This window comes from Pinus tabuliformis, chromosome 7 (assembly GCF_031772625.1).
Source record: "Pinus tabuliformis cultivar Carrire ecotype Pingquan chromosome 7, CPIR1, whole genome shotgun sequence".
NCBI classification, from domain to species: Eukaryota; Viridiplantae; Streptophyta; class Pinopsida; order Pinales; family Pinaceae; genus Pinus; species Pinus tabuliformis.
The window spans coordinates 1,960,056,492-1,960,128,580 of NC_142293.1; the positions used below are offsets into that span (position 1 = coordinate 1,960,056,492).

At 36.7% G+C, this 72,089-nt stretch overlaps 1 protein-coding gene and 2 pseudogenes across 1 annotated transcript; 2 read left to right on the forward strand and 1 right to left on the reverse strand.

Moving 5' to 3' along the window:
• Positions 1 to 17,712: 17,712 nt before the first annotated feature.
• On the forward strand, positions 17,713 to 32,172 carry LOC149256299 (cold-responsive protein kinase 1-like). Its single transcript, XM_089455302.1, has 6 exons — positions 17,713 to 18,289; positions 24,062 to 24,201; positions 24,303 to 24,467; positions 24,583 to 24,850; positions 31,486 to 31,628; positions 31,729 to 32,172. The coding sequence occupies exons 1-6, from the start codon at positions 17,713 to 17,715 to the stop codon at positions 32,170 to 32,172; spliced, it is 1,737 nt and encodes a 578-aa protein (XP_089311428.1).
• A 7,217-nt stretch (positions 32,173 to 39,389) lies between these two features.
• On the reverse strand, positions 39,390 to 40,273 carry LOC149256300 (peroxisomal membrane protein PEX14-like; annotated as a pseudogene).
• Positions 40,274 to 50,748: 10,475 nt separating this feature from the next.
• LOC149256301 (rho GDP-dissociation inhibitor 1-like) lies at positions 50,749 to 53,848 on the forward strand (annotated as a pseudogene).
• Positions 53,849 to 72,089: the final 18,241 nt, after the last annotated feature.

A 72,089-nucleotide genomic window follows, 5' to 3' on the forward strand; every position in this document is an offset into this window, starting at 1 on the left:
TCCTTTGAAGTCTCATCATTTATCTAGCCTGGGTTAAAAATGCATAAAATGTACAATATTGCATTTTGTAAATAAATTAGTTCAATAACCTATTCATTTTAAATATTAACCCGTAGCGATTTTTTACTAACATTTTTTCCATATAGCCAGATCATGAAGCAACCGGATTTTAGTAATTTACTCCAATAAATTACTAATCTCGAAAAATCATAATTTCAAAGTGGCTATAATTTATTTTTCATTTTATTAAAAATAGTTGTAAAATAAACCAAAATAAAAAAATTAATCTTTAATATTAAATATTAAATTAATTAAATTAATTATTATTTAAAATATAATTAATTTAGTTTAATTAAAATTTAATATATGAAAAATATAAAAAAAAATAGATTTTAATCGTATCCGAAGCATTGATCGCATCGGGAGCTTTCAAATGACATGTTTCTAAAAACCCCGATGGACCATACCCTCCCGACGCCGATTGCCGATATCGCATCGGGGACTTTGGCATTTTAACACGTTTGAGAAACCATACCCTCATTCCCCGATCCGATAATTCAAGCTTGCATTAAACAAAGTGGCATTAAACAAGTCTTATCGCATCGGGGCTTTTATGCGAAACATGTTTAGCAACCCCTCCATCCCCCCGATGCGATGTGCCGATAAGGTATGTGCCGATAGCGAAAAGGAATAAAATCAAAGTTTTATATGGTTGGTTCAACGACTTATTCCTTTAAACTCTTACGTATGGTGATAATGGTTAGTTTTAAATATTTTATATACATTAGATATGGTGACAATGGTTAGTATATATTTTTAATATTAGTTTGTATATTAATATGTTATATGTAATATATTATATTAATTAATACTATTTAATATTTAATTAATTTAATTAAAATTTAAATATCATTTAGATTAATATTAATTAGTTTTTTTAATTAGATTAAATTCGTTTATAAATAGTTAATTAAATATTAATTAGTTAGATTAAGATTAATTAATAATAGTTTATTAAATAATTAGTTTAATTTATAATTAGCAATTAAATTAGAATTAATTAGAGACTAAGTTAGGATTAGTTTTTAACTACAATTTTTTAGCTCAGCAACAGAATTTCCAGATTCATGCCAGATTTGACTCATCAACTTTGGAAGCTCATAGAATGAGTTATACTTAGCCAAATGAGGCCCAGGACGGCTCATTGGAAAGAGAAAATCAAGGAGAATATTTCTAGGGAGATTTCATTGACAGATTTGGTTATTTATTGGGTAAAAAATCAGGCAGAAGATCAAGCTCTGAATTTTGAAAACAAAATCATTTTTCTGAGTTTTATTTTCATTGGTCCAGGCCTCTTCTAATTGCATATTCACTCGTCAATGATATTCTTGGCCAATTAAATCATCCCAGGCACCAATAGAGAATTTATATTTTATAGAATTTGATTGGATTTGATTTAAATGCCAGCAATGCCATGTTGATTTTATGGTTGCATTTTAATTTATTTTGATTTCTTTTTGCAGGAAAACAATGGAAGAAATATGAAGAAAAGGATTTCAATCAATGAGAATGCTCCAGCAATTGGATTTGGCAGATTTCTCTTCACCAAACTTTCCTCTCAAGAATTCCTTCACAGACAGTATAAGCAATAGATTGCAAAATGGAATAGGGGCTGCTCTCCTCTGCAATTTTAGACTTCTAAAAGCACTACTGTAATAGGAATTTAGAGTTGTAGGAGAGAGGAGAGAAAATCTCAGATCTGGGGATTATTGAGGATTTTTCCTTTGTATCTTGAATTATTTATGAGGGGCAGAGTTTTCACTATTGTGGCTTTAGCTTTGAAAGCAGAAGTTCAAGCAATGTAAAGGACTGTTGGAGACCAAGATCGGAGAAATGGATGCAATAAATTGGTATTTTTAATACTACTATTTCAAATATCAGTTTTATTTTTATGGTAACATGAATGTGTCATTTTATTCATGTTTGTGCATTATTGTCAATATGGGTAGTTTGTCTCAATGTTGTTATCATGTATCTCTGTTCTTATGGATTAATTTATGATTCCTGAGTAACTATTTACTCAGAAATCTGCCTTATTAAAACTGATTTATTGAATGGTAATATGTTGTGAACTATTTCTACATATTATTGTTTAGTTATTGGATTTGCTGATTTGATAATCAATATCATTTATGTGAACTACTTCCTGAGTGTTGCTGGTTTATTATTTCAGTTAAAAGGTCTCAATAGGATGTGTTTTGATATCCATAATATCAGTTAATTGAACTACTTCATTAGCTTGGTATTCATTATAAACAAGACATATCTAAATCCCAATACTTTAATTATCTTGCTCTTAGTTGGATTAGATCTATATCTGCCTAATTAAGATAGGATTTAGATTAGTTTCTTTTGCTTGCATCATAGAATAAGCTTGCATTTAGAGTAAATTCTACATTCTTTTAAGTCCTCTCCTCAAAGAGGCAAAATTTTAGTTGTGGCTTGGCTGAACCCAAATCAGCTTAAAACTCATTCTCTTGCCTGATCAGCAAGAAGAAGTGATCTGATGTCCTTGTCTATTGGTAGTTAAAGATACATTATAAACCAATAGCAGTAGGGAGGAGGTAACTGGACCTAGTTGAACAGTCGGAGCCACCACACCAAACGGAAAAGGAGCTGCTTTAAGGTCCGGACCGGGTGGTTATCCCCCAATGTTGTTGCAGCGATTTTCGAGGCATCAACATTTTTGGCGCTAGAAGGAGGGCCTGAGAAAATTTTTCTATTGGAGTCTTTTCAATTTTAATTCTTTATTTATTGTGATGGATCCTCTCAAACTTCCAATTTGGAGTTGTATCCATGGACGAGCATCCTCCAATACTCCACCCGAAGTGGTAAGACTCTTGTCTCAGGCAAAGTTTAATGGTAAGAGAAATTCTTCTGCTTTTAATCATGTCTTTCAATTTATTCAAAATATTTCAAAATATGATTTTCAAGGAATTGATGAAGGAATTTTATGCAGAATTTTTACTCTCACATTTACTGCAAAAGCCAGAAGCTGGTGCAGAACTCTTCCAGTTGCTTCAATCCACAGCTGGGATCAATTTGTTACAATTTTCATTTGTAAATTTGACAGCTATGATTATGAACAGGTATGTGAAGAAATTGAATATCTACGAAGGTTTGAAAATGAGTCTGTTAATGATTTTAATATTCGATTTCACTTGAATTGTTGGAGATTTAAAGATGAAGATAAACCTACGGAAGAAGAATCATTAGGATGGTTTGAATATATTTTTTCTCTTCCAACCATTCCCAATCCATATGAAATTAATTCGAGCTTTGTTCCATCTCCTTCTAATATAAATGAGAATTCCAATATGGATATGCAAATAAATGGTGATGAAGTGGTTTCACAAAGCTTGGAAAATATTTTCATTCAAATGCGAGAAGACAACAATAGCAATTTTAGGGAAAAAGCTGCCTTGAAATCTGAAAGCTACTTTGAAGTAAATTCGAAAAATCAAATCGCAAATCAGCAAGTACAAGCATCAATCAAACTAAATAAAATGCAAACTGCTGTACAAATTTCTGAATTTCTCCATGATGAGCAAATCCCAAAATCAGAGCAGCAAAGCAGCCTTCTTCAAGAAAGCATGAGTATGCAAAGGAATGATCTGCAATATGAAATTTACAATGAGCATAATGCACAAGAGCTCTCAAACAGAGACAGTTTTAAATGCATTGTTTCAGGTTCACATTTTTCCCTTTATCCTGATATTTTTAATGATAGTAATTTTTCTCCTCTTTATATCAATGATATTTCAGAAATTAAAGAGGATGTTTTAAATGAATTACCATTAAATTTTTATCAAGATAAAGAAACAATAATTGATCATTCTTTTGCCACTAATGAACATGAGATTTTTGTTCCTCCTTGTTTTGGTATATTGGATGAAATCGAAGGAAATTCCAGACAATCTTGTGAGGTCATTTATGATGATTACTCTGACATTGAGGATGTTGATTTCTATTATTCTCAAGAGAATCCTCATGATAAAATCCAAATAACATCTGAGGATGAGGAACGCTTCAATTTAGGAATTATCCCAACTAATCCTCATTTTAGAGCAGCAAATTATCTTCATGATTTCACCATTCAAGAAATCATTCCAATTTATGATTCATATGAGGATCAAACTCCCATTCCTATTCATAATCATAATTCATTTTCTAATTCACAAGTTGGAATTCAAAATTATTCAAATTCCATAATTCTGGCCATTCCTTGTGAAAATGAAATCATTTCAAAACGATCCCAAATGTGCTGTAACATTAGTTGTAAAAATAGTGATTTCATTTTATTTCTATTTCCTCACTTATTTTGTATAAAATCAGATTTAATTTTTCAATTTTTCCACACTTTTCGCTGGCATATTAAATACCTTATTATCAAACACTCAATTGATGCATTGCCCAATTGGGAAATTCAAGTTTCATATTATAATCATCAGCATCGAAAGATATTAATATTCCAATTTATATCAATGCTAATGTTTCATCAAAAGCTTCTATCTTTTCAAAGGCAATGTCAACAAGAGAATGTATTTTTGCAATCTGGCTAGCAATTCAATTCAATTAATAAATTGCCATTTTATTTGAAAGGCTTCCATCCATTTTTCGTTGACTCATTTGAAAGTTGTTTGGAAATTTTTCCTTCAAGGAAAATTGTCAATGATTTAACATTTGTACATAACACTAACAAATTTTTTCAGGTCAAAGAATCTAAAAGCTCATCTTCACAATCTGGCCTGTTATCTCTTCCTTTGAACATTTCTCAATCCTTAATAGAAATCCATCCAAATTTTTATGATCCAATTGGTAGTCAATTGGAAAGGAAATTTCAGGAGAGAGAGATTTTAATTAAGTTCCTAACAATAACTGTACATTCTGATTTCATATTTATTTTCCTTAGTTTAATCAAATCTGTATTTTTATTACTAACATTTGAATTGTACATAAACGCGGGAATAAAAATGAGAAAATGGCTACACTGGAAATATGACTATACCTAGTCATTTTCATGTATATGGTTAGAATAGGAGTAGAAATAATTTAGTCAGTTTGTTTTGTTTAGATAATTTATTTTTAACAGTTCTGTAGATTAAAAATAAAACAAAGCAATCAACTATTCTCATACATGTTCAGTGGAAACATTTTTCCTTATCAGAAAAATTTAATTCTTGTTTTCCTTTTTGAAATTTCTTATAGCGATATCTCTACTCTGCTTATTTTGAATAATGTCTTGATTAAATTCAATTAAAGTTGCACTTGGTATCGATTGCCTCAAAGCCACTTTTCTTTATTTCGAGATTTCCTTATAAGATTTTCTTTTGAAAGTTATATGGTAAGGATTTGAGGATATAAAAGCTTCATGATCCCATTATCCAATGAGAGGTATGATTGACTATGATAAGCCTAATTCTAATTCAATCATTAGTCGGTCTAACCTGTCACGGTAATCATATGAACTTCATATTATCTTTCTCGAAATTTGCCAAAAGCTGATCTTAAGAATGCCCATTTTGCCGAGTGCACACATTTAAATCTGTTTTGATATTTTTCTACAATTAGTGGCTTAATCTCATTTTAATCTTAGTTTATTATCTGATGCTGTAAAACGCATCATGTTTATTTACTAAAGGCATTATTGAACAGTCACTATAACAATACAGATTTTTCTCAAGATTAATTCGGAATGAGCAGAGGTAATAAATTGTTGTTTCACTTCGAAAGGGAAGCATAGTTTCATATTCATTTCTGGTAAATTTTATATTCCATGAACATGAATGATTGATTTCATTTAGGCTGATTGCACACTTAGATTTAGAATAAATAATGAGATGATTTTAATCAAAGGAAGAATTTGAAGATTTATCAGGTAAAATTTACAGACAAATTCCTTTCAGGTATGCATTTACAACTTTATTCTCATCCATTATTAATTCATCTTTTCCTTAGTTTATTTTTTATTCATGTTCTGTTTTATTTGCAGGTTTTTATTTCTTTTCAAAACATAAAATAAGCAGTAAACCCATTTCAAATTTGCAACAGGCTCAGGGAAATTTTATTTGTGATGCATTAGAATTTAAGCATTTTTTAGCTTTGCTTTCATTCATTAGAAAACCCAATTGAAATTTCAAGAAATATCATAAGACCATTCACATCACAAGATTTCATCGGAAGAAGTTCTTAGTATTTCTTTTGATAACAAATTGTTCATCAAAGACCTCTGATGTATTATCTTACTCATATGCCATATTGCATTTCGCATATCGGAGCTTTCCAAGTGAAGTATACTTCCATGAACATGAATCGCCGATCTCCGATAATCGACTTTACCGATATTGCGATAAACACATAATTCCGGACCCGATATGAAATTCAAATCAAATTCATTAAAATATCGCGTCCGTTCAATCGCAATAATGGTAGGAGCATAACTTTAAAAGGACCGATATCTTGGATCCGAAATGTTATCAAATTTTCATCATAAAATTATCGGGTCCATTCTTCATCACATATCGGCATATTGAGAATTGTTATATCGTGTGCTTAAGATTGCCGATCGCGATCGCCGATTAGCCACGTCATTCATCGCATATCGGCATCGCAAAAAATATATTGTGTTACATCGGGTACCTAAAGTTTGCCGATTGCCGATTAAGCTACGACATCCATCGCATCACCGATAGTGCAATCATTTCATCACATTTATTATGCTCACGTCACTTCTTTGAATCTACAATGTGCGTTTTGCGATACTGGAAGTACAATGTAAATATTTTCTGATCCCTGATATAATGTTTCTCTAATGATGTGATCGCTTCATTTCATTGCACATCTTCTTATCAGCAATTTTCCATTGCAATCTCCGATGCGATAGCTTCCAATGCATGTCTTTGAGCCATTAACATTTAATTGATATATGGCATAGCAATAAAGGTGAAGTTTTGCAGATTAAGTTTGAAGCATGATGAAGAAACATGTTATGTAAATCATCCGATACGTCAATTTGTTATTTTAAAAGTGAGCTTGGATAACCACTATGGTAAGAAAGCAGTTAATGACCAATTTGCAGCATATTCAAATTATTTCAATTTCTCATACATTTTAGTTTAAATATATAATTCCATAATTAAAAATGGAATTCAAGACCTCTCTATCTTCATATTTAAATTTTATTATCGTAGATTTGGTCTTGATTCTGGACAATTTATAAAATCATGGAGTTTATATAAAACTAATAATATTTTGAGAAACAGTCATTACTGCAAATTCTCATTTTCATTTCTGATGCATTTCTTTTGATTTCAATTCCCTTGAGCACTAAGCATTCCATTTTTTACTGCTTGTTTTAGTTTAAATAAATTAAATAATGATTTTGGGGTTATATGATTTTGGTTAGTTTGACTTCTTCATGTTTTTAATTAAAATAAGAAGTCAACCACTTTGGAGACACTCATACCTTTCAGGTAAGATCAAAAGCAATGATCCAATGGTAAGATTCATGTACCCACTTTCATTAATTTCCATTTCATCATTCTAGTTTCATTTTTGTTTTTAAATTATGCTGATATAAAACTCTGTTTTGTAGCTCTTCACAAAAATTTTCAATCTTCTGCCGAATCATATTTTCAAATTCCATACTCTTCTTCTGGCTTTATTTCAATAAGCAGCGATAATCTTCATCGAAACAACTACACCAGGAAGTTTTTGAACCTTTAATCTGTTTCTTTAAGCATTCCTTTTCTTTTAGAAAATGATTAAGATGATGTTTGGGAACAAGAAGACTCATATCAAACAGAAATTATTCATTGTGGCTGAATTTTACGATCACTGTTATCTAAAAGCCTAAAGCATTCACAGCTCTGCAAGGTATGTTTTTCTAAATCTCAACATAAGAAGGAATGATTACATGCTTATTTTCTTTTTCTTCATATTGTTGGAGACATTGGTATAAACATTCTTGTTTGAGTTTATCTTGCGAGACTTGGATTTTCCTTTCCATTTTTAGAGATTTCTTTGTTTTTATTTTTGTTCGCTGATTTCTTTTCTCATTTTAGCATAAGAATTCTTTTCCTTTGGATTTCAATTTTGATTTTGGTGAATTTTTCATTATTTATATGGAAGGCCTATTTGTTACCTAACAATGGTCAGGATACGTGGAAAAAATTGTTAATAGTCATCTATTAGCTTTTTCTTAAATCTCTTAATGAAGTTTGATTTTCTTATTATAGAGGTAAACATACTTAAGGAAGAGATTACCAATCAAGAGAAGTTGGCAAAGTATCATAAAATCTGAAAAATTTCTTTTTCATCAAATTGTAATCATTTTGAGATTTCAAAATTTCATTAGGATCTTTCAAAGTTCTATTATCAGTCAAGAAAAGTTATTTTTAACCAAGTAAAGACACTTTACAGCAAAGCACCTTTAACTCTGAAATTGTCATTCTTAACTCTTAAGGAGTCAATGATTCTCCCTGTCCCAAAGAGTCTTATTTTCTAGAGTATAATCCAGAAATATATTTAAACTTAAAAGATAAGGGGTCTCATCATGAGCCTGCTTACCATGATCATAGGGGAAAAATAGGCTGACATTACCAATACTGCTAAACAAACCAGGGTAATGGCTTATGATTGCAAACAATTATAAGACAAGGGGTCTCATCACGAGCCAGCTTGTTCAGCCCAATTTTAACCAGTGAATGGCATTGTCAACTATCTGGCTACCATACTAGGACAATGGCTTTTAAGATTTATATAATAATAATAATAATAATAATAATAATAATAATACATATATAAATGGATTTATCTCTAGATCAATAATTCTTAAACAGATGGGATTCTGAATCATTTATGATTAAAAGGTAACCCTGTCAAAACTATAAATGTTTGCTGGCAGCAGTGGCTCTACCTATGACAAAGGAGTATATTTTAAAAGCTAAGCTGTAAAGTGACATCTGCTTTATCTCTACAACTAATTAAGGACTGATACAGAGTTTTGAAATATTTTAATTTATGAGAAATTTTGAGGAAAATTACAGTGAGATGATTCTTGTTTTTATTAAGATTAATGAACCTAGTCAAGCATTCCAAAAAATAATTCTCTCTTCTTTAATTATTTTTTACTTTAATTTTAGGAAAATCTCATTCATATCAAAGAGAGATAACTGGTTCTTCTCCCATGTGTCACCATTGTTGTGGTAAAAACACAACACCCCATTTTTGACTTGTTCACTTCAAATAATGGGGACCCTTTCTATAAAAATTTTGGCTAAACACCTTTTTGGATTTTTATTTAGTTGATTGCCCTACGCTTTTGTTAATTTTACATTTTCTTTGGATTCTTGTTTTGATTGCTTTGTTAGAATCAATTTTTTACAAGCTTCCCATTGACGCTTGTTTCGCCTCATTTGGTCAACTGGTTTGAAAATGGCACTCCTTTGAAGTCTCATCATTTATCTAGCCTGGGTTAAAAATGCATAAAATGTACAATATTGCATTTTGTAAATAAATTAGTTCAATAACCCATTCATTTTAAATATTAACCCGTAGCGAGTTTTTACTAACATTTTTTCCATATAACCAGATCATGAAGCAACCGGATTTTAGTAATTTACTCCAATAAATTACTAATCTCGAAAAATCATAATTTCAAAGTGGCTATAATTTATTTTTCATTTTATTAAAAATAGTTGTAAAATAAACCAAAATAAAAAAATTAATCTTTAATATTAAATATTAAATTAATTAAATTAATTATTATTTAAAATATAATTAATTTAATTAAATTAAAATTTAATATATGAAAAATATAAAAAAAAATAGATTTTTATCGTATCCGAAGCATTGATCGCATCGGGAGCTTTCAAATAACATGTTTCTAAAAACCCCGATAGACCATACCCTCCCGACGCCGATTGCCAATATCGCATCGGGGACTTTGGCATTTTAACACGTTTGAGAAACCATACCCTCATTCCCTGATCTGATAATTCAAGCTTGCATTAAACAAAGTGGCATTAAACCAGTCTTATCGTATCGGGGCTTTTATGCGAAACATGTTTAACAACCCCTCCATCCCCCCGATGCGATGTGCCGATAAGGTATGTGCCGATAGCGAAAAGGAACAAAATCAAAGTTTTATATGGTTGGTTCAATGACTTATTCCTTTAAACTCTTACGTATGGTGATAATAATTAGTTTTAAATATTTTATATACATTAGATATGGTGACAATGGTTAGTATATATTATTAATATTAGTTTATATATTAATATGTAATATGTAATATATTATATTAATTAATACTATTTAATATTTAATTAATTTAATTAAAATTTAAATATCATCTAGATTAATATTAATTAGTTTTTTTAATTAGATTAAATTCGTTTATAAATAGTTAATTAAATATTAATTAGTTAGATTAAGATTAATTAATAATAGTTTATTAAATAATTAGTTTAATTTATAATTAGCAATTAAATTAGAATTAATTAGAGACTAATTTTGGATTAGTTTTTAACTACAATTTTTTAGCACAGCGACCGAATTTCCAGATTCATGCCAGATTTGACTCATCAACTTTGGAAGCTCATAGAATGAGTTATACTTAGCCAAATGAGGCCCAGGACGGCTCATTGGAAAGAGAAAATCAAGGAGAATATTTCTGAGGAGATTTCATTGATAGATTTGGTCATTTATTGGGTCAAAAATCAGGCAAAAGATCAAGCTCCGAATTTTGAAAACAAAATCATTTTTCTGAGTTTTATTTTCATTGGTCCAGGACTCTTCTAATTGCATATTCACTCGTCAATGATATTCATGGCCAATTAAATCATCCCAGGCACCAATAGAGAATTTATATTTTATAGAATTTGATTGGATTTGATTTAAATGCCAGCAATGCCATGTTGATTTTATGGTTGCATTTTAATTTATTTTGATTTCTTTTTGCAGGAAAACAATGGAAGAAATATGAAGAAAAGGATCTCAATCAATGAGAATGCTCCAGCAATTGGATTTGGCAGATTTCTCTTCACCAAACTTTCCTCTCAAGAATTCCTTCACAGACAGTATAAGTAATAGATTGCAAAATGGAATAGGGGCTGCTCTCCTCTGCAATTTTAGACTTCTGAAAGCACTACTGTAATAGGAATTTAGAGTTGTAGGAGAGAGGAGAGAAAATCTCAGATCTGGGGATTATTGAGGATTTTTCCTTTGTATCTTGAATTATGTATGAGGGGCAGAGTTTTCACTATTGTGGCTTTCGCTTTGAAGGCAGAAGTTCAAGCAATGTAAAGGACTGTTGGAGACCAAGATCGGAGAAATGGATGCAGTAAATTGGTATTTTTAATACTACTATTTCAAATATCAGTTTCATTTTTATGGTAACAGGAATGTGTCATTTTATTCATGTTTGTGCATTATTGTCAATATGGGTAGTTTGTCTCAATGTTGTTATCATGTATCTCTGCTCTTATGGATTAATTTATGATTCCTGAGTAACTATTTACTCAGAAATCTGCCTTATTAAAACTGATTTATTGAATGGTAATATGTTGTGAACTATTTCCACATATTATTGTTTAGTTATTGGATTTGCTGATTTGATAATCAATATCATTTATGTGAACTACTTCCTGAGTGTTGCTGGTTTATTATTTCTGTTAAAAGGTCTCAATAGGATGTGTTTTAATATCCATAATATCAGTTAAATTAACTACTTCATTAACTTGGTATTCATTATAAACAAGACATATCTAAATCCCAATACTTTAATTATCTTGCTCTTAGTTGGGTTAGATCTATATCTGCCTAATTAAGATAGGATTTGGATTAGTTTCTTTTGCTTGCATCATAGAATAAGCTTGCATTTAGAGTAAATTCTACATTCTTTTAAGTCATCTCCTCAAAGAGGCAAAATTTTAGTTGTGGCTTGGCTGAACCCAAATCAGCTTAAGGCTCATTCTCTTGTCTGATCAGCAAGAAGAAGTGATCTGATGTCCCTGTATATTGGTAGTTAAAGATACATTATAAACCAATAGCAGTAGGGAGGAGGTAACTGGACCTAGTTGAACAGTCGGAGCCACCACACCAAACGGAAAAGGAGCTGCTTTAAGGTCCGGACCGGGTGGTTATCCCCCAATGTTGTTGCAGCGATTTTCGAGGCATCAACAGATACTTAGAAGGGAGAGAGCCTTTTCGGAAGCCCAGAATGCTGGAGAGATGGTTCTGGATGGCGGGATGAGTGTTAAAGAAGAAGATAGTCGATTTGGCATGGTTTATCTCCATGCCTGAAGCTTTGCTAAAGAGATGAAGAATGTTTTTGAAGGCCATAGCTTCTTTGATGGTTGGAGAACCACGCAGCATTGTGTCATCGACAAACTGCTGGTGCGTTGTGGCAGGTATGGAGGGGAAAGGGTGTAGGCCATTAGGCTTTCTTTCCTCTTTTGCTTTGTGAATAAGCCTGCTGAGCCCTTCCATGAGGATTACAAATAGGAAGGGGAGAGAGGGTATCCTTGTCGAATGCCTCGAGAGGGGGAATAAGGAGCAGAGGGGGAGCCATTTACTAGTATGGAAAAATTGGAAGATTTGATCAGAGCAAGGATCCATTTGGTCCATTGCTTGTCAAAGCCAAAGGCATTTAGAATGGCCTCCAAGTAATTCCAGTTGACTTTGTCAAATGCTTTTGAGAGATCTAGCTGCATTAGCATACCTGGAAGTTTCCTTGTCTACAGGGTGTGAATCATCTCCTGAGCTAAAAGGATGTTGTCTAGAATTTGCCTACCTTCCACATACCCTGACTGTTCTTCTGAGATTAGGTCAAGTAGAAAGGGCTTAAGTCTGTTGGCTATGACTTTAGAAATGATTTTATATATCACATTGTAGAGAGCTATAGGTTGAAACTTGTTAGGGGAATTGGCTTCTTCTTCGTTGGGGATTAGCGCGATGAAAGTGGAGTTCATGGATTTGAGAATAGAGCCTGAGCGTCTAGAGTCTTCGACAATTTCCCATACCTCTATTTTGATAGTTGGCCAACAAGCTTTGTAGAAGTTTATTGTAAAGCCATCAGGCCCCGGTGCCTTATCATTTGGCATACTTTTCACTGCGTCTTCCACCTCCTCCATTGAGACCTTTTTGAGCAGAGCAGAGTTTTGCTATGAGGTTATGATGTTGGGTATAGCTTTAGTTAGCTCCTCTATGGCCTCGGATCTATCTTCTTGCGTTTCCTGAGCTATATGCTTAAAGTGCCTGGTGAGCAACGTTGATATGTCCTTGTGGTTTTGAAGAATTTCCCCTGCTTCATTTTTGAGCCTGAGGATTTTTTTTGCCCTCCTGTAGTCCATCGTCGATCTGTGAAAACTTTTTGTATTTTGTCCTCCCTCCTTCAGCCATTGGATCCTTGATTTTTGCTTCCACAAAGTTACTTCCTGTTGGTAACGAAGTTGCCATTGCTGCATCAGAACCTTCTTCTGTTCTTTCGAGTCTTCTCTATAGTTCCCGGAAGCCCATTCCTTGTGAATTTGATTTAACTTACCTTCAATGGTGTTCTTTTCCTGGAAGATGTTCCCAAACTTCTCAGTGTTCCATTCTTTGATTCTGTATTTGATGTGTTTTAGCTTGCTTTGGAACTTGAACATTTTGGTGCCTCTTAGATCTGATGGTTCGCGCCACCATTCCTTCAGCAGATTTGCAAAGTCAAGATGAGTTAACCAAAACTTTTCAAATCTGAAGGGCTTGTTTCTAGGGGTGCAGAGGATGGCTGCTTCCAAAGCTATAGGCCAGTGATCTGATCCTCCACTAGGGAGGATGTCAGAGTCCACTGTTGTTCCTCCGAGTAGGATGCTTTCCGAAATCAGAAATCGATCTAGCCGAGAGGCGATCCTATTGTCTCCTCCTCTTCTATTGTTCCAAGTGTAGGAGCCATTTTTGGGGAGAATGTCTACTAGCTTGGCAGCTTCTATGAAATCAACAAAGAATTATGTATCTTTGTTGAGCTTTCTAAGACCTCCTTTCTTCTCCAGTAGGGATGTAATCATGTTAAAATCTCCACCCATGATGATATTAGAGGTGGGGTATCTTAAATTTAAATTCATAAGCGAATTAAGAAAAGAAAATTTGCCATCTAGTCTTTGCGGGTCATAGACATTAATGCATAGGTAGGTTTCAGACTTACCTATTATTTGAACTTCTGTGGCAATAAACGAACGTGCAGCTTCCATTGAGATAATGTTTATTTCTCGGGTGTCCCAAAGTGTAGCTATGCCTCCTTCCCATCCTTGACTGGCTACATCTATGTATTTGATAGGTTTTCCTAGTCTTTTGCTGATGTTCTCCATTTGGTTAGTAGCGCATTTGGTCTCCTGTATGAACATGATGTTTGGCTTTTTTTGTTGGAACTTTCTCTTGAGCAGTCTTTGCTTAGCTTGGCTGTTAAGCCCTCTTGCATTCCATGAGATGACCTTCATTGATAACTAAAAAACTCATTGGTAGGACTGGAAGGCATGAAGAGCCTTCATTTTCCTAGAGTTGATCATTAGAATCCCCAGGTCGTGCAACACCTCCCCACTGGTTCTTCTGCCTCTTCTTTTATTTGGCTTCCGGCCTGTTGGGTTAAGGGATATGCTCTTTGACTGATTACCTGTGCCTTTTGCGATACCTAATCTTATGTTTTGCCTTTCGAGTTCCACCTTTTGTCTTGCTATGAAGAGATCGCTGATTTTCCTGATTTCTTCTTCCGGAATGTTGTCTAGCCCTTGGGTTTTCCAGTTTTTTTCCATAGCTGGGAGGTTGACTCCTTCTTTTTCTAGGACTGCATTGAGCTCTAGATCCTCGCTTCCCCCGTCGCTGGTTATCATGTCAGTGTCTTCATCATGTTCATCTTCGAACTCTTGCATTTGCACTTCTGTTCTGAGTGTGTTTTCCTCCCCATCCTGAGTTGTGTGTTCTGTCTTGTTTTTTGGTGCTTCAATAAGTTTTGTATCTCTATTAGTGCCTTCTGAGTCTGTATCAGTTTCCAGAATGCTGAAGGTGTTACTGATAATACCAGGTCCTGTTTCTGCTCTGTGTGTTCTTTTTCTGTTGGCTCTCTGTCTTATTTTTGGCTTTGTGAAGGCCTCTTTATTCTTTGTTGCTTGCTCTTGTTTGTGTTCGTCCCCTGTTTTGTTGAGGGGGCACTCTCTAACGAGGTGTCTGTGCTCATGACACCTTCTACAATGGAAGGGGATTTGTTCGTAGTCGATGGCTTGATAGTAGTCTTCATCTCTGAATTCCAGCCACAGACCTTCATGCAGGGCTCCTGAGACGTCCATCTCAACACAAATGCGTGCGCAGGAAGTATATCTTCGTTGCATTGTTGCTTCTGAAGCTTTAATGAAGGTTCTGAGCCGGTCTCCTATCTGCTTAAGCGTTGCCAGTCCCCAGTAGTCTATGGGAAGGGAGAATAGGCGGATCCACACTGGAACCTGTGTGAATGTCTCTTGTTCAGGTATGAAGTTTGCCTTCCATGGCCTCATGTAGAGTCCAGCTGAGGCAAAGAAGTATGGTCCGCCATCGAAGACCCTGTCCTTATCTTCTAAATTTGTAAAGACAACTATGAAGAAGCCTTTAGCTCCAAGGTGGAGTTTAACATCACCTTTTGGCTTCCAATGTTGTTTGATCCATTGGCAGAGTGTGCGTTCTGTTGGCCATAGTCCCATAAATTTGCAAATAACTGCATGCTCCATCATGTGGTCTCTGTAGGCCTGAATGTCTGGATCTGAGAAGACTACTCGAAGGGTTTCCTTTTTCTTTGGTTTGCATGCTCCTTGAGTTTCCTGTTTGGAGCCGGGGTTGGCAGTCTTTGCTTGCTCCTCTTCCTCTTGTGAGTGCAGCCCTGTTCCATTTTCTTTTTCGCCTTTTGTTTGGGCTGTTACTGGTGTTGTGTTCCTTTGTTCTGCTTCTGTTATTTTGTCCTCTTTCTCCTGTCCATTATTGGCTTTACCCGTCATCTTGGGGTTTTTTCTTGTCTCTTTCTGCAGCTGTTATGTCCTTTCTCCTCTGCTGCCGCTGCCATCCTTACGATCTCCAGAGCCATTGATTTTAAATCCTTCCATCGTTTTCTGCTTTTGCATGACTGCCTGCTTGAAGGTTGGGGTCCCAGTGGACCCCTCGTTTACCATTTGTCGGGTCAGTCTGCGACCTCTGTGAAGTAAATCTGCTAATCTGTCTCTTTGTGCTTCCAGAACTGTTGCTGAGGCTGCAAGTTGCGGCTTCAAACCCTAGGTCTCGGACATGCTCCAGCGCTGATCATCCTCTAAAAAAAAATGATTGTACTTTCATTTGGTCATCTCTATCTAATAATTTTAATTTGGTCATAATTTAATGCTACTTATATCATTATTATTTAATTCATGTTTTATAATTAAAATGATGTTAATAATTTTTGTAATAAATTATATTTTTTTTTCAAATTGTAATTATAAATATTTTTATGTAATTTGTTGTTTTAAAACTAAGATGAATGTAGATTTGAACTAGTTCTTTTATTGGATAGAAGAATGGTTTTGACTAAAATATTATCATCTTAGAATAATTTAATTCCCAAAAATGACTTTTATCATCAACCCCTTTACAATTTAAACAACATTCATTTTCAATCCCTCCCATACAATTTAAACAAAATATCTAAATAAACTAAATCCACTAACAAAACTTCAGAAATAATAATAAAACTAACAAAACTTCAAAAATAATAATAAAACTACCCTTGATGAGTGTTTTTATCTAATAATAATAATAAAACTTCTTTAGCCACTGTAAACAATGTGATTTTCAGAAATTAAAAATCCATACCTGAAAGTCAAACCTCACTTTAATATCCCAACGAACACCCTAGTCATGCGAGTTTCTTACGAGTTTCCAATTTCAGAATCAGTGACAGTCACACTAAAGTAGTTTAAACATCAGATCTAATTATAGCAATTAAAATTATGTGCCAATATAAACAATGTGATTCCAAAATTTAAGATTTAATTATGTGTCAATATAAACAATGTGATTCCAGAATTTAAGAAGTCATATTAGAAAGTAAAGACTCACTTTTAATATCACAAACTCACACCCCAAACTCACACCCTAGACGTGCAAGTTGCTTACGAATTTCCAATTTCATAGTCAGTCACGGTCAAACTAAACTAGTTTAAACACCATAAGCTCTTTGACACTATAAATGATGTGATTGTCAGAAATTAAAAATTCCATGTTAAAAAGTAAAGACTCACTTTAAAATCACAACTACTCCCCTAGCCGCACAAATTTCTTGGTAAATTCCAATTTCATAATCAGTCACAGTCAATCTCACAACCATGCCAGTTTTCCACACTGAATTTTATTTCTCACGGTTCAATGTAGGAGCCCGTTCCATCAAGTTTCTCTCACTCGAATTTTCTTTGTTTGTAAGTCAATGGTAGAGTCATTCCATGCCCTCGGACTTGAAAAATGAACGAACATCTTTATCAGAAGTGCAGATTCAGTGTAACTGGAACAAAGGGTTAGAAAAGTAATAAATAACACAGAGCCTTATGATCGTTGGTGCAGCTCCCCTCATCAAATTAGAAAAGAAAAGCTCGAGAGGAAAGCTTCGAGCTCTGTCTTGAGACGCCAATGGAGATGAAAACAATACACGACCGCATGTTGCTTATCGTAACTGTATGGACGCGCTTGCACCTATTACTAGCTCAACCTATCTGGAGTGGTGAACCTCTCTGGAGTGGTTGTGGGGAAACGGAATATATAAATGGTAGTGATTTCCAGCGTAATGTAATCCAGGTTTTGGAATCATTGTCAGCGAACGCTTCTACCAGCGGGTTCAATACCTCAAGTGTTGAGGGGCAAAACAGCAATAGCGCTGTTTATGGGTTTATCCAGTGCAGAGGAGATTTAAATTCCTCCGATTGCAAAGGCTTTGCTTCTACGGCGAAAGAAAGCCTTGTAAAGAAATGCCACAACACTTCTAGATTCTTTTATATAGAGGCCTACTTCTTACGTTACGACAATCATAGTTTTTGGAACGATTATGATGAGAGCAGTGACCATCATATCATTTGTAACAATAATATTGCAAGCGATAAGCCAGATGACTCCGCAAATATTACGCTGGAGGCTCTGTCAAAACTTATCAACAAAACTGTGCAGAGTCACACACTTTTTGCTACAGATAAATTCGAAACCAATGATGGAGGTTTCCCGGAAATCTACTCCCTAGCCCAATGTTGGAATTATGTGTCACCAACAAACTGCCAAACGTGCCTAGCTGCCGGTTGGTCGATTTTATCCGATCCGGGCGAGGGATGCAAAATTGGATGTCTTGGAGCATGCTACTTAAGTATGTACTGCATGTTGGTTTACAACATTTACAACTTTTTTAATACTTTGTTGGTGTACATGCACTTAGACTAGCTGTGTTGGTGTACATGCACCTAGATTAGGTCCAGTTAACTTATTGCTTGCATGTGGCACATGTACACATTAACATAAGATAAAGCACACTTAGCTTTAGTTAGCTTTAGTTATTGCATGTACAACTAAGCTTAACTTAGTTGCTTTTATGTATTTATTCTAAAACTAATATTGTAGAATCAATTTTTTCATTATTTTCTCTATTCTTGCTCGCTTCCTTCCTTCTCTTGCAAGCTTGTTTATTGTTTTGCAGATCTAGATCTGTGTATCTCAAAAATCTTACATGGTATCAGAGCACAGGGATTTGTAATCAGTGCACAAGCAATTTTATTTGTAGGTTCAGAAGATTGAAGCAACAACAAAGAATGGAGTCTAAATTGGAGTTTCCAGAATCGGAAATTCTCACTCCATATAATTATTTCGAATGGAAGCCAAAGATTCAAATTCATCTCAGAAGTAGAGGCTTATTTCAAATAACCATGGAAATGGAAGTTGAACCAACATCGGCAATGGAGAAAACAATATATTTCAATCGCATGGACGAGGCCTTCAGCATCCTATGTTTATCTATTTCTCCGGAACTGCTATTTCATGTTGAATCATGTCCAACTCCAAATGAAGTATGGAAAATTTTGGAAGGATTGTTTGGAAAACAGGATGAAATGCAAGGTCGCATTCTCGAAAATGAGTTAAACTCATTAGATCCGAGAAACATTGAGAACATTCAAGATTTTTTCACAAGGTATAAAGCCTTGTTGGTTCAGCTGAAAGGATGCGGGATCGACAAATCCAAGCAAGAAAATCAGTTGATTCTTTCCATTTTATCAAAACTTGGTCCAGAGTATGCAGTATTCGTCTCTACATTCCACACAGTCAGATCTGCAACTGGTGCAGCTTGGAAGATGCCCTCACTGGATTCTTTTATTCAGTCTTTGATGCATGAGCAAGATAAGCTCATCAAAATGGGCACACTTAAAAATTCCAAAGTGCATGCACTTACTGTGCATGCAAAAGGAAAGGCAAATTCCAAAGACCATCAGAAAGGAAAAGGGAAGAAGGATTCTGATCCAAGAAAGGGAGGACATCCCAAACCCCCTGATGGATCATCTGGCTCAAAGGAAAGGAAAGGAACGAAAGGGAAATCAATGTGCAATTATTGCCACCGTGGTTTTCATCCTGAATCTGCATGCATGAAGAAGACTATAGATCTTATGGCGCAGACACTCCAGCAACACAATCTTGGACACCACATTCCTGAGAATGCTAAGAAGAAGTCTGGAGAAAAGCACCAGATCCAAGAGGTAACGGGCATGCTTTGATTTCTCTTCATTCTGCACCACAAGAATGGATCATCGATTTAGGAGCTTCACATCATATGGCTTCTTCAAAGGAATCCTTTTCTTCTCTACATGCATACTCAGGTCCTCCCATTCTCATGGGGGATAATTTTGCAGTTGCAGCATCTGGACAAGGAAGAGTGCAATTCGAAGATGGAAGTTTTGAAAATGTCTTGCATATTCCAAGGCTTTCTGTGAATCTTCTCTGTGTGTATCAGATGACACACACAGGCAGCGGAAGGAAAGTGGAATTTACCCCAGATTCCGTGAGCATTTATGACATGCAAACCAATTTGAAGATTGCATCTGGCAAGGTAAATGATCAATCTCGTTTGTATACATTTTCTGATTTTGTTCCTCAATCAGATTCTATTTTGTCACTTATGCATGCAAATGAAGAAAGTAGGATTTGGCACGAGAGATTTGGGCACTTGAATTTCAGATATATGCAACAACTTAGTAAGAAAGGGATGGTCAAAGGATTGCCAACCATTGAATTTTAGATGGTGTTTGTAATGGATGTGCTCTTGGAAAGCATCCACAAGAAAAATTCGAGAAGGGGCATGCATGGAGAGCCTCTTCACCTTTGGAACTTGTACACAGTGATCTCATGGGTCCATTTCCGGTGCTTTCAATGAGCAAAGCAAGATATGTGTTGTCATTTATAGATGATTACACGAGATTCACTAGGGTTTACTTCTTGAAACTCAAGTCTGAAGTTTTTCAACATCTAAAGATTTTCAAAGCGCATGCAGAAAATCAGTTTGGAAAACGCATCAAAATACTCCGCACAGATAATGGGACGGAATATGTCAAAAAAGATATCAAGAATCTTTGTGATGAAGCAAGCATACAGTTGCAGCATACAGTTCCTTACACTCCACAGCAAAATGGCGTGGCTGAAAGGAAAAATCAATCTTTGAAAAAGAGATGGTTAATTGCATGTTGCATGCAAGATCTCTTCCGTCGAAATTGTGGGCCGAAGCTATTAATTGTGCCTCATACATCCAGAACATATCTCCTCATAAATCTGTTACTGGAAAAACACCTTTTGAGGCTTGGACTGGCATGAAACCTGAAGTTAGTCATTTCTGCATTTTTGGATCTCGAGCATGGGCGCGCATTCCTCCAGAGAAGAGAAAGGCTTTGGAGCCTCAAAGCAAAGCATGCATGTTTGTTGGATATTCTGATGAAGTCAAAGGGTACAGATTGCTTGATATCCACAATGAAGAGCTCTTTATTGAAAGGAGTGTAAAGTTTGACGAAGATATTTCGCATGCACGAGTAGATGAACTTGTTACCAAATTTTCATCACCACTCATTGATGAGTATGTAGATGAAACTTCAGACCAGCATTCTGATGAAGATGAGTCTTTTCCTGTGACCCCTGTTAGACCACCAGTTGTTGAACATCGAGATCATACTTCTGCATGTAGTTCGGAAGATTCTCGACCACCTTCAACACAAAAATGGCACAGCATGAGTGATATCCTTGATGATCCTGCCTCTATCCCTCTGTTTGAGGAAGATCCGCAAGCACTCTTAGCATGGAGCCATCCATGCCCATGCATGCTTATATGATGGATGGATCTGATCCACAAAATTATGCAGAAGCAAATGGGCATCCTGAATGGGAAGCCGCCATGGATGAGGAATATAACTCTCTCATTGAGAACCAGACTTGGGATTTGGTTTCGCTACCTTCAAATCACAAACTTGTGAGATGCAAGTGGGTTTACCGGACCAAGAAAGCATCAAATGGCCAAGTTAGTCGATATAAGGTACGATTGGTAGCAAAAGGTTTTCAGCAAGTACATGGTTTTGACTATGATGAGACTTTTGCTCGAGTGGCAAAAATGGATTCCATTCGGCTAGCTCTCTCCATTGCAGCAGCAAGAGGATGGGAGGTGCATCATATGGATGTGAAGAATGCCTTTCTTCATGGTGATCTCGAGGAGGAAATCTACATGGAGCAGCCACCGGGATACATGCAGAATTCATCTCTGGTATGCAAACTAAAGAAGTCTCTTTATGGCCTCAAGCAGGCACCTAGAGCATGGTATGCAAAGATGGATTCTTATTTGTTATCTCAAAATTTTGTACGCTGCAAATCTGATTCCAATGTTTATTTTCTGAAGAAAATTGACTCCTTGTTGATCATAGTACTCTACGTAGATGATCTTTTGATAACGGGTAGTTCAGCTTCTGTCATTAATAACATCAAAACTGCCTTGCATAAGCGATTTTCTATGACAGACATGGGCTTGCTAAAGTTCTTCCTTGGACTAGAGATCCATCAGCGTGATTCTGGCATTACCATTTCTCAACCAAAATATGGCAAAGATCTTTTGGCACGATTTCACATGAGTGACTGCAAGCCAGCAGCCACACCTTTCTTATCAGGGATAAAGCTTGAGAATGGCAAAGACACACCATTGGTTGATTGCACATTGTATCGCCAGCTTGTGGGAAGTCTTCTTTATCTCACTCACTCCCGTCCTGATCTCTCCTATGCTGTCGGAGCAGTTTCCAGATACATGCAGGAGCCACATGAGTTACACTGGAATGTTGCAAAGCGCATCCTTTGATATGTCCAGGGGACAATCACCTATGGGATTCATTATGCAGCCAATTGTTCTTTGAATCTCATCGGGTTCACAGATTCAGACTGGGCTGGCGACACCATTGATCGCAAGTCTACTTCCAGTTATGGACTTAGTTTGGGATCCGGCCCAATTTGTTGGTCAAGTAGGAAGCAGGCTGCCATTGCTTTATCATCAGCAGAGGCCGAGTATAGAGGAGCAGTCAATGCCACTATTCAGGCAATTTGGCTACAACATTTCCTATCTGAGCTTGGGATTAGTGTCCATCATCCAACTGTCATCTAGTGCGATAATCAAAGTACGCTAAAGTTTTGCAGAGATCCAGTGCAGCGGCAGCGTACCAAACACATCGAGATCCACATGCACTTCATTAGAGAACTCATTCATGATGGGATCATCGATCTTCAGTACTGTCCTAGTTCTGAGCAAATTGCTGACATCTTCACCAAGACGTTCACTAAGCAGAAGTTTCGATTCCTGCGAGATCGTCTCGGGGTGAACGACACGACTGCCTAGCAGTTGTCTTTTCTCTACTTTTGCATTATATTTTGAGGGGGGGTTTTCTTCCCACTGGGTTTTCCCTCTTTCCTCCTTTTTATGCATTGCATATGGGTACCTAAAATGGCCGTGTTGCCAGGACTCATTCATTTTGCATCACACTCACCTAAGTTATGCTTAAGGGGGGCTGTTGATGTACATGCACTTAGACTAGCTGTGTTGGTGTACATGCACCTAGATTAGCTCCAATTAACTTATTGCTTGCATGTGGCACATGTACACATTAACATAAGATAAAGCACATTTAGCTTTAGTTAGCTTTAGTTATTGCATGTACAACTAAGCTTAACTTAGTTTATTTTATGTATTTATTCTAAAACTAATATTGTAGAATCAATTTTTTCATTCTTTTCTCAATTCTTGCTCGCTTCCTTCCTTCTCTTGCAAGCTTGTTTATTGTTTTGCAGATCTAGATCTGTGTATCTCAAAAATCTTACATACTTCTATCATGCCGTGACCGCCATCGCATCCGGTATTTCTTTCACACAGTGATTTTAAATGTATTTTCTCTGTTTGTTTTTTCTATGTGGCGATTGGATCAGAAGATAGATGATGTTTTGTCTGAACACATTTATGGTTCTCACTGAAATATGTACTTTCTTTTCCATAATAGAAAGACGTTTTTTTACTCTGAAAAAAAGTGGTATGGTGCTTTTGTTCATTTCCTAAAATAAAATAAAAAACCATTTTACGGAGCCTTAATATGTACTTTCTTTTCCATAATAGAAAGAAGTTTTTTTTTTTTTTCTGAAAAAAAGGGGTACAATGATTTTGTTCATTTCCTAAAATAAAAAAACCAATTTACGAAACCTTAATGTGTGAATTTGTAGGGATACTTGTGGGCGTACTAGCTGCTACGGTCGGATTAGTTACATTCATAAGCCTTTGGAAGTGGAAGTTTTTCTGTCGTCGAATGCCTTGGGAATGCATTTCTCGAACTGGAGGTTCTGGAATTGCTAAACCACTAGTGTGCGCTTGATATACTAGTGTCTTGTGAACTTATCGACTATTTCTTTACCACAAAATAAATAGATGCATTGTTAATTTTTTTTTTAGGGGAAGGACGAGAAATTGACTTATCGCCTACTATAGCTCATCCGGAACTTATATTCAACTACGACATACTGAAAAAGGCTGCGTCCAATTTTAATGAGGAAGACAAGCTTGGCGAGGGAGGTTTTGGATTCGTATTTAAAGTGAGAGCTTAATATCATTGCTTTATGTCAAATTAGATATTTGGAATCTGTAGGTTCCATGAAAAATAGAATTAATTATGAAGTTCATTGATCTGCTGTAGGGGGTTATACCTGATGCAAGAGAGGTTGCAATCAAACGGCTGAACTTAGATTCAAGGCAAGGAGACACTGAATTTCTGAATGAAGCCAATCTTATCAGTCGTGTTCAGCACAGGAATTTAGTGAAATTGCTTGGCTGCTCTGTTAAAAGCTCAGAAAGGCTACTGGTATACGAATACCTCGAGAACGACAGTCTCGACAACATTCTTTTTGGTAGCTTCTCCCTCTTTAACTACTTAATTCCTGCATGGACACTGGATTTGTTCAAGTTTTTTAATATAGCTTGCCAATGGGTTTACTTCCTGTTATGCAATCATTGTAGATAGAACAAAACGCCATCTACTTGACTGGAGCGGTAGGTATGAAATCATAGTTGGAACAGCACGTGGTCTGGCCTATCTTCATGAGGAATCTGACATTCGGATCATCCATAGAGATATTAAAGCAAGCAATATTTTACTTGATAAAAAATACAAAGCAGATTTTGGTTTAGCCAAACTCTTTGGAGAAGATCAGAGCCACGTTATCACTAGAATGTTGGAAATTTCAGGTGATTTCAAACTCAAAAGACCAGAGAACAATGCTCTGATACCACTGTTGGGAATTTTTCTGCTAAAATTCCAAAAACAAAAATAATGAACAGAGAAACAATGCTCTGTTTTACACACACAGGATCTTTAACACAGCGGAAGCTTTAAAATTTCTAAGCAGACAGAGATTTACACACATGAAAAAGAACTTTGCATTCATCAATAAAATAACTATTGTTACAGGCTTCTTCCTCTCTCAGAGGGATCACACAGGAACATTTGAGTTCAACACAAAAATTACTCTGTCCCTCCTTTTAAAAAAAAGTTTACACTGCATTACAAAAAAAACTTTTGTCTCTGCTAAAGAGATCAACACACTGCTGTGTGAAAATACACATGAATTTTTCTCACGCTGCTGCGTTCTATTTTTTACTTCGCACTGTTGTGCATTACAAGTCAATTTACACTGCTGTGTATATTTTCATACGCAGTGTTGCGTTCTTCCTTCTTCACACATTTAGAACTATACATACGCATTGCTATGCCTCACTTTTCTATTATTTATCAACAACAAAAAACTTACATATATATATGACAACCAAAAGGAAATTACTTCACGTTTTCACTGGCCATGCTTCCGTAAAAGACACACTAAAAATTAAATGGTTTTACCAACATTTTCTTATGCCCATACTCCCGCTGAAATGAAATTAAAATCTTTACCAAAACTTACCAACCCACAATAAATTGCATTTACTGTTTTACTGACAAAACTGGCGGTAAAGAAACTTTTACTTCACGTCAAATTCATTTGGTGCAGCCTGTACTCAACCGTTGACTTCAATTGAATCACATCGCGAAATCGCATTTGGTAGAACACAAAAATAGAGCACACACACATTAGTGCGATCTGCGATCTGTGATAATTATCGCATCGCAAAAACATATCACAATCGCCAGAAAACACAACACATAACCGAGGGTGACAGGGTGAGTTTGCGATTTGTGATATGCGATAGATCGCATCGCAAATAAAATAAAGCTTCTATTGAAATTATTATTTCAACACTCCCCTTTAATTTCAACTGCTGGGTTATCAATCATACCCAGACATTTCCTCAAATACTCAAAACTTTTCTGTCCCAAAGGCTTGGTCAAAATGTCTGCAACCTGTTCTTGAGTGCTGCAATGTTGTAAAACAATTTCTCCGTTGTTCACCAATTCTCTGATGTAGTGAAACCTTGTATCAATGTGTTTCGTTCGCTTGTGAAACACATAATTCTTGGATAACGCAATAGTAGAGCAATTGTCACAAAAGATCACCGTTGTTGTTGCCTGCTCTTGGCATAGACTTCTTAACAGTCTCCTCATCCAAATCTCCTCATCCAAACTGCTTGACACGCTGCTGCTGTAGCTGCCACGTATTCTGCCTGTGCTGTAGACAACGCCACAATTGGCTGTTTCTTGGAAGCCCATGAAATTGCTCCTGAACCCATGTGAAAGACATAACCGGATGTGCTTTTCCGATCATCTCCACTTCCAGCCCAATCGCTATCAATATATCCAACTAAATCTGAACTTTCTGAAAAAGTATACAAAATGCCAAATCTTTTTGTACCTTTGACATACCTCAGAATTCTTTTTGCTGCCTGCCAATGAGCCTCTTTTGGCCTCTCCATAAATTTGGAAATCAAACTAACAGCAAACATTATGTCAGGCCTAGTTGCAGTTAAATACATAAGGCTGCCAACTATGCTCTTATACAAGCTAGGATCAAAATCCTTGCTGTTGTCCTCTTTGCTGAGTTTTAATCCCATTACCGTGGGAGTGTTTGCTGCTTTTCATTCTTGCATATTAAACCTGCTCAACACTTCATTTACATATCTTGCTTGAGAGATAAAAATTCCATTTTCATTTTGATTTACTTCTATTCCTAAGAAGTATCTCAGCAAACCCATGTTAGTCATCTCAAATTCCTCTTTCATGACTGATTTGAAGTTTTCAATGAGGTAGTCATCATTACCTGTAAAAATTACATCATCAACATACAAGACCACAATTAAAATCTTGCCATCCTTTTCTTTGATGTAGATGGTGGGTTCTCCCTCACATTTGTCAAATTCATTTTCCAGTAGATAGGAATCTATTCTACTGTACCACGCTCTTGGCGCTTGCTTCATCCCATAAAGAGCTTTCTTCAATTTGCAAACTTTGTGTTCTTGGCCTTTCTTCTCATAGCCTAGAGGCTGTTCAATGTAAACCTCCTCCTTTAACACTCCATTTAGGAATGCCGACTTCACATCCATCTGGTAAACTTTCCATTTGTTTTGTGCTGCTATGGACAGCACTGTTCTCACGGTTTCCATTCTTGCAACCGGTGCAAAAGTCTCCTCATAATCTCTCCCATATTGCTACTTGTATCCCTTGACAACCAAACTTGCCTTGTGTCTTTCAATTTTGCCTTCAGCATTGCACTTGGTCTTACAGACCCATTCGACTCCTATGACTCTTTTACCTTTTGGTAGCTCAACCAAATCCCATGTCTTGTTTCTTTCTATGGATTTCATCTCCTAATCCATAGCTTCTATCCATTTCTTATTTTTAATAGCATCTTCGAAATGAATAGGGTCATCAACATGACAATACAACGTAAACAAAGAATTCATTCCTTCATTATAAATGTCACTCAAGTTTCTGAACTTCTTACCTCTTTCACTTGGTGTGCAAGTGCTTGAAGATGCACTTGAATTTCCTCCTTGTGGTGTGCTTGGAGAAGCATTCTCATTTCTCCTCAAGGGTGTTCCTTGCTGTTGTTGTGTTGGCGCTATTGTTTGGGGATGTATTTGTACCATCTCCTCATCATCTTCATCATGAGACAAACAGTTTTTAACATTAATTGTTTTCTCTATGCTTCCATCCCAAGCTTCCTCCTCAATGAACTGAACATCTCTGCTCACAAATAATTTCTTGGTGGATGGGATATACAACCTGTAAGATTTGGATTCCTCACTGTATCCAATGAAGATACATTTCTCCCCTTTGCTGTCCAACTTCCTCCTTAGTTGAACTGGAATGTGTGCATAAGCCACACATCCAAAAATTTTCATGTGGGTGACTCCTTGCTTTCTCCCACTCCATGTCTCTTCAGGAACTTTGTTCATCACAGCTTTTGTAGGACACCTATTCAAGATATATACTGCAAAATTTACGGCTTCAGCCCAATAATCATTTAGCAAATGCTTTGCCTTTAACATGTTCCTCACCATATCCATAATGGTCCTATTCTTCCTTTCAGCAACTCCATTTTGCTGTGTGGTATACCTGGCTGTAAATTGCTTGTGAATTCCATTTTCTCTACAAAACCGTAGGAATTCCTTGGAGATATACTCACCTCTTCTGTCTGTCCTTAAAATTTTGATGCGCAGCCCACTTTGATTTTCCACAAGTGCTTTGAAATTTCGGAATTTTTCAAACACTTCACTTTTATTCTTCAAGAAATAAACCCAAGTTTTTTTTGTAAAATCATCAATAAATGTTAGAAAATATTGGCTGCCTGCTAAAGATGGGGTTTGCATTGGTCCACATAAGTCTGAGTGGACAATCTCTAAGGGTGCTTTTGCCCTTATGCTTTTCTCTGAAGGAAAAATTTCTCTGTGTTGTTTTCCCAATATGCAACCTTCACAAAGGCTGTTCGGTTTCTCTATCAATGGTAATCCCCTTACCATTCCTTTTCTGCTTAGCAAGTTAAGACCTCCAAAATTGAGATGTCCAAATCTCAAATGCCACATACAATTTTCATCCTTTGGCATACTTTGGAAAGTCTCTTGGGAAACTGCTGCAATTATTTCTTTGTTTTTCAAATCTGCTCTTATTCTAAGAGGGAACATTCTGTTCCTTGTCATTTTCACTTCAGCAATGCATCGTTTGTTGGGTGCTCTATCCATGATGGTGCATACATCATTCTCAAAGAAAACATTGTAACCCTTTTGAACAAGCTGTCCAATACTCAAGAGGTTACATCTCATTCCAGGAACATAATAGACATCTGCTACGGTTTTCTTTTCTCCTTGCTTTGTAAATATTTTAACTTCTCCTTTACCCATAACAGAAATTTTACTATCAGTCCCAAGTGTGACTTGTGACTTCACACTTTGATCTAAAGCAGAAAACAAAGCTATGTTTCCTGTCATATGGTTGTTGCAACCGGAGTCTAGAAACCATATATCTTCACTATTTGTTTCAGCCATGTTACAAGCTAACAATACATTATCTTGACTGATATTTTCTCTAGTAATATTTGCACTAAATTTATTACTCATATCATGTTGCTTCTTCTTACATTCATTGGCATAATGACCATATTTTTTACAATAATAACATTGGACATTGGATTTTTCATACCTTTGTCCTTGAGCATGATGTTGTCCACTTTGTTCACTGCTGCCTTGGCCTTTGTTCTGATTTGGATTGCTGCCTCTTCCTTGAGAATTTGCTGGACTGTTCCTTCCTCCTCTATTCTGGCTTCTGCCTCTTCCTCTCTTGTTTCCTCTGCCTTGACCTCTTCCTTTTTCAAAGGACATCTGGGTCTTAAAGGCTTGCTCTAGAGATGAGTTTTCATTTCTACTCAACCTCTGCTCATGTGTTATCAATGATGCATGAAGTTCATCAACTGAAAAGTTCGAGAGATCCTTTGTCTCTTCTATGGTGGTGACAATCACATGAAACCTTGAAGGTAGGCACCTCAATAGTTTATCCACAATCCTCCTTTCTTCAAGTATCTCCCCATGAGATCTTATTTGTGTGACCAGGCCAATTACTTGAGTGAAGAATGAGTCAATATTGTTTGACTCCTTCATGTTCAGGTTCTCAAAATCTTTCCTCATCAACTGTAGCTTTGTTTTCTTCACTTTCTCCATGCCTTGATAGGTTGTCTTGAGAGTTTGCGATGCTTCTTTGGATGTCTTAGTTGCTGCTAACCTTGGAAACACGCTTCCATGCACTGCCTGATACAAGAAGAAGAGGGCTTTTGAGTCCTTCTTCTTGTAGCTCTTTAACAGATCCTTCTCTCCTTGAGTTAATGCATTAAACTCATTTTCATCTACTGGTTGTTTAAAACCATCTTCAACTATTTCCCATAAGTCTTGGGAAGCAAACAAGTCTTTCATTGTTATTGCCCAATAGTCATAGCTTTTGCCATCAAATAGTGGGAGCTGCATACCCATGCTATTGCTGGTGCTAGTGCCAGCCATTCTTGCACTCTTAACTATGCTTCAAATACCTCACTGTGTATTTAAAATAACAGACTGTCTTCAACAGCAACAAAAAAAAACTTGAGAAATACCTTGGATTCTTTTGCCTGAGTCTTCACACTGCTGGAGAAGTTGCTGCAGTAAGAATCCTTCCTTCAGCTTCTTTGACACCTTCAAAGAGCCTGGAAAAGCTCTGATACCAGTGTTGGAAATTTCAAGTGATTTCAAACTCAAAAGACCAGAGAACAACGCTCTGATACCACTGTTGGGAATTTTTCTGCTAAAATTCCAAAAAAAAAATAATGAACAGAGAAACAATGCTCTATTTTACACACACAGGATCTTTAACACAGCGGAAGCTTTAAAATTTCTAAGCAGACAGAGATTTACACACATGAAAAAGAACTGTGCATTCATCAATAAAATAATTGCTGTTACAGGCTTCTTCCTCTCACAGAGGGATCACACAGGAACATTTGAGTTCAACACAAAAATTACTCTGTCCCTCCTTTTAAAAAAAAGTTTACACTGCATTACAAAAAAAACTTTTGTCTCTGCTAAAGAGATCAACACACTGCTGTGTGAAAATACACATGAATTTTTCTCACGCTGCTACGTTCTATTTTTTACTTCGCACTGCTGTGCATTACAAGTCAATTTACACTGTTGTGTATATTTTCATACGCACTATTGCGTTCTTCCTTCTTCACACATTCAGAACTATACATACGCACTTCTATGCCTCACTTTTCTATTATTTATCAACAACAAAAAACTTACATATATATATCACAACCAAAAGGAAATTACTTCACGTTTTCACTGGCCATGCTTCCGTAAAAGACACACTAAAAATTAAATGGTTTTACCAACCTTTTCTTGTGCCCATACTCCCACTGAAATGAAATTAAAATCTTTACCAAAACTTACCAACCCACAGTAAATTGCATTTACTGTTTTACTGACAAAACTGGTGGTAAAGAAACTTTTACTTCACGTCAAATTCATTTGGTGCAGGCCTATACTCAACTGTTGACTTCAATTGAATCACATCGCGAAATTGCATTTGGCAGAACACAAAAATGGAGCACACGCACATTAGTGCGATCTGCGATATGCGATAATTATCGCATCGCAAAAACATATCGCAATCGCCAGAAAACACAACACATAACCGAGGCTGACAGGGTGAGTTTGCGATTTGTGATATGCGATAGATCGCATCACAAATAAAATAAAGCTTCAGTTGAAATTATTATTTCAACATAGAATTGCTGGAATTTTGTAAGAATTCTCTTTACATTTGAATGTCTTGATGTCCGCAACTTTATTTAATGAATTGCACGATATGGACCAACTACAATTCACATATTTGAGGAAGCATCGTATAATTTTAATTTTAAAAGGGTACATGGCGCCTGAGTACGCCTTGTGCGGACAGCTCACAGAAAAAGCGGATGTATTCAGTTTTGGAGTACTTGTTCTTGAGATTATCAGCGGAAGAAAGAATCAAAGTTTGCCTCAACAAATGGTGTTTCTCCCGGGAGAAGTATGGCTAATGTGGATCTAATATAGTATAAATTTCCCGTATGAAATATGATTCTTAGTCACTAATGTTTTATTATTTGTGGATATTAGTCAATTATCAGACATGGAGACTGTATAAGGAAGAGAGAGCATTAGAGGTTATGGATCCCACATTGGAGAGCAAATATTCGTGTGAGGAAGCAATGAGAGTGATTAAAATTGGTCTTCCGTGCACTCAAGGAGCTGCAACGTTGCGGCCTTCAATGTCGCTGGTGGTGTCCATGCTGACCAGTGAGCGAGAACATCTTTCCTCACCGACAAGGCTTGTTTACATAGATGTGGAGAATTTGACCGAATCTCACCAACTGCAATGTTCTACAGTTGTTGATTCTGACAAAGCATCTAGCAGTATAGCGATTTCTTCTGACGCACATTCTGATATCCATTCTGCAACTGCTGCTCCTGCAGCTTTTGATCTTGACAGAGCATCTCGCGGTACAGCAATTTCTTCTAACACACATTCCGATATCCATTCTGCAACTGCTCATCCTTCGTCAAGAGCCTAGGTGAAAATCAGCCAACGTTTAGATGCTAAAATTTTTATTTGTCCACGGGCAATGAGTATGCTTATTATTGCTGCGATCCATAAATGACATAATCAGATTGTTCGTTATTGAAAGAAGATTAGGTGTAGATAGGATTTGTAATGGGAAATGGGGGATTTTCATCGCATAGCGATTAAGCTCGCTTTTTTCTTATTTCCATCTATTGAGAAAGGAAAAAGAAAAAGGAAAAACCTTAATTAATAAAATAAATTTAAATACTATTCCAACATTATATTATTTTCATTTATTAGCATTATTTCTTTTAGATGACTCGTGCTATCATCTGCCACTAGTCCTCAGACGATTAAGTGCTTCAAGCTCTGCAGTTAAAAACTCTTTAAATTGTTTACTATGGAATGGACTACAGATTTTTGTTTAAAAATAATATCTATACATATCCCACATCATTTCATCTTGCAAAGATATCATAAATTAGAATAAAAGTTGTAAGCATCTATCACGACTATAAGGTATTATTCTTTCAATCCATTAACGTCATCAAATTGAAAATATTATTTTTTATTTTTTCATAAAATAAAATTTTACTATTAAAAGTTAAAAATATCTTACTTCAACTTTGAAACCAAGTGTGCCTGTTCAAGAACCTTGGTTTTAATGGTTTTTCCGTGTAGGTATTCAATTGTTGAATTGAGGCTTTTGTGTTCCATATCAAGTTTAAGAGAGATTTTTCGGCGTAAATCACCTGATATTTTATTTGTCACGCGTTTCGAACCAACGAGTGTGGTTCATCATCACCACATTGGTTGGTTGGAAATGCGTCGACAAATGAAATATCATGTGATTTACGCCGAAAAATCTCTGGTAAAGTTAAAAATATATTTTTATTTTTTATAAAATAAAATTTTAATATTAAAAGTTTAATTTTAACTTCAAAATTATATTATTAATATATGAATTTTAAATTGAGAAAATTTAGACATAATTATATATTAAAATCTTTTAGTATTTATTTTATTTTATTTTATTTAATGGATACTCAAGTTTTCTATTCTCAGTGGACGTTAACCACCACCACCACCACCACCACCACCATCATCATCATCATCATCATCATCATCATCAGTTTATATATGTAAATATATATATATAAAACATTGAGTTTAATTTTAATTTGTATATTTCGATTTTTAGATTTTAATGATTTGTTAATATAGTTATTTATATATATCAACTTACTTTTAATTCATTTTTATTAATTCTTTTCTTTATTTTTTTATGTTTATGAGTGTTACATTAATTTTTAACTAAAAAGTATTATATTAATTTTTAATTTTTATTTTTATATTCCAATCATTTAGGGTCAATTTTGTCTCTATATTTTCATTATTTGTTTTTATGTTGGGAACAAATTCTCCATCTTAGTCATTATGATGAGTGGTTCTAAAGGCGTCTAGTCAATAACATGAATGTCATTTTTTGGGGAAAGTCTTTCTTGAATAAAATATGGATCACACACCGGCACACACACATATATAAATATATATTATTTTAAAAAAAATCTCAATTTTAATAGTAAATTACATATTTTTTTATTGAATATTCGCTCACACTCTATGTATAACTTTTCAAACCAAGCTAGTCACCTATAATACTATAAATAGACATAATATTTGAATCCTTGAGAAATACCCTTTTTTATTTTTAATATTTGTGTGAAAATTATATAATTTGAAATTTTATAATTATTATATGATTGAATGAAAGAAACTTTTTCATTTTTTTTAATTATACCATGGTGAATCTAGAAATTAATTAGCTGGAGTAATCTCGACAAGGCCCAATATCAAACCTAGCCACTTCCACTATAACAACATGATTATATCCAACAATGAGTAGGTGCGATATAGCAAGAGCTGAGACTTCTCTAGGGAGGAGGAGCCTACAGGAATTTATGAGTTACCAAGAGTCAATATTTCTCAAAGGTGGTAGGGGGGCGCTACAGGAATTTATGACTTAAAAAGGGTCGAGACTTCTCAATGTTGAGGGAGCCTAGCTGTTGAGTGAAATCCCACAAGCGAAATATACCAAACCATTATCACTTATAAAGAGGGGGAGTCTACTCTTTGAGCCTTATCACAATGACTCAAAGATATCCAACCTTGGGATTTGAAACCACTTGGAGGGGATAACATCTCATTGTGACAACTACTCTTTGTCCCATGGGGATATTGTTGGAAACCTTTGAGCACTATTGAGGTGGGGAGGTGAATCAGTAGTGTGACTTATTACAATTTTTTTCCTTTTATTACTTCTTAATTGAATCACACTTGTTATTGCAACAACTCACAATATGTTAGTAGCATATGAGTACACAATAAACATGTAAAACTATACGAAACATATAATAAATGAAAACCATCAAAGCATAACCAAAAAAACATCATCACACATGAGACACAAGATATCTGGTGGAAAACCCTTCACTCGGAAAAAAAATCACCCTTACTACTATTGTGCTGCTCTGAATCATCTCACTCTCATCAGCCTAGAGACTCGATTCTACTGATCAGATCAGAAGACTATGTTCTCCACGGATCTACAAACTATCATCCGTTGAAAGCCACCATGATCAATCGATCCTCACCCACCTCCAATTGGACTATCCAACTACCATTGGATGGATAAATTGCTATGTTCGCTAAAACTTCACAATCACAGCTCCACATCCATGAAGTCACTGCTCCTTTACTCTATACGGGCCTCCTTTCATCTATTTTCAAACTAGATCGCAAGACTTTCTTCTCAACTCAATTCATATCTGTAATACACACTCTGCAGCAAGATAATCTCATCAAATCAATCAAATATAATACCACAAATATGTTATCTAGCAAAATAATGGCCACAACAAATCTTCAATATCATCACCAATAATAATATCAAACCCTCACATCATAATATAATTGTTGCATACTACAATTAGAAACATACAACACAATGGCTATGTGTCAAATGCAATAGCATCTCTTGCAAAAGAAATGTGAGAATCACCAACAAAATATACTCCAACAACATACAAAAAACTCTCCAAACAATATCTACTCTAGTAGCATGAAATTTGATCTATTTTGTAACATGATTCAAATCTTCTCATTGTGCAGCCATTAACACTCATACACTGAAGCATCTATGCTCTCCAATAGATTTGAAACATAATCACTATATGTAGCCTTCTCTTTCACACATACACTCAACATCATCAACCACTAAGCTCCAAAATGAAGAAAATAAAACCTGTAGGGCGAAATTGAGCTTGGCGCTAGGATCAAGGGTGCAAAAATTGGACCAAGTCAATCCACTAACCTCACTACTTGTGCACTACACGAGTTCCCATCATTGAAGGACCTTTTCAACCTATTTCTAACCTTAACTAATCAATTTAGGAGCTTTTGTGAATTACCAAGCTGAATTTTTCCCGATTTGTGTGAGGAATGCAGAGAAATTTACTTTCATGGCATATACACTACTTTCCTTCATAAAGCCTATGTATACACTTTTTTCCTTCACAAGACCTATGTATGCCTCTCAAAACTGAGTTTTCTCAAGAGTTTTACAACCTTGATCTTGCTTTTGATCAACTCCAAACTTCCAAGACTTGTTTATCTACTTGGGGGGGGGGGGGGGGGGGGGGCATCTCATAACATTGTAGAACCTCTAAAAACCCATGACAAGTCTATGATAACCATAAAAAAAGTAGCCCAAGTGTCATTTCCTCGTTGACCTAAAAGGCCAACAAACATAGGTTGGCAAGACTGCCAACAAATCCTCCACTCTTCAACAAACATTTGCACACGTTGCAACACCTATGATAGACTTGCAATACATTGTAGCACATCTCCATCATCATCATAAGACCATCCCACTGCAACAAGTTATCAAGTCTTCCATCATCATATGATCAATATCAATTCCAACACATGCCAACATAAACCTATTGCTCCATCAACAATCTACATCATGATAGGTTGACATAAGTGCATGACCTCATAGGGCTGACATCAATGCCAACATAGCCATCTCAATGCCAAATCAACTAACTACAAACCATGCTACAGTGAAGGCATCTAATAATTACCTAGACTACATAAGGTTGACATCAATGCCAACATAAGCTGGCTGCCATCATGAACCAATGCTAACATCACCTAGTTGGAGCCATGCACACCATAATGCCAACAATCTCCTCCTTTGGAATTGATGGAAAACACACACAACCTCCAAACCAATCTCCTCTATCACTCCCCCCTTGACATCAATGGCAAAGGGTCAACTCCATCTAATAATGCAGCAACATATGAAGCACAAATACTGGAGAAATTTATCTCTACATGGCTGAAAAATAATACATATAAACCAACATCCATGCCTCTCATGTCAGTAAAAACAAGTAGCATATATACCAATCATCATGCAGTGCAACATACCAACCAACAACCTCTAGCGGTAACAACAATATGCCAACATAAGGCAACCATACAAGCATTAATGAGCAGCAACAAATAATATGCAACAACATCCATAGGCAACATCGACCACTCCGCTCATATAATGAGGTCGAAACCCAAAAAACATAACATAGCATGAGGCACATCATGAACATCTCCAAGCGAATCATAATGCCAACAATATATGGATGAAGAAAAAAAGAGAAAATAATCCTCCCCCTAAACACATGCCCTCTCCAAAATCAGCTCCAACCTACAACGAATTGTTTTCATTGCAAATAATGCTTCTTTTCCACAAATAGAAGCACCATGTGGACATAGACTCCACATGACCATGAATGAATGACATATACATGATAAATACATGGTTGTAGTTGTGATATAAAACCTCATATATGACTCTCATATGACCATATCATAACCTCATGACTCATGACTAAATGACCCAAAGATAGATCCAATAAAAGTACATGGCTCCATGAACATTTTACATGAATTTTCAATGAATAACATGACTACTATGATCACCTCCTATGGAGCAATGTCTCAAATACATAACATATCGTGGTTGTTACAATGTCATTATCCCATACACGTGGCTGCAAAATGACTCCATAAGACTCCTCCAAAACATGCCTCATGATGACCCATCATACTGAGAACTAAACTCTTAGCCAACATAAAATGAAGATACAATAGTTATTGCATGGTTGTAATAAACTGCATATAACAACCCATACATGTTTGCTCCATGCCTGAAATCATCTATGTGTATCCTATACCAAGTATCTTATTGCATGCATGGTTGTACAACCTTTCAACCAACTATCAGTAGAGATCAAAAACATATATATGGTTGAAAATTGTATTACTTTAACTCAGGAAACATATGTAAAGAAGCTACAAATAACTAAGTGAAAATGACAGAGAAAAACATCAAATACCTCATGCAAACCTTATACCATGCACACCTCCCCCTGAGTTCAATATAACTCCATTAGACAAAATGATCCTGTGGACCTGAATCTACATGAGGATGGAATGAACTAATCATATGATGCTACAATACTCTATCAAATGGCCCCCATGAGCTTGTGCACCTCTCATGAACTCTATAGTCCTCTATAAGTATGTAGGGAATAATCATGGACTGCAGGAGGGATTCTCTTCACTACTTGAAGAGTTGTTGCTCACTCTTTCTCCACAGTGTCTTGGGCTACTTCTTTTCTTCCTTCATCTTCTCTTCTCTTCCTTCACTAGTTTTGTTCTAGGTCCTCTTTATTTTTGTTGCTTTTGACAGTTTAACCTTGAGTAATGAGGAAGCAAGAAATCTCTTTCCATATGGAAAAAACTACGACATATATAACACTCCACATGGCCAAGAGGATCAAATATTCTTTTTCTCATGCCAAATCTAAACCTTGCATGACTTGAGTCTCTCCTCCAATGGTTAGACCTGCAATCTATTCCCTTATGGCCAAACAGGTGATATGAGTGACAATAACCATAAAAAGCATAATTATACATGTTGGCCAATATCCTTGGCTGCTTATATTGTTGCAACCTCTATTGATGTGATTTATACGTTCTACTCTAGAAATTAGCTACAACATGCCCAAACTTGTGACAGATGTAGAATTGTATTTCATGCATATATATATCTATATATTATCAAAATTTGTTGCACACCTAATTCTCTAAAGGTTGGTGTGGAATGTGAGCACTCAAAGGGAGTCCAAGAGACCTTGGAATATTGAATCCAATAGTCACTCCAATGTATTATAAAATGTATATCATGCCAATAATATATGTATTCAATGCTTATTCTTCATATTTGGTCTTCTCCATGGTGATATCTAACATGGTATCAAAGTTGCAGGTGTATTCTTGCCCTGCTCCAATTCGATCCATTTGTCCTGCCATCCTGGCCTATCATTTCTCTAAAAGACAATTGATACCAATTCCACCAAGAAGAGAAATTGGTCTAAGATATGTGCATTGATTTGTAAACCAACATTTTCATCCATGTGAGTTTTCTCTTAGACCATTATGAGTTACTTTTATATGCCCATTGTATCTGTAACCATTTATCTATCCTTGTCAGGCCTGGAATCTCCTCAACGCTTTTTGCACTTTCTATGGTGTTTTCTTGCACCCATGTTGCTTACTTTTCTGAAAATTAATTCAAAAGTGGCCCCTATTAGCTATTTTGTTCTGGTAGGCCCTTTGCTTGGTGCTCATCGAAACTTCGACCAATTTTGACCACCTCTCCTGAAAGGAGTGGCTTTAGAATGTGAAAAATAACAAAATCACTTCTCAACATTCTCCAGACCGTAACGGATCTTGAGATTCTTGGAATATCTCCCTCAATTCTTGAATATGTGCAATTTCACCATTGTGCACTAAATGTTAATTTGTCATTTGCAAATGGATTTACATGGAATCCTGATGGACCAATTAATCAAACACCTTCGTGAAATGAATTTGAGGGATAGATCTTGAAGGACAACCTGGTTTTTGAAGGATTGACATTGGAGGGAAAGAAAACATCTGACTTCCATCTTTACTCATTATTCATCCGAAACCCAGATTGAATTCCCATCGTCACTGCAAATTGTAGTTAATACTTTCACATCCTTTTAATGCCCAACATTACATTTATTACATTCGCATTGATGTCCTGAGGTTGTCTAGTGGGGATTATTATTTTACTCATTTTTTATCTTTGAAGAAGAAAAATATTTTTATCTGAATGAAGCTTATCAATGTTGGGTTTCTCCCTCCACGCTTCCATAGACTGGTCTCAACACTTGTAGGTGCAGATGAAGGCCTCAATAACCCCTAATCAACAATTCACACATTAGCATCCACTTTAACATTCTTGGAATTTGATTCATAAATTCCTCTGCAATCTACTTGCTTTATGGATGAAATGACTCCCAAAGTATCGTTACTGAAGAGAAGTCTTCATTGAATTCATTTCCTCAATTTTTCCTTCCACTTACAGCAGGAGGCCCTCAAAATATTTCCTATCTTCAATATTTGATTTAACCAGTTCTCAACTAACATTAGCTACCTTAGATGTTTCCATAGAAACAACTTTTTCAACAATTGCAGCTTCTATAGCTGGACTTGGCTCTAGAGCCTTCTTCCACTTAGTTTCATCAACTTTAGAAGTTACTTCTCGTATCAAAGATTTCAATTTTGGAATAACTGCATTCTTGAACAACACACCGGCACCAAAACTCGTTGCAATGAGAAATCCTACAACAATAATCATATGTGTATAGTGAAAATGGGTTGGTTGAACCAATGGTGTTTATGGTGTTGTATTTAGTGGAGCCATTGTATGCTGCAATGTTTGAACTAGGTGTCCATGTACTTTTGGGTGAGATAAAAAATAATTTCAATGCATTTTGAACCTGTTCTTCTCTCATGCGCTTTGAATTTATAAATAGCCAGTTACCATCCTTTTCCTTTGAAAGTTCTCCTTTTACATCTGGAACTCCTTCACCTTCCACCACTTTTGTAGACTCACCTGTATTTAGTACTTTTTCATCCACTTGACTGGACAAAGAATTGTTGTTTGCCAACATTGTGGTTCTTGTAGCAAAGATCAAAACAATACTATGAGAAGGTTGTTTGAACGTATAACAACATTTATGTAGTTGGGTCTCCCACATTTGGAGGTTACTCTTCTTTGATTATTTGTGACGAAAGGTTTCTAGTGAAAATCCCATAGATTTTGTTGTTTGATGTTGCAGAACCACTGCAGTACACATGAAAAAAAAAAGTAGTGTGACTCTTGCGTACTTGAGAACATTGCGACTTACCTTCTACTATAGGCATTTCTTTTGTAACATTTTTTGCATTCATGAGATCTCAGAGTTGATCCTCTACAACTTATGTTTACCCTCTACTATAGATTTATGACAACAAATATGACTCATGATGCACTATCTTAGATGCAGATTGGGGAGGATTTGGAACTTCATGGACAAGATATTTTTGTGTGTCTGAATATGTATATGCAGTAAGAAGCGACATAGAAGTATTGTCACTAGGAGAACGCATTAGTGTCCTATTTATTGTGTTGTTCCTTAGTGCATTGAGCGTTGAAGCAACATTGGTGCATTAAGTTGGAGCATTGAACAATCTTAAAGCTCCATGTTGAAGCAGCCTATGGTTAAATATCCCTTCTCTGCATTGTGAAGTTGCAAACATTGGCATACACCGTGTTGAATTGGTATGTGTATTAATATTTAATTGGATTAGTTTGTTGCATGTTATACAAGTATCATAAAGATATATTTTATGCTAAAGAGAGAGTAAAGTTCTGATTGCAGTGGAGATTGGAAAATCTTTGTAATCATTGCGATCGTCAACTAATACTTCTGTTCTAAATGGCTTTGATTGGTGATGTATTAGAGTTATTAAATATTCTCACTCATTCAACTATTTATGAGATGGTGGAAATCAACAAAAACACTCTCTGTGATATTAAAACATGTCCGTAGAATGCACAGGAAAAGATATATTTTTTAGAGCTTGAATCTCAGCTTCAGCGAGAAGAATTACAACGATTGAGTCATCATTCTGAACCTATTTCTGTTCAAAACATTGAGATAGACACCCATCAACAACGAGAAAGTCATCAAGTCAATAATGTTACAGTTGATTCAGGTCCAGTGCCCAATGTAGCATTAGAGTTACATGCAAATGCAAAAGTTCAATCTGCACTTCCCAAGCCATGCATCAGACCTTGGGAAGAGCTTATCCATAACAAGCATAGAACTAGTCTTGGATATGACAAGGATGTGTCCTTTCATATTCCAAATTACTCAAAGCCCATCTAGTTTCATAGTTTTAGATTCCTTCATGACAGTTCACCTTCAGCTATTCCAGATTTTGCTCCTCTTCCATAACAACAACAACAGAATGTTATATGTCAAAATTGTGACTGAGTTGGCCATATGAAAGATCATTGTTTAGATCTTCATTCGTGCAAGCATTGTGGTTAACGTACTCATTCTTCACACAGATTCTTCAAAAACAAGCCTCCTGCAAGAACAAAGATTCATCTTGGATGGTTCGCTTCTTGGAAATGGGCTTCAATGACCAAGAAGATATTTTTCTCATACAACAAGATTTGTTCTCGAATATTGAGAAGTCTTGTAGTTGAGATATCTTCATCTTCTGTCCTTGTATCTGATAGGGGGGTAAGTTATGGTCGTCTAAAATCTTCAAAGCCACATCAGGTGAGCTCGAGCCATAACCTTCCATACCAGATTCAGAGTTGTAGCCAAAGACAAAGATTCCACTGAGCATGCCCTTGGTTGGGTCAGCCTTAAACCATCTATGCGAGGTTGAGACCTCCTTTTTGAGGTTAAGCTTCTTCCTCCTCAAAGAATTTGGGACACTTCCTCTAGAAAAAGACTTCAGCTTCTTGTCATTTCTGGAAGAGTTTGAGGAATTGCATTAAGCATTCTAGAGTTGGCAGTCATCCTTAAACCACTGCAGGTTGAGACCTCCCTTTTCAAGTTGAGGTTATCTCTTTTTATGCAGGTTGCATACTTCCCTTTTCCAAGTTGAAGATATCCCTCTTCAAATCATTAGGAGCACTTCCTCTAGCATAAGGCTTCAACTTCTTTGTAGTTTTGGAAGAGTTTCAGGAACTGCACTAAGCATTCCAGTGTTGGTGGTCATCCTTAAACCACCACCTTATGCCAACATTTTAGTGATAACATTTAGCCTAGTGCTCCCATCCATATTTTTGAACATTTTTGACTCATACATACCCCTTTGGATTAAGAGGGGGATGTTGGAAACTTAATCCTCTAAGGGTTGGTGTGGAATGTGAGCAGTCAAAGGGAGTCCAAGAGACCATGGAATATGGAATGCAACGGTCACTCGAATGTATTATAAAATGTATATCATGTGAATAATATATGCATTCAATGTTTCTCCTTCATCTTTCGTCTTTGTGATGGTGATGCCTAACAAAAATATCATTTAAGGATATTATAGTAAATATTTTCAAAATTACTCTACAATAATATTTAATAATTTTTTAATATTAATATTTTAATTTATTTGAAAAAAATGAAAAATAAAAAATTTATTCCTTTATAAATATCTTATTAACGAGTTATACTTAAGCGAAAAGATATACTCGAATGAGAATTACCTTTTTCTTTTGTTTTCTTTTTCTTTTTCTTTTTCTTGTGAGTGGCTTACCTTTATTCTAGTTTTTAATATCTTCGAAGAGCTGAGCACAATAGTTGCTAGCTAGCACTGTGGTAGTTCTTAGGTATCATGTTAGTTAGTTGGTTATATGAAAGGATGTGGGATATGTTGATCTAGGTGGATATTGGTGCCCACCCACCAATTCCACTTAGACCCCCACCATTGTTTCTTTCAATTTTTCAGTTTTCTTAATTATAGCACAGTTTACTATTTTTAGCAGTTTTTCAAGTCCTAAACTTTTGGAGCCGTTTTGAGGCCCTAAACGACATTTTTTTTGGCAATCCACTGCCAACAATTTTTTCAAAAAATAATCTTTTTCGTCATAGTCCTTGGAGAGATATTTCCAATGGGGTATCATGCGCGTCAAATAGAGATAATATGATCAAGTCACGACCCTAGGAAGTTGGTTGTCCAACTAACCCCAACAGGGCCCATAAACTCTTGGTGTCACGTCTCCTCGGGTTAGGGTTTTGATTTTTTAGGGTTTTCTCTTATTGTTCAATAATAAAAATGCCCTTGAGCCTCATTGTAAGGTAGTTCAGAGGCATGTAACCACCACATTTCTTCTCAAGGATAAGCTACCATTGCCCGAGCTAGCTTATTTCCATTTCTGTTACTAGGCATATTTCAGTATTTTACATTAATGAAATGAAGTATGATTTCTGCTGCATATCTGTATTTGTGGTTATATTTGTAATTTGTTGCGTTCCTGTTTAAATCCGGATTAATGGTATCAGAGAGGTCCGCTCCTTCTCTGTTTTTCTTTGCATGTTCCCAACGAGGTCAGGGTATAAGCAGTTAGGGATTGAACTGGTCAAACCTTTGCAAGAACAGCCTCGAAAATCCTGACGACCTCCCATGGTGGATGAAAAGAAAGATGAGGGGGCCAGAGATCCTATCAAAATCTTGCTCGAAGAGGCCCTCGAGTGACCAAGGAATGCAATGATGGACAACTTTGCCTAGATCCTTCAGCGGCTACCCAGGGGTGACACATCTACTTCCAGCAGCTACTCTAGAAGTGCCACACCCCCTAAGGTACAAGTTAACTTTGACATTCCCATATTTGAGGGTCAGATAAATGCAGACACTCTAGATAATTGGTTAAATCTGCTAGAAGGGTATTTTTCTGTTCATGATTTTTAGAGATGGGAAAAAATTACTTTCGCTCTTCTCAATGCCACCCCCACATCAAGGAATGGTGGGAAACCTACTACGAGCAGAAGGATGAAAGTATGACCTCATTGTTTTTAGTCGTACGCACTTGGAATTCATTTCGGGATTCCATCAAGGAGCAGTACTACCCTGTCAGAAGCTATGAGGATAAATACATAAAGTGGACCATGCTGCCACAGGGAAGGGACCAAGATGTGCCGACGTTTACAAATATTTTTCATACCCTTCACACAAAGTTAGGTATCAAGGATACATAGCAACATTTGCTACTCAAATATAGTGACTACCTACACAAGTACATCCAGGACGAGATGTAGTTCCAAGACATCTCCTCGCTTGACACGGCGTACTGATACATTATCAAGATCGAGCAGAAGTTTAACATAAGAAGTGAGACTTTTGATCTGCGAATCCAAAGCAAGGGAAAGGTGCCCCCAAAATGTAGAAAAAAGGACAAAGCCAAGGTGGAGTGGCCAAGGACAATCCGCCAAAGCCGCAAGGAAAGAACAACATCGTGAAGCCAGAGAAGGACACGGGAAAGTGGTGTGAGTTCCATAAGAGCTCCACTCACAATACAAGTGAGTGTCAGGCCAAGCAGTCACTGGTGGCCAAGCTAAAGGCTTTGGAATCAGATGCATGTTCTGACTCCAAATCAGAACCTGACAAGCGTAATGACAAAGGGAAGCAGATTATCAATGCAGAGCCCAACGCCACCGTTGCTAGGACAAAGATCCAGAAGGAGGAACCCAAAGATCTAGAGGAGGATGAGCACCTCTTCCACTCCCAGATGTGGGTAAAGAGTTCCCCGATACAGTTCATTGTCAACAGCGGGAGCCAAAAGAACTAAATTTTAGCACAGGTCATGAAGCAACTAGGCTTACCGACCAAAAAAAATCCCCAACCGTACACCATCGGGTGGCTTCACCAAGGACGGGATCTTCGCATGAACCAACAGTGTTGCCTTCCATACAACATCAAGCCCTTGACGGATGAGCTACTATGTGATGTTTCTCGCCTTGATGTTTCTGATGTATTATTAGGCCAACCATACTTTTGGAAGTGACATGTTGTGTATGAATCAAGACCTCATGCTGTTATTGTTACTTTTGGAAATAAGTTGTACAAGATACTGGATGTGGTATCGCCTAACGTCATCTCTTTGTTTACTGCAAAACAATGGAGTAAGCTCATTTCCAAAACCGGGAAATTTGTTTTCCTAATGATACGCCCTCAGGGAAAGCAAAGGATGGTCACCACTAACTCTAGACAAGGCCCCTCCACATGAAAACTACAGATGGACAAGGTCGTGGAGGAGTACGATGACATCTTCACCTCCCCCGCAAGGGTTCCTTTGCACTGCTAGGTCAAGCACTCCATCGATCTGACCCCAGGTAAGCCACTGCCCAATGGACCAAGCTATGAGCGCTCCGCTCTGAAGAATGACAAAATCAAGTGGCAGATTCAGGAGTTGCTGTAGAAAGGTCACATCCGATTGAGTTCATCACCCTGTGGGAGCCCGATCGTGTTGGTACAGAAGAAGGATGGGACTTGGAGACTCCGTATTGACTATCGGGCGCTGAACAAGATCATTGTCTGGAATAGGTACTCGATCCCACAGATTGATGACATTCTGGACCAACTAAAGGGGAAAAATATTTAAGCAAGATAGATTTGAAGTCAGGATATCACCAGGTACCAATTGAAACCTTCGATGTGTGGAAGACTGCCTTCAAAGCCAAGGAGGGCCTTTTCGAATGGTTGGTTATGCCTTTCGGCTTGACGAATGCTCCTATAACCTTCATGAGGCAGATGGATGACATCTTGTGGACAATCATCAACTCATTTTTAGTGGTATACTTAGATAACATCTTGATCTTCAGCCAAAGTTGGGAAGAGAACCTCCACCACATTCGACAGGTTCTCCAAACACTGCGGCAACACAAGCTATGTGCCAATTTGGACAAATTCACTTTTGGCATGACCCAAGTTTAGTATCATGGATACATTATTGATGAACGGGGGTGCATTTAGATCTAGCTAAGATCCAAGTCATTCGGGATTGGCCATCCCCAACCACTCTGATAGAGCTCCGCAACTTTCTAGGTCTTGCCAATTTCTACTATAGGTTCGTGTTGGGATTTTCTCATATCAATTGACCCTTGAGTCAAGTCACCAAGGGAGGAGCAAAAGCAAAATTATTTTGGTCTAAATCTCAACAGAAGGCATTCAAAGAGTTCAAACATCGCCTCTTCTAGGCACCAGTGCCTGCATTACCAAACTTGCAACAACCATTTGAGATCAAGACAGATGCCTCTGACTATGCTATTAGGGAAGTCCTTACTCAACACGGGCATCCACTGGCATATAATAGTGAGACACTTTCAGACACAGTCTGGAAGTATCCCACTTATGACAAAGAGATGTATTCCATTATGCAAGCTTGCCGACAATGGAAGAATTACATTTTGGGGAAGGAAATGATCATCCACACATACCATTGGCCCCTGCAGTTCATACATATGCAAGGGAAGTTGTAGAATGATTGAAATTAGAATTGGTACACATACCTGGAAAAATTCCATTTGAATATCAAGTATAAGAATGGAAGCGCCAATAATGTAGCAAATTGCCTCAGTCGACCATCGATCATGGTGTTAACCCCCGTGCTCAACTCTTGTGGGCACGAGACTTCTGATTGGCCACTTCTCTACAAAAACAACCCAGAATTCGACCACACATGCCAGATGCTCTTGGAGGGTCAGCATGTTCCATATTTTCACCTCCAGGATGCCCTGTTCTGCCACTTGGGTCACCTTTGTGTTCCTTCAAGTGAGAGTGCCAAGATGATTTGGGAAGCACACTATAGTCGGGCTACTCGGCATTTTGGAGTCGAGAAAACGGTTGCAGTACTGCAGAAGTATTTCTATTGGTCAAATCTTTGATAGGATGTCAGGAAGTACATCAGATCCTACACTGCCTGCGCCATTGCCAAGCCAACCATCAAGAAGCAAGGCCTTTATACTCCGTTTCCTACCCCTTGTTGACCTTGGGAATCCATCTCCATGGATTACATGTTGGACCTTCCTTATACTAAGCATGGAAACGACTGTGTTTTTGTGGTCGTTGATAGGCTCTCGAAGATGGCCATGATGGCGGCCTGCAAGAAGAATATCACAATCGAAGCCATTGCTAAAATCTTCTTTGAACGAGTGTGGGTACACTTTGGGATCCCACAGTCTATCATCTCAAATTAGGAAAACAGTTTCCTCAGAAAATTTTGGTCTAGTCTCTAGTCGATGCTGGACACCAAACTCACAAAGTCCACAACCTTCCATCCCCAAATTGATGGCCAGACAGAGGTTGTGAACAAGATGATCGTACACATTCTGCACATGTAAAACTCAAAGCATCCACGCACATGGGATGAGAGCCTCCCCTATGTTCAACATAGCTATAATCGGGCTCTCCACAGATCGACTCGCCACAACCCTTTTTAGGTGGGCTTGGGATTCCAGCCACTATGTACCGTTCATGTGGCCATGCCATTTGCAACTACTCAGGAAGAATCAGCTCGTGTCCAGTTTGAAATAGATTAGGCAAACAGCTTCATTGAGCACATCCAACATATTCGCCAGTAGGTCAATGACATTCTGGAGAAATCAAGTTTCAAGTATGTGCAATGATATGATCAACATCAAGTGCCACACAAGTTTCAGGTGGGTGACAAAGTTTGGTTGCATTTGCAAAAGGAACGCCTTACCGAAGCCTATGAGAAACTCATACCACTCCGATATGGTCCTTACACCATTACCAAGGTTGTGGGAGACAATTCATTTGAGCTCAGTATTCCCCCATTCCTTGGCCTGCACCCAATGTTTAGTGTGAACCACCATTGCCCATACTTTCCACCATTACTAGACAAATCCGACATTGCAATCCAACTCATACCAACAAAGTTAAATCCAGATTGCATGGAAGAAGCTGCAACTGATCGGGTCATGGACACGCAGATCAAGCACACTCCCCAGTAGAGGATCCAACGGTATCGAGTTGTCAAAGCATACCAACTCCTTCGCCAGGACAAGTAGCTCACTAGGCACCAAGTTCAACAAAAGTTTCCTCATCTCATGGAGGAACTCAACGCAATGGGGACCATTTCTTCCTAAGCAGGGAGGAATGATCTAGGTGGATATTGGTGGCCACCTTCCAATTCCACTTGGACCCCCACCATTATTTCTTTTAGTTTTTTAGTTTTCTTAACTGTAGCACAACTTACTATTTTTAGCATTTTTTCGGGTCCTAAACTTCCGAAGCTGTTTTGAGGCCCTAAACAACATTTTTTTGGCAATCTACCGCGAGTGATTTCGTAATAAATTTATCTTCTTCATCATATTCCTCTGAGATATCTTTCCAACAGGGTGTCATGTGCATCAAACAGAGATAATATGACCAAGTCACAACCCCGAGAAGTTGGATGTCCAACTAACCCCAACGAGGCCCATAAAATCTTAGTGTTACATCTCCTCGGGTTAGGGTTTTAGTTGTTTGGGGTTTGCCTTTATTGTTCAATAATAAAAAGGCCCTTGAGCCTCATTTTATGGCAGTTCAGAGGCATGTAGCTGCCACATCTCTTCTCAGAGATAAGCTACCATCGCTCGAGCTAGTTTATTTCCATTTCTGTTACTAGTGATATTTTAGTATTTTACATTAATGAAATGAAGTATGATTTCTGTTGCATCTCTGTTTTTATGGTTATATCTGTAATTTGTTCCGTTCCTATTTAAATCCAAATCATATATTGAACTAGAAATTGTCTCTAAGGGTGTAAAGGTACATTGAAGGAATATAATATTTGAAAATTCCTTCTCGCAGAACAAGGCCCAATGCTCCTTATCATGCTCATGGTTCTTAAATAATTTAGCTCAAATAATGATCATTTAAAATACTCAAATCTAATAAGGATAACAAAGTTGTGAAAGAACCCTTAAACCCAAGGGTATAATGAATATAAAATAAATTTATCAACCCGAGGATGTAATATATATATGATCAATTTCTTAGATCATTTGTATCATATTGAAATAGAAGAGATCAATGAAAAAACAATAAAGAAAGATTTGAGTTGCAACAATAGCTATCCTCAATTATTTGTCGAGGATTTTACAAATAGTATATAAGAATGTTATGCAAAGAGAAACGAATAAAGCAATGGCACACACCCAACAAACAAGTAATAGCTTGCTCCTATAATGGCGCACACCCAACGAAGAAGTAGAAACTTTCTCTTACTTTACTTAATAGTAGAAGAGGCTAAGGGGTAGTAAAAAGTAGTAAATCGTCAGCTAAGAAACTGGAAAAGTGAGAGATAGGTGCTAGGTGATGGGGCTTTGTCATTAAGTAAAATCATTTAGTTCAAATACAAGTGGGATGATCTTTCCACATTTTTCCTTTAGACAGAGGAAAAAATAAGGAAAATGTTTTATAACCAACCATCCATCCTAACCTAGAAAATCTTATAACTATCCTATTACTTCCCTTCCAAATAAATGCTAAGGTGTTACCTAAATGGGAATAATTTGCTATGTATATTCATTATATTTGTGATAAAATTACCATCATGAATGTAAGATATTATAGTATATAGAAGACAATATATATATAGTAATAACCCAAATTTATCAATAAATTTAGTGATAGAAACAATCCGAGATATATAATATATAACAATAAAAAATGGATACAACTTGATGACTACTCATTTCTAAGAAGAAATATTCGAGGATTTTGAAGTGCCAATGACCCCATGCCTACACCTATCGAGTGAATGACACCAGCAACTTCAGTTTCTCTCGAAGCAATTACTTTACAAATGTTTTCGGCGGCGGCAATGCCACCTTCCTTCAAAGTCAACTGTCTAGTCAAGGTGAACTCTCTAATCTACGATGTAGTACAGTTGATCCATTAGGGTAGATCCTTTAAAAGGGCATTAAAGGAAAGAAACACATACATTTTTATATATCCCAATCTTGGTTTAATCATTCCAAAGCCAACAATAATGCAACCTTACACATTTTCCACATATCATTGCAAAATCACATGTTTTTTTATTTTTTTGATAGACAACATGTGTTACACACATCACAAGGCAAGGACGACATGTGACAACTCCCCTTCTCTTGGTGTCACTGCATTCTAAGTTCCTACGAAATTTGTTAGAGTCGTGGATCGGTTAATCAAATTATCCCAGTGAGTGTTCCTAGGTATATATATATATATTTCTATTGTAGCTATACAAACCCCATTGTTGCTGCGACTTGATTCCATTGTCGTTGTTGCTTGAGAATATTCGAGCATAATTTATATTTATAGCTAGAGTTCCTATTCCCATAGGGCTAATGGAGAAGGAAACTGAATTAATGTAAGGATTCAGGGTTGTATAGGGTCTGGGTTTAGTGAAAATTTTAAGTCAAAAGATATGGAGATTAATTTTTTTCTTTAGTTTTGGTTCTACTTATTGGACTTGTGTTTTGTTTGTGAAGGTTTGTAATATTGTTTTCCTATTATTAGCACTCGACAATTCTTCTTTACCTCAACTTTTATAAAAGAATGAGAGATTTTGTGGGTGCCAACAATGTTTGTTTTGATAGGCTCCATGAGATGCGAGAAGTTGGAGGCTTACACTGGTTTTAAGTCATAATTGGCTGGAGTTAAGGAAATTGTGGAAGAATTAGGTGAGGCCCGATAGAAATCGTTAAATCATACACAATTACAGAAACACAATCATATTATGCACAACTGGTGTATGTGTAAACACACTCACACACGATTACATTCAGATTACTCTTGTAAATAGAGTTTCTAAGATCCAACTTATTCCTAAATTAGATAGAGAGGTTGAGAGAATTTCTCAACCATCACAAACCAACTTATTAAATATGGAATGTAAGCATTAACTCCAACATCCCCCCTTAATGATTACATTACATGAAAATAACAAAATAATCAAGCTTATCAGTAGATTCTCCATCAAGTTGCCTCATAACCCTCGGAAAGGTGTAGTTGGCAAGTTGGATTCCCGAGTTCCCTCAACTCCCGAATCAAGGACCTCCCGAAGTCAATTACTGGACAACATCCCAATCTGTCGAATAACCTCATTAGGAAACCACTTCCATGTCTACCACTAATTAGGGATCCTTCCCTAGATCCGCAACTGCCATACTATCTGGACAACCATCCATATTGAGCCTTACTACTACTTGATCTTTAAGTACTAGCATCAGACACATATTTGAACTGCTTGTTATTTTTAAAAGAGTTTAATAGGTTCACTCTCTTCATTGAATTCATCATCGGAATTCAATTGGTATTCATCTGTGGTTATATTTGTTGATTGTTTCCCTTTTAACACATCACTAGCATGACTTCTGCGATTCCACGCTATATGCCCAATTTTCCTACAATAGTAGCATTCAATGTCACCTTTGTTTGCATTTTTCTTTCTCATCCTTGACTTTGTCCACAAGGCATTTTCTACATGAGAGTTCTCTTCGATATCCTCTGGTTTCAGTCACTTTTCCTCCCCGAGAAGCGTTGCAATTGTCTCTTGCAATGTTTGCGTAGAAATTTGACTCAAAGTGAAAACAACATTACTATAACTTGAAGGAAGACTATTTAATAATACAGCTTTAGCATCTTCATCCTCCACCTTAGTCCCAACTTCATTTAGTTGTCTTAAAAGAGACATTAAATTATTTATATGACTGGACATAGATGTCTCCTCATTCATTTTCACACTAAATAATTGCATCTTTATGGAAAATTTTGCATTTGTAGATTTTACACCAAACAATTGAGCCAAATGTTCCCATATTTCCTTTGATGTTTTAGTAAGATCCACATGATGTAATTGCGAATCAGAAAGAGCAAGTCCAATAATAGACTTAGCTTTGTCATCTCTATTTTTCCATTCAAGTAACTCTTTGGCATCTGTAGGTGCTGCTTCTGAACCATTCACTATTCCCCACAAGTTTTTATTCATTAATTGCAGTTGTATTTTTACTTTCCACAAGGGAAAATTCAAACCACTGAATTTGTCTAACACCATAAACTCCATGATAAAAGAGAAGACAAAATAAAATACCTTTTCTAAAATGGCGAGAAAAATCCTGTTGAGGAAAAAAAATGATCTTACAGGCTTGGGAAAAAATCGTGCATTCCTCACCTCTTTCGATCGGATTCAATTATAACTGGGCATTTGGAATCGGCTATCAAAAAAACAACATTGGCGCACAGCTTCATCAAGGGTTTAAACGAGCAACATTTTGTTGACAGGAAAACTGTCAGGCATGGCAACGATGGTTGGACGCCCGCCCTCGATGCCACAGGTTCGATCCCTCTTTCGCTCGCTATTACGCACTGCTAGCAGGTTCCCCGATTACAACATACGAGAGTATGTCAAGAGACAGACAAGTTGAGGGCTTCAAACAAAATCAACTACTGACGGATCGAATGGCTTGTTCTTGCATTCCTCGATGGCAAATCCCAGCCTGAGCGGAATGGCATCCGTGGCCTGAGTGGAATGGTGACGAATGTTACCCTTGATCAGTAGCCGGCTGCGCCAATAGCCGTCTTGACCTTCTACAAACTGTTCGAGATCAGACGCGTTCTTGTCATCCCCTCTCGCCCTAGGGTACAAGCGTTTGATAATCAGTTTCTCTATTTCATAAGGAAGACCAGGTTCAGGTCCATACTAGCTCTGATACCAAGATAGAAATCGTTAAATCATACACAATTACAGAAACACAATCATATTATGCACAACTGGTGTATGTGTAAACACACTCACACACGATTACATTCAGATTACTCTTTTAAATAGAGTTTCTGAGATCCAACTTATTCCTAAATTAGATAGAGAGGTTGAGAGAATTTCTCAACCATCACAAACCAACTTCTTAAATATGGAATGTAAGCATTAACTCCAACAAGGACGGTCTTTCTAGATATAATTACAATGAAGAAAAGTTGTTGAGGCAATTCAGCAGTCTTTGTACTATGAGACATATGAAGAGGAGCAAGGCGGTGCTAAAGTAGCAGGACATTTTGTCCTCGAACCAATTCTTCCTCTCAACAAGGAACAAATTGAGAAAGATAAGGTGTAATTCTTTTCCTAAAAGGGTGATTCAAGAATTCTTTTCTTGGCATGGATAACTCTGAATAATCTTAATTGAGGAAAAAAAAGAAGATATGGCTTGGTAGGAGGACAAGAGCTTGTGAGGATGGAAAGACCAACTGCTTCGCAGTCTAGACATGGAGTCCATAGGAGGTATGGACATTTCTTTAAAGAAATAATTTATGTGCTTAGGAGGTATGAACGTTTCTTAAAATAATTTCTATGCTTTTGGTTCGTTTTCCTTGACTTTAAATTGGGCAATATTTTTCTTTTTCCTGGTTTTTTTTTTACTTTGAATTTGACGCTTTTCCCATAACTGATGTCTCTGCAATTTCCAGAATGCCTGGAGCCGGATGTAAATATCTTGATCCTTTCAATATTATCTCTAGAACTACCCAAATTAATTGTGCCTATTCCCTCGTTTACTCTCAAGGAAGGCGACACTTACAGTTTAAAATTGTGTTTCTCAGTTCTCGATAACATTGTGCTCGACCTCACTTACATCAATACCATGTGGAAAAGGGGAGTCAGAGTTAAGATCGTTATCTCTTCTTCTATAGTTCCATTTCAAGATCATTGATTTTTTTCATTAGGTTTTCTTTTATCTAACAAATTTCTGGGTTTCTTTACTTTTACTTTGTTGACGCTGACGACAAATGCTACTTCGAAATCAGTTACACCTTCAAAGAACAATTGGAATCAATTACGGACAAGTTACTGCTGTGTTCGATCAATATTATCAGGAAAGTGAAATTATACAATGTGAATCGACGAGTTCTAGAGGCGTTTGCGAACACATGAATAAAATTTGTATAAGCTTGGCTAGCAACTACCATTCGCAGATATTATTATTAAGTATTTTATAAAGTTGGATTTTTTTTATAAAATAAAATATTAATATTAAAAAAATATTAAATATAATTATATAAATATTTTTTTTCCATATTTTAATGTTAAAATAATATTATTGGTAAATTATAATTTTGAACAAATTTAAAATAAAACTTGAATGATTGTGTGTGGATTAGATAATTTAAAATGGTATAAGATTGAACGAAGCAACATTTTCATAGATTATGTGATTAAAGGAGAACCACATTTTTATATTATAATTATTTATTATTTAAATGGTTTATATTTTTACCATGTTATTTTAATTTTAATAACTAATTTTATATATTTTTACTTTCATGTTTTTGAAAGAATAATGTTTTATTAATAAATTAAATTTATTTGTTAATTTATTTTTATCTAATTTATATATTCCATTTAAATCTCATTTTATCTATAAAATAATTCTTATTTAAAATAATTTTTAAAATTGTGAATGTTTTGTTTATTGAAATTATAGGTTAGGTAAGTGAGTTCTTGGGAGGGTTTCTAGGGTTGTAAGGGTTTCATCGGATTTATTGACCTTTTAGTTCTCATTTTAATCATGAAACTAGTGGATTTGCTTATTTTTCTAGTTTTTTGTGAGTGACCGCATGTTAGGCCACCTTGGAGGGCGTAGGGGAGAGGGATAGCTACCCCTCCTTCAAGAATATACTCATCGATACATTTCACACTGCAACCAAGGAGGGTAGCAATAGCTGTCACCACTGTGGAAAACAACATGAAATGCCAACCTTGGGAGCTCAGAGGCAATCTCGTTTGAAAGGTCGATGTCTTCCCAAAGTTGCTTCGAATCCACGGGTGGTGATGCCCAATAATCGTCTAGAAAAATATTGTAAATTTATGCAAGATCACGTTGTTATTTGCAAGCTCATGGGAATTTGGCCCAAGGAGTAGGACCTCCTACGTTGGATTCTGAAAAAAATGGTAGTCGAGGGCTCCGATTGAGCTCTCCTTGCAAGCAAAAGGTTTTTCTACAATTATCTTCTTAGATTTGGAGAAACGGAAAAGGATTTTTGATAATGGCCCTTATTTTTGAACAATGTCGACCTATTCATGAGACATTGGGAGCGCTGTTACAATCCTGTCAAAGAGAAATTTTTATCGGCCCCCATATGGGTTCGATTGTACTCTCTCCCTGAGGATTTATGGGAGATGGAAATTTTAAAATCCATTGGGAATTCCATCAATGTTTTCATACAAGTATATGAAATCACAAAACGAAAATGACAGTCATCATACACCTGCATTTGCGTTTACGTGAAAATATCCAAGCCATTTCCTAAATCGATGGAGATTGAGTATCATGATGATGTTTGGATCCAACTGCTCAATTACGAGCACGATCCTTTCAAATGTCGTGTATTCCATGAAAACAAGCATCTCTTCCATGATTGTCCTCAAAAACCTATGGAACAATCTCCAACGCCAACAACTCCTCCCAGGGAAGGCTTCCAAGAGGTCCAAAACCAAAGGATTCGGGGTAATAAAGGCCACCCCATTTGAGCATCGAATAACAAACCGCCCAATGCACAAGTTCATCAAAGCTCAAATCGATTTGCAATACTTGACGGCGTGGAAAATCAAGAAGGCCCAAAAGAAAATGATCTAGCAGTCCAGAAGCGGCAGTCAAAGAATCTCGAGGTAACCTCGGAAAACTCTAAAGATAAATAGGTCAGTAAACATAAATCTCCATAAGAGGCATCCACTGAAAAGGAGATTCGACGAGTATTGGCCGAAGTGAAAAACACTCTGGAGAAAAAAGATCTATTTGAGCATCTAAATTCAGATGAGAGGGTAATGGTAGCCTTCTTGAGTAGTTGGGTGAAGTAGGGGCAGAAGACATTCCAAAGGAACAACTAGCGCACTTCCAAAGACTGTATAAGGAGTGCGAGCAATTGCAACGAGCCAATGAGGGATCTACTCAATCTGCATTGGTTATCAAAGAAGATTTGTGGACACTCACAAGAACAAAGAGCGATCTAGGATCTGATAAGCACAAGAAGGGTCAGAAGCCTACTCAAGAGGTGATTCGGTAAGTATTTTGGTATTTTTGGGCCAAGCTAATTTTCTTACAGAGCACTTCTTTCCGTCCACTCTAAATCCTCAATGAAAATAGTATCCTGGAATATAAGGGGCCTCAACTCTAAAGGAAATATCAGATACCTAAAAGAGCATATTAAACAAGATAGATCAAATATTATGGTATTGCAAGAGACCAAGGTCTTTCAAGCCAAGCTGATAGGGATAATGCGCAAATGTTGGCCACAGCAAGAATGTATGGCGTTAGATGCATGAGGTAGCGTTGGAGGACTTGTAGTTCTCTGGAATCCTCGAATGGTTTCCTTTAATAATTGGAAGGTGTTTCCCCAAATTTTATCTAGATTTTTTGAATGTATAGGTTCCCTAGAGAAATTTTGATTAACAAGCCTTTATGGCCCTTCTATGCCAAGCAAAAAGTAGGGCTTCTTAAGGGATTTGGTTCGACTGAGATGTATTTAGGAGGATGATAATTGGATATTAGCGAGTGAATTCAATATGATCAAGCACCAGAATGAGAAGAAAGGCAGAGTGCAACAATTGGACCCGATCTCCTAGACGTTCGAGGAATTCATTTAGGAGTTGAATATTGAAGATGTTGACTTTTTCAATAGTAGCTACACTTGGAATAACCAGTGGGGAGGTAAGCACCAAATTTCTTCTTAGCTAAATCGAACCTTTATTTTGGAAGTGTAGTTATAATATAGGTTACTGATAAAAAAAGAAGGTTAAATTAACCAAGAAAGGGAATGCAACTGAACATAATCATACAAGTAAAAATTAGAATTTACATGGTAAAACCCTGACAGGGTGTCAAGGAAACATCCACGGGGCAAGGGATTGGAATCTCTATTCAATCAATAAATGATTCTCCTTACAATAGTTCAGGCATTCATCAGTTTTATATATGAGCCTCCTCAGTTACATAACTACTGATTCGGTATGAAACTAACTTGTCAATAACTAATACAATTTACCCAAATTTACATTAATTAGTTGTCAATTACCAACAAACTCCACCTTGACAACAATTTTCCTAATCCCTTTCCCATGCCCATTCATCATCTCTTCTGCAAGCCAAGAGAAGCTAAACACCATCGCAGCTTCTCTACTGTAACTGGCTTTATGAATATGTCTGCACAATTCTCCCGTGTATGGACCTTTTGAAGAGCTACTTTTCCGCCATCGATCACATGTCTCAGAAAAAGATACCTTACATCAATTTGCTTGGTTCTACTGTGATAAGCAGGATTTTTAGCCAATTGAATAGCACTCTGACTCTCACAAAGTACATTCACTTTCTCCTGCATCCTTCCAATCTCATCAAGTAGACCCTTTAACCAGATTGCTTCTTTACTGGCATCTGAAGCAGTTATATATTCTGCTTCGGTAGTGGACAACGCAATTGTTTCTTGAATCTTTGACATCCAACTAATTGCTCCACCTTCAAGAGTAAAGACATAACTTGTAGTAGATCTTATTTTGTCCAAATCACCTACATAATCAACATCTACATATCCACAGACTGATCCTTCACTACCATTAAAGATGATGCAATGGTCACTTGTGCCTCTTAGATATCGAAGCACCCATTTCACTGCTCACCAATGTTCTTCAACTGGTTTTGCCATGAACCTGCTAACAACTCCAACTGCATGTGAAATGTCAGATCTTGTAGATACCATCGCATACATTAAGTTTCCTACAACATTTTCATATGGTACACGAGACATATACTGCTTTTATTCATTCGTTCTAGGACTCAAAACCGAAGAAAGCTTAAAATGGGAAGCTAATGGAACATTAACAGGTTTCACATTGTTCATACAGAACTTTTCAAGTACTTTCTCCACATACTTCTGTTTTGATAACCAAAGCTTACCATTTTTCCTGTCTCTTTGTATCTCCATGCCAAAGATATGTTTTTCTTCTCCAAGATCCTTCATATCAAATGTCCTAGAGAGCTAAGCCTTTAACCTGTTGATCTCTTCCATGATTTTGCTAGCAATAAGCATATAATTAAATAATAAATCCATACAGGTGAGCGTAATTTTTATTAGAGGAGGAATAACCTGTTCTAGAGTTTGAGAACCCAACGTTTCGGACTACTAAGTGATTCCATTATCAGGGGATGCATCAATATATTTTAAGATATTAGTGATGTATCCAGGAGCTGTATTTTTTCGATTAGTTTTTCCCTAGATAATCTTAGTTTCTCAAATTCTGATGCGATGTCCATCATGTCCCTTCCATGGTAGGACTTGATATTATTAAATAATGAATCCATACAGGTGAGCGTAATTTTTAGTAGAGGAGGAATAACCTATTCTAGAGTTTGAGAACCCAACATTTTGGACTACTAAGTGAGTCCATCATCAGGTGATGCGTCAATAGATTTTAAGATATTAGTGATGTATCCGGGAGCTGTATTTTTGTGATTAGTTTTTCCCTGGATAATCTTAGTTTCTCAAATTCTGATGCACTGTCCATCATGTCCCTTCCATGGTAGGACTTGATATTATTAAATAATGAATCCATAGAGGTGAGCGTAATTTTTATTAGAGGAGGAATAACCTGTTCTAGAGTTTGAGAACCCAACGTTTCGGACTACTAAGTGAGTCCATCATCAGGGGATGCGTCAATAGATTTTAAGATATTAGTGATGTATTTTTGTGATTAGTTTTTCGGATTCATTATTTAATAATATCAAGTCCTACCATGGAAGGGACATGATGGACAGCGCATCAGAATTTGAGAAACTAAGATTATCTAGGGCAAAACTAATCACAAAAATACAGCTCTTGGATACATCACTAATATCTTAAAATCTATTGACGCATCCCCTGATGATGGACTCACTTAGTAGTCTGAAATGTTGGGTTCTCAAACTCTAGAACAGGTTATTCCTCCTCTAATAAAAATTACACTCACCTGTATGGATTCATTATTTAATAATATCAAGTCCTACCATGGAAGGGACATGATGGACATCGCATCATAATTTGAGAAACTAAGATTATGGATTCATTATTTAATAATATCGAGTCCTACCATGGAAGGAACATGATGGACAACGCATCAGAATTTGAGAAACTAAGATTATCCACGACAAAACTAATCACAAAAATATAGCTCCTAGATACATCACTAATATCTTAAAATCTATTGACGCATCCCATTGTGCTGGACTCACTTAGTAGTCCAAAACGTTGGGTTATTAAACTCTAGAACAGGTTATTCCTCCTCTAATAAAAATAAACACATCGTCGACATACAAAGCTAAGATAATGAATATGCCATTGAAACTTTTGAAGTACACACAATGATCATACTCACTTCTAATAAAGTTCTGGCTCACCATGAAGGAGTCAAACTTCTTGTACCATTGTCTAGGCGACTGCCTCAAACCATACAATGATATCCTGAGCTTTCAAACTAATCTTCTGCTGCGACCTTGCACAAAACCTTCTGGTTGTTCCATTTATAACTCCTCATTCAAATCACCATGTAGAAAATCTATTTTAACATCTAACTCTTTTAACTCAAGGTTAAGTAATGCAATTAATGCCAACACCGTATGAATTGAAACAAGTTTTACAACTGGTGAAAAAATCTCATGAAAGTCGATACCTTCAACCTAAGAATACCCTTTTTCTACCAGTCTTGCCTTATACCTTTTGATACTTCCATCAAATTTTCATTTTAATTTGAAGACCCATTTGCATCCAACAACACTTCTCTCCTCAGGAAGTCCTACAAGATCCTAGGTATTGTTCTTGGCTAAGGAATCCATTTCTTCTTCCATATTCATTTTCCACTTTTCGCTATCCGTATCATCTACTACTTCCTGATAACAAGAAGGTTCCCCATCTTCAATAATCAAAGCAAAAGATGAAGAAGAATCTTCATACCTTTTGGGATTTTTTCTTTCCCTTGTAGACCTTCTTAAGGTGACTGGTCGTTGAACAGGTTCAGAAAATTCGACAACCTCCTTTGTACCTTCAACACCTTTTTCTCCAGAAGTCTCTTCTTCCTTTTGATTGTCACCAAAAGGTCTAGCCTCCAACTGAATTTGTTGATTTGGCGATACCTGTTCCTTTTCAATTCTTCCAACATTTGATTTTAAAAGAGAAGATTCATCAAATGTTACATCTCTACTAATGACTATCTTCCGCGATGTAGGATCCCACAACCTATATCATTTCACTGCATAGTCATACCCAACAAAGACATAACATTTCGATTTTGGATCTAATTTTCAATGCTGATTTTTAGGAATAAGAGCATAAGCATCCAAGCCAAATATCCTTAAATGTGGATAATCACAAGACTGACCTGACCAAACTTCTTCAGGAATTTTATAATTAATTGCTACTGAAGGTGATCTGTTAAGTAAATAACAAGCAGTGGATACTACTTCTGCCCACAACTCCTTTTGAAAGTTAGCATTGTTGATCATGCTTCTAGCTCTTTCCATAAGAGTCTGATTCATATGTTCAACAAGACCATTTTGCTGAGGAGTATAAACAACAGTTTTGTGTCTAACAAATCCTTCATCCTTACAATATTGTTCAAATTCTATTGAAGTGAATTCACCACCATTGTCAGTTCTTAAACATTTAATTGGTTTGCCTGTTCTTTTCTCTACCATTACTTTAAATTGTTTAAAGATATTGAATACATCAGCTTTATTTTTTAGCATAAAGACACAAATTTTACGGGAGAAATCATCAATAAACATTAAAAAATATAGAGCACCTCCATATGATACAACAGGAGATGGTCCCCACAGATCAGAATGAATATAGTCTAAAATATCTTTACTATTATGATTTCCATTTTTAAATCTCTTTTTACACTGTTTTCCATACACACAATGTTTACAAAAATCCAACTTCAAAGATTTCAGATCAGGAAGAGATTTACGTTACATCAGTATCTGAAGGCCTTTCTCACTCATGTGACCCAATCGTTGATGCCAAAGGCGAGTACCTTCTTCTTCTTTTTCTGACATAATTGTTGCTTCACTGACCTACATACTTCTTTTGAGTCTGTAAATATTTCTGACCTTTTCTGCTTTCATAACTACTAGGGCACCTTTCGAGACTTTCAGCATTCCATTCTGACCTATAAACTTATAACCATCTGAATCCAACACTCCCAAAGAAATCAAAATTTTATTCAATTTAGGTACATGTGTAACACTAGTTAATGTTCTAACTTTGTTATCATACATTTTAATCCTGATATTTCCCATCCCAATAGTCTGACATGATACATTATTACCCATAAACACAGAACTACCATTTACATCTTCATATGAAGTAAACCAATTTCTGTGTGGACACATGTGATGAGAAGCACCAAAGTCTAACAGCCAGCTTTCAAAACCCTGAGAGACATTACATACAGGTGAAGTTTCATCTATCATACATAATTCTTCAGTAGATAAAACTTCGTCTACCATACCTGAATCAACTTGATTTGCTTCCTTCTTCGGGTTTTCAAACTCTTTTCGTTTCCAACTGTCTTTCTTTAAGTGTCCAATTTTATTGCAATGCCAACATTTTTCCTTACATTTCTTTCCCTTTGATTTTGATCTGGAAGACCCCCTTGTTTTTTCTCCTCTTTCCTTTGACCGTCCTCTACCTATCATGGCTTCTAATGTTGCTATTTCAATACTGGATTTCCTTCGTACTTCTTCAGACAAGAGAGCCCCCACAACTTATTCAAATTAAAAAGAATCAGCGGTGCTCAAACTGATTGAAGTTACGAAGTGGTCCCATGACTCAGGCAGAGAACACAATAAGGTTATAGCTTTGTCTTCTTCCTGAATTTTAACTTCCATATCTGCTAATTGGCATATAAGTGTATTAAAAACATTTAAATGCTCTGCAACTTTTGAACCTTCTTTCATTTGAAGACTATACAATTGTCTTTTCAAATAAATTCTATTGGTTAACGACTTTGTCATTTATAGGTTTTCCAGTTTTTCCCATAAACCTGAAGTTGTACTCTCTTCAACAATGTTGAAGAGAACTTCATCCGCCAGGCATAACCTGATGGTACTGAGAGCTCGGACATCCAAGTCCTCCCAGTCTGAATCTTTCATGCTTGCAGGTTTCTTATTTTCCTCGTCCAAAGCTTTGTGCAACCCTTGTTGCACCAGAAAATCCCTAACTTTTAGTTTCCATAGAGAAAAGTTGCTCTTGCCAGTGAATTTCTCCACCTCAAACTTTGCATTCGACATCTTGGCCATTTCTTTCCTCCTAGGGTTTTGGTCTTTCAACTTCTAGGGTTTTTGGCTTTCACCTCCTAGGTTTTCCTGGTTACTTGAGTTTTCTTCTTTAAAAAAAAAAATGGACAGAAAACCTACTCCAATAAACTGGGAAATTCTTTTCTTCAATTTAAAAAACCACTATAGTTTTCTGGAGGGAAAAAAATTTCACTGGTTTTCTTTAACCCACAACAAATAATTTCTGGAAAAATTTGTTTTCGAATTATTTCACTGTAAAAACAATTACCTGGACAAAAAACCCTTCAATAGATTTGCAAAAATACCATTTTTTTTAACATGCAGATGGCCAACACTCTTTCTCGTGCTCACTTCTTTGGCCAGCATGCAGGCCCCTCCCTTCACACATAGGAAATGGTTTGCAGTAGGCAGGTTCCACCCTTCACATGTAGCCACACAAGGCTTCCTTCACACACAGGTGGCCAGCACGCTAAGAAGAGGCCACACAAGGCACAACCACGCTCCTCACCACAGGGCCAGCAACAACACCTACTCGACGGCTCTTCCTCTCTGCAATGACACAGCAGTGGTTCCCTCCAGCACACAAAGGTCAAAGCTCTCCTCGACACATGCACCAGACTGGTCAAAGCTCTCCTCGACGCATGCACCAAACTGGTCAAAGCTCTCCTTGACGCACGCAGAGACTGGACAGAGACTCCTCACTCCACGTCAGTTCTGGACAGGGCCAGCTTGATTTTTCATGCAGAGAGCAGAGACACAGGTTCACACGCATAGAGCTCCTCCTCCTTGCAAACCGTTCCACGCTGGTTCACCTCTGGTTTTTAACACGTAGCAAATTTCTCTCATGCCTCTGATACCATTTGTAGTTATAATATAGGTTACTGATCAAGAAAGAAGGTTAAATTAACCAAGAAAGGGAATGCAACTGAACATAACCATACAAGTAAAACTCAGAATTTACGTGGTAAAACCCTGACAGGGTGTCAAGGAAACATCCACGGGGCAAGGGATTGGAATCTCTATTCAATCAATAAATGATTCTCCTTACAATAGTTCGGGCATTCATCAATTTTATATATGAGCCTCCTTAGTTACATAACTACTAATTTGGTATGAAACTAACTTGTCAATAACTAATACAATTTACCCAAATTTACATTAATTAGTTGTCAATTACCAACAGGATGGAATCCTATAAAGAGATCTCTAGTTTAAAGCAACCATTCTCCCTTGTATGGTTTCAAACCACTGACCCATTCGATTGGAGATTGATCTAAAAATGGTTATGAGGAACCGCCCCTCTAGCTTTGAAGGGTTTTAGTTCCAAGGACTGGATTTCATTCAAAAAATTGAAGGTGGTGAGGAGAGATTAGGGTTACTCAGAGATGCCATATGGAGAAATTCCAATGGAAGCTGAAAGAATTAAAGAATGACATAAAGGAATGGAATCAATGGGACTTTGGCAATATTTGCAAAGAGAAAAGATCCTTAGAAGACTCAACGAGGGATATACAACCACAAATCATAATTGAAGGAAGAACGATGTAGTTGATTGAGAAGGAGGGGCAGGTATTAATTGAGTTAGAGAAAAGCCGTAAATAAGAAGAAAGATTGTAGAAAAAAATGTCATGGATCTAATAGTTGAGATAAGGGGAACACACCATTAAATTTTTCCACAAATCCTTTGTGAAACACCTTCATACCAACAAAATATTTTCTCTAAATTGCTCAATCAATCAGTAGCTTCTTAGACATGAGAAAATCATGGAGGAATTAATATCTCACTTCCAAAATAAAATTTTGGAATTTGAGGAAGATACAGATGTCGATGTGAAGGTGAAACAACACATTACTCGCCTCCTTTTGGATGATGAGAATGAGGCCTTGATGAGGGAAATTTCCTTCTCAGAAGTGGAAGAAGTTGTAAAATCTTTGCCCCCGAATAAAGATTCAAGGCTAGATGGATTCACTTCATAATTCTCTAAGGCTCGATGGAATTTCCTGGGGCTAGAAATACATGAGCTTGTTGAGGAATCTAGGTGGATACAAATGGTGTGGTCAGGTCTAAATACTACCTTCCTCATGTTGATCCGAAAAAAGGGAGTTGTTTGGACCTAAGTGACTTCAGGACTATAACCCTTTGTAATGTAATATACAAAATAATTTCAGGGGTTATGGTCTACATATTGAAGCCGTTATTGAAAACCATCATTAGATGAGAGTGATCCGTTTTTGTGGAAGGAAGACATTTAATGGATGGGATCATAACTACTCACGAGGTTGTATGCTCTTTAAAGACATCTAGATCACTAGGTATGATTATTAAACTTGATTTATCTAAGGCCTATTATCTTCTTTGTTGGCTTAGGTTTGGCTAATCCAGGTTCGTATTTTACTGCGCACCAACAAAACCCTCAATCGCTGGCCCTTTCAGCAATGAAATACAAGCAAGTCGCAGTCTCACCCGAAGTGATTATGGGAGGTTGCAGAAACAAGTTTCTACTATCCTTGAGGGATACTGCGATGTGCCAATTTTGTAATTTCTTATGCTTTAACACTTATATACTATTTCACATTCATGAAATACTTCGCACTTATATATTACTTTGCATAATTACATTCATCACTTAAACATATCATAAACATCCAGAAATTTCAGAGTATTTTAATAAAATGCAAATAATAAGAAAAACACATGAAGACAAAAATTTTACAGTGGTTCATCCCAATGTGGGACTACGTCCACAAGGACTGTTTCTTATAATAGAGAATTTGGTACAACAAACATTTCTTCACCTGCACACACAACTGCAGGTTGTCTACGCATTAAGATGCAGATGGTCTACACACTAAGTTGCAGACCCAGGCCTCTGTGCACTCAGCTGTGGAGCCTTGCCCCTTTCTCCAAAGTACAGATCACAAAAATACAACTATAAATATCAATCTCGATCCAATTTATCCATGTATTCCTTCTTTATTGTTCATCCCTATATATACTATTACATTGATGGATTACATTGCTACATTAACATGGACCTAATACCATGGTTTCCAAAATATAAGGGACTATGGTCCAAAACCATTCAACTTTTACAATATTATATGCTTTTACAAAAAGGGAGGGGCTTCACCGCGAAGCCCCTATACTGTGTGATGAGTTTGTTGTGCGGTCCTATTGTGCTCTACTACTCTGCTGCGATCCATTTCACACTCCATGACATCCTTTCTACTACGCGCTTTACCCACAAAATTCAGATTCCTTGCCCAAAATCTAGCCATGTTGGGCTGCACCCAACAGGCCACCAACACTCACATGTGACTCGTCTGGAGTCACTCAGCTGCTTTGCCTCTGATCTTCTCTGTAATGTTTTTGTATGCCTTGTTAAATTGTTGTAGAATCTCTGTTAGTTGATTTTCCTCGCTGCGTACTTCTTCTAATAATGCTTTTGTGACATGTTCTACAACCTTGTTTTTCAATTATTTTTCCCTTTGCCGAAGTCATCCACTGGTTGTGATAGATGGAGGGCCTCATACTACCAAGGACGAGTCCTTTCTATCAAACTTTTCTCTCCTTCTTCAACTCTTTGATTTTCTTTTGTACATCCTTGGACTCATTAATTTTTGAGAGCCTCAATAATATTGGAAAAGTCTTCACAACTACCCGACTCTCCTCCAATTGATGCTTCTTTTGCTACATTTCCTCCTGTAGTTTCTAAAAATTTGGATCTTCCGATAGCAAATTCCAAATTTTCATACTCTCATCCAACAATTTCCCATAGTATGTCAATGATGTGAAGATGTTGGCCATCCCAATATTTAAGTGAATCTCCCTTTATTCGCGCACTTTTGGTGGTATGGCTAGTTGTAGCTTTAATTGCAGCTCACTGATCTTTACCTCATATTCAAACTATACATCTACAATTTTCTTCTTTGATTCCTTGACTACAAGGTCAAGCTTCATGACCTTATCTTCCACAGATTCCTCCTCATAGACATCCATGTCCAAAACTTCCCTACAAGTGGCTTTGACCACCTCTTTCAATCTCTGCTACTGTAGGTCTGCCTGTTCCTTGTCCTTGATGGACTGGTCGAGTTGTTTCTTTAGTGCAGTGTGCTATTATTCTATCTAAATGCTTAAGTGTGAGGTGATTTGTTCACGCTCCTTGAGCTCATTTGTGATACCTTGATGCAATTCATGTAGGGCTAGAGTGGGTAGTGCTGCCATGTTCATATTGACATGGTCCCAACCTTTTGCCTACTACTTGAATTTGGAGGATTCGAATTATAGAGCTCTAGCAGGTATCTACATTATCCTCATCCAAAATGTTGTTTCTATAATTATTTCTTGATGAATTCCTTGGCCTATCTGTGCTGGTTGTTTAAATGTTTGTTCCAGTATTTTCAGCTCCACAATACTCTGTTGCACACTTGTGGTAAGCTCTCTATAGCGATCTTCCACCCTATTCTAGGATTCCATTGTTATCTCTTGAACCTTGTCTCCGATTTGATCCAGGTCACCCTCAGTGACAACCATTGGTGTGATTTCTTTCATTTTATTTGCCTTATGCTTCTTTCTTCTCTTAATGGTAGCTTTGCCTTGGATCTTTCTTTTCTCCGCAGTAGCTTTCTATGTTTCTTAATTTTTTGTCTCCTTAGTCATATCCTCGCCTCCTTGAGGGTCCTCCTCATTGTGTTCTTCATCATTGTGTTCCTCTTCATAGTGTTCTTCTTTGTGGTGTTCTTCTTCCTCTTCCTCTTCCTCTGCTTCCTACTCATTTTTATTTCCACTGGCTTTGCCATGCTGCGAAGTGTTCAACTCTTCTTCTTTTGCTGCATTGTCTCCTGCTTCATCCAGTAGAGTCATCCATTCTAAGGTCCATGTCTATACTACTTCTACCATATCATCCTCTTTGACCATATATGGAAATGCATGCCATTTCTTCTTCATGTGTCTGTGTGCCTGTATGTACAATTTATGAAAATCTTCCTTGAACCTCACCATAGGACTATATTGTTTGTGAAAACTTAGCAAAAGGCATGGATGTTGGTTTACTAACATGTGTAGATCCATTTGATATAATATGAAAATAATTCTATTCTCTTGCACTCGCGATGCTTGAGTGGTATGCCATAGCAAAGCATACCTCGCGGCCTCAAATGCATCTGATGACACTGAAGGGAACTATGTGTCCTCCAGATCTTTCCATGCTAACATAGAAATGATCAATATTAACCAGGTGTAGTGGAATGATGTATTTTTATCCTGGACCTCTCGACAGTCGCCAAGGAATTCCTTGCATAAGTCTCCAACCCAGTTATACTGGACTCCATTTGCGCACTGCGTGGCTAAAGACACCACCGACGCAGGAACTTCATTTGCGCGACACTTCCTCATAATATTTCCAGCGAAAATGTTTGCAGTGAAGTGGAATGCTTGGTCGCTGATCAAATTTATTTCATAGCCCCTTTTGCCTTTGATCATCCCATACTTCTTCTTCATATTGTCTACCAAAGTGCGATCCTCATCCTTTCCCACGAACTCCTCCGTGGGGTTCCACCCTTGGTATGGTAATCTTGTGATCTTTCAGATAAACATTTTGTCAATGGGGATCTTATTCCCCATCCATAAGTATCCATCATGTATTAATACCAACAATTGTCACACACATGCTATGTTTGTTGAACTTTTGTCGAAGTGTGGCACATTCAACATATTGAGCAATCCTGACTGTGCCAACCCATTCACCCATTGTTGTGGTTCCAATCTCATCACTCCTCTCTCTAGGTAGTGAACCTGCTGCAAGTACCAGTATGATGCGAATCTTGGGTACTTATTCTGGTCATTAAAATCATAGTCTGTAAATTTGAGCTGCGTAATTTTCCCTAAAATCTCTCCTGAAAATTGAACAACTTCCGGAAATAGTGGTGTAAATGTCCCATAATTTGCGTCTTTGGAATCCTTTACTGGTTTGGAACTTTGCTTCCTTGGTAGAATGTATGAGGGTAGAGGTGAGATGAACATTGCACCACCTTACTCCGCCTATATTTCCTCTACTTCTTCTTCATCAATATTGACATGCTCATGTTGTTTCTAAGGTTTCACAGGCTTCTTGTCTTTCTTTTTCTTGGTTCTTTCTTCCTTGATTTTCTTCTTCCTTGGTGATTTTCGTTGTTTCTATGGTGACGGTGCTGCTACTATGGGTGTTTCAACTGCTGGCGTGGACATATCAGCGGCTTCCATGACTCCAGACAATCCCTTCTCATGAAAATTCCACACAATCTCCTCCCAAGATCGCTCAGACGACATACACAACGATGTCTCCTATAACTTCTTCGCACTATTAATTACTCGAGCTCTTGATTCAAAAAAATTCTTAATATAAGTGGGATTCAACTATTTATAACAATTCCGGACTTCAAACCTCATCATTAGATTTGATTTTTTCCCAATTTTTTTCAGATTTTGTCATTAAATGCATATCTATCCTTAAATTTTGCAATTCTGTCATCTTAAATGAAACTTTTCACGTGTCTTTTCCCTTTTAAAGGTCATATTTCTACTTTCCTGGAAAACTTAGACACATTCCCTATTGTATAACACCTTTGTCTGACATCGCGGCTTCCTATGAACTTTGACATCTTCCCAACTGTAGCGAAGTACTTTCTTTGTCGAAGCTCTCTCTCCAACGTAGTTTATAGTCGAGTGCCCACTTTCAACTGCATGTGACACTAAGACATTCCTTCTTTCTTCTTTAGGGTGTAGTTGTAGGGGCAAGGTTATCCCTGTACAACTTGAACCTACTTCCATTTACTTCTCCTTGAATTAATTCTCCATTTAACTTCACTAACTGCATTGTGCCTCCATCAATAATATACTTAATAACATATGGGCCTAACCAGTGTGTTTTGAATTTACCTGGAAATTTCACAAATTTACTGTCATAGAGGAGAACAAGGTCTCGTATTTGAAACTTCTTGTGCTTAATGTACCTTTCATACCAAGCCTTTTCACTCACTTTTTGTACTTGTTTATGAAATCCTACTATAAACTTGTCTTCTTCTAGAGAAAGTAACTGTGATAACCTTTCTTACATTATGTCAACGTCTTTCATACTTGTAAAAGCTATAATTCTTAGGCTAGGGACAATGTATTCCATGGGCATCATAGCTTCTTGCCCATAAACCAACCTAAAGGGTGTCTTACCTGTCAAATTTTTGCATGTAGTATTATAAGCCCATAATACCACTGGAATCCTAAGATCTCAATCATCCATGTTTACATTACATACCTTGGCTAGTTCATTCTCAAAAAATTTATTGAATGCTTCCACAATTCCATTTGCTTGAGGATGATAAGGAGTTCTCTTTTGGTGGTAAACTTGAAATTCCTTAGTTAATGCTTCAATGGTATTATTCAAGAAATGTGACCCTTGGTCACTTATCAATATCTTTGGACACCCAAATATCAAAAGTATGTATTCAAAGATGAACTTCATAGCAATTTCTCCATTGCAATCCTTCATTCGCTATGCTTCGGCCCACCTTGCCAAATAATTAGTTGCAGTGATTATATACCTCGCACCAGTCCTTTTTCCTGGTGGATTGATAGGTCCAACAAAATCAATAACCCACTTATCCAAATCCTGCAATGTTACTTGTGGCACTAGTGGAATTTCATCTCTTCTTGAAGGTTTTCATGTTCTTTGGCGGACATCACAAGCTAGAGAGTACTCCTTTGCATCTTTGTGTAGTGTAGGCCACCATAATCCTGCTATTAAAATTTTCTATGCAGTATCTTTCCATACATAATGTCCACCAACTGCACTACTATGAGATTTTGGTAACATTATTTGTATTTTGTGCATAGGAGCATACATACACAGTATTTCATCTGGTCCCATCTTCTACAAATTTCCTTCTATTAGTGAAAAATTTTGTGCCTTAACCACCAATTCTTTCTTCTATTACGTACTGTAATCTGAAGGAGCCATCCTTGTGGTTAAGAACTGAATAATATCATCAAAGTGATCATCTGCTATTCTGATTGCAAACAATTGTGCATCAGAAAGATTATCCTCTATATTCACTGGTTCTTCTCCTATTTCCAACCTTGACAAATCATCAGGGCCAACATTTAGTCTTCCTGGCTTAACAACAACTTCAAAGTCATACTCTTGAAATAATAATAACCATATGCAATATTTTCCTACTAAAACATGCTTATTAACCAAACACTTTAGTCTGGAGTGATCTTTGAACATCTTGAAATGTGAGCCCAACAAGTAAAGTCTAAACTTTTGTAAAGCATATACCATAGCTATTCCTTCCCTTTCTGTATTTGTATGGTTCTTCTCTGCTTTAGAAACTTTCCTACTTGCAAAAGGTATAGGGAGATCGATTTCTCATGCATTAGGTTGCACCAATACCACTACTAAATCTATGCATGAAGCATCAACATGAACATGAAACTCCTTATTCCAGTTCGAGAAAACCAAGATAGGCGCCGTAAACGTATTTTATTTTAGTGTGTCGAGGATCTTTTGACATTCTTCATTCCATAGGAATGTTACATCTTTCTTCAACATTTTTTCCATAGGCACAGTGATGTATGCATATCCTTTGATATATTTTCTATAATATCTTGTATGTCCCATGTGGTGAGAAGATGTCTCACTATCTTTGGTGGAGGTAAATTCACAATAATATCAATCTTTGCAGGATCCACCATCAATCCTCGCTTGCAAAAAATATGTCCCAACAATATAAGAAAAGCTACACAAAATATGCACTTTTTTATATTTAGAGAAATTTGGTACTTCCTGCATGTGTCGAGCATCAGTCTTAAGCTTGCTACATGTTTCTTCAATAACCCAAATATTGTCCAATCATCGAAGTATACTTCTAAAAACCTGTGAATATATTCTTTGAAAGTTGCAGCCACCACTATTGAAAATATGACAAGGGCATTCTTTAGTTCAAAACGCATCATTGTATACTAATATGAACCCCATTCTGTAGCTAAGGTGGTCTTATGTCGATCCTCTAGTGCAATTCTAATATGATGGTATCTTGAAAATCCATTTGTAAATGAATAGGCTTCCTCACCTCCAATATTTGTCCAATACTTCATCAGTGAAAGGAGTAGGGAATGGATCATGTAGACATGCATCATTTAACTTCCTTAAATCAACACAAATCTTGATTTTTCCTTGTGTTTCCTTTTCTTGTACCACCATAGGACTTACCCACTCTGATTCTTCCACAGTTTCAATGATTCCAGCTGCTATCATTTTGGCAAGTTCTTTCTTGACTTTTTCTTTGTACATTGGATTCAGTATATAAGGCCTTTGCTTAACTAGCTTCACATAATATTCATAACTTCTAAATCTCCTATTATGCCCTTAATATATGAAAACTTAGTGGGAAATAATTCCTGGTATTCATTCAGAAGATTTGTCACTTTGCTGATTGTTTCTTCATCCCAATAATCTCTTATTGTTGCAAACTTTGGCTCCTCTTCCGATCTTATATTCACCTTCTTTGTCATCAATGGATTTTTTATATTGGGTAGTTCTAACTCAGGTCCATTCACTTAGCGGTAGACTTCATATTCTTTTATGCCAATATTGTGAGG

Bases quoted from the DNA above. Each gene is read 5' to 3' on its own strand.
- LOC149256299 (XM_089455302.1), top strand. From the start codon at position 17,713: ATGGAGATGAAAACAATACACGACCGCATGTTGCTTATCGTAACTGTA. The intron at 24,851-31,485 runs GTGATTTCAAAC...TAATTTTAAAAG, and splicing joins TAGAATGTTGGAAATTTCAG to GGTACATGGCGCCTGAGTAC. The intron at 31,629-31,728 runs GTATGGCTAATG...GTCAATTATCAG, and splicing joins TGGTGTTTCTCCCGGGAGAA to ACATGGAGACTGTATAAGGA.